This window comes from Neovison vison, chromosome 1 (assembly GCF_020171115.1).
Source record: "Neovison vison isolate M4711 chromosome 1, ASM_NN_V1, whole genome shotgun sequence".
Classification (NCBI taxonomy): domain Eukaryota; kingdom Metazoa; phylum Chordata; class Mammalia; order Carnivora; family Mustelidae; genus Neogale; species Neogale vison.
In genome coordinates, this window is record NC_058091.1 from 183,486,213 (window position 1) to 183,554,327 (window position 68,115).

General features: G+C 41.2%; 1 protein-coding gene across 1 annotated transcript; it reads left to right on the top strand.

Moving 5' to 3' along the window:
- Positions 1–27,374: 27,374 nt before the first annotated feature.
- On the top strand, positions 27,375–55,991 carry LOC122916901 (neuronal regeneration related protein). Its single transcript, XM_044264289.1, has 5 exons — positions 27,375–27,426; positions 27,830–27,871; positions 29,184–29,248; positions 49,928–50,005; positions 54,223–55,991. The coding sequence occupies exons 3-5, from the start codon at positions 29,246–29,248 to the stop codon at positions 54,346–54,348; spliced, it is 207 nt and encodes a 68-aa protein (XP_044120224.1). The 5' UTR covers positions 27,375–27,426; positions 27,830–27,871; positions 29,184–29,245; the 3' UTR covers positions 54,349–55,991.
- Positions 55,992–68,115: the final 12,124 nt, after the last annotated feature.

Here is a 68,115-nt window from a genome sequence, read left to right on the forward strand (position 1 = left end):
TCTTACTATTTTCCCCCAGCCCATTGGCTGGCTATATTCCTTAAGATAGCATTGAGAGCTATATGTTAAAGAAGGAAAACCCTCTTGTATGTTTGCATTTCTAGCTTATTTGTGGAGCAGAGCCCTCTCTTCTGTCATCTACCCCTCCCCCCACTGCATGTATATATCAATTGGATTTTATAGGAGAAATAAAAATAATACCTTATCCCAAATTTGTTTGCCATGCAGATTACTGAGATCACCACTACTTGTATAGGAAGATTTTATCATTACTAAACAGAAATAGAAGCCAACACATAGTTGATATGTCTGGTGTCCTGAGTTCATTTATTCAATCATTCAACAAACATTTATTGGTCATGCACAGGGTTCTACGTTTAAGAATATAAGGATGAATACATTTGAGTCTCCATCTAAACATGGATATTTAGGGGCACCTGGGTGGCTCAGAGGGTTAAGCCTCTGCCTTCGGCTCAGGTCATGATCTCAGTGCCCTGGGATCAAGCCCCCCATCGGGCTCTCTGCTCAGTGGGGAGCCTGCTTCCCCCTCTCTCTCTCGGCCTGCCTCTCTGCCTACTTGTGATCTCTCTCTCTGTCAAATAAATAAATAAGTCTTAAACATGGATATTTATACAAATGAAGTCACAAAATTTGGACAGTCCTCAAATGGTTGTATTCATAGAATAAAGGAGAAAAGCCATATATTAATTTAATAGAAGTTTGTATGCTTGACAAAATTCAATACCCAGTCAATATAAAAAATGTTCAGCAGACTAGGAATAGTAAGGAATTTCCTCAAATGAATGAACAACATCCCTGAAAAAAGCAAACAGATTACAGCTAATGTTATATTTGAATGTTGAAAGACTGATTGTTTCCCCCTTGAGATCAGAAACAATGCAAGGGTGCCCACTTTCATCATTTCTATGAAGTGTAATTCAGGATGTCTTATCCAATGAATTAAGGAAAGAAAAATACATAAAATGCATAAAAGACAGGAAGATTTAAAACTATCCTAATTTTTAGATACGATTGTTACAGAAAATACTAGGAAACCTGAAAACTGGCTAGAATTAGAACTAATTAATTCATCAAGATCCCAGGATACAAGGCTAATACATGAAAAATCAATTACATACAATCTGCCAACAATTAGAAAAACAAACTTTACAGCAGAAATGTATTTTAGAAATTGAACAAAAAAGTCTTATATTTAAGTACTGAAAACTAGAAAACATCACTGAGAAAAATTAAAGACGACCTAAATGTGTGGAAAAGTATACCATGTTCAAGTACTGGAAGATTCAGTTTGCAATTCTAACCAAATTGATCTATGGCTTTAATGTAGCCAACTCAAAATTCTAGCAGCTTAATTTTGTAGAAATAGACAAACTGATTCTAAAGTTCATATGAAAATGCAAAAGACAAGAATTACAAAAGGAATTTTTTAAAGATAGAGTTAGAAGACTTACCCTGCCAGATTTAAGGACTTGCTATAAAGCTGTAGTATTAAAGACATCTTTATATCAAAGTATTAACATAGAGATCAGAACAGACCTACATATATGTTGTCACTCATATTTGACAAAGAAACCAAGGCAATTTGATGGAGAAACAAATGTCCATTCAACAAACTGTGCTTGGTAACCTCCTATGGGGGAAGAAAATGAACATTGATCTTTACCTTATTCTATACACAAAAATTAAATCAAACTCTATTGTAGACCTAAATGTAAAACCTCAAACTATAAAACTTCTAGAAGAAAACATAGGAGAACATCTTTGTGAACTTGGAGTAGGTAAGGTTTCCTTAGATTGCATCCAAAAATTATAAACCATAAATAAAAATTGGACTTCACCAAAATAAAAACATTTTTCATCTTCATGAGCTGAAAAAGAAATACTGGGAGAAAATGTTTGCAACAGATACATTAGACAAGGGACTTGCTCTACACCTCTAAAGAATATTAACAACCTCAAAATAAGAAAACAAAGAACCTAGTAAGAAAATGGATCAACAGATTTGAACAGACACTTCACAAAAGAAGATATAGGAATAGCCAAGAAGATGCTGAACATTATTAGTCACCAGTGAAATGCAAATACAATGGGATACCACTACACATCCATTAGAATGGGTAAGATTTTTAAAAATCTGATAGTACCAAGTGTTGGCAAGGATGTGGAGCACCTGAAGCTTTCCAACACGCCATGGCAGTTTTTTAAAGAGTTAAACTTACATCTACCATATGATCCAGCACTTCTAATCCTTGGTATTTACCCAAGAAAAACAAAACCGATGTCCACACAAGGACTTGTATACAGGTATTCATAGCAGCTCTACTTGTAATTTCCCCAAACTGGAAGCAACCCTAGTGTCTATCAACAGGTAAATGAATGATCTAATTGTGTTTTCTCTACATAATGGCATATTCATCACTCGGTAATAAAAAGGAAGGAACTATTGATGTATCTAACAATGCGATTAGTCTCAAAATCATGCTGAGTTAAAGAAGGAGGCTGAAAAGAGCATGTACTCGAGGAATCCATTTAAATATAATTCTAAAAAGTGCCAAATAATCCATAGGGACAGAGAGGAGATCTGTGGCTGTCCATGGATAGGGACCGAAGGAGAGAAGTCTTAGAAAAGGTCACAAGTTAACTTGTAGGGATGATATAAATAATTGTTATCCAGATTCTGGTGATGATTTTGTGGGTATATGCATATGTCAAAGTTGATCGAATTGTACACTTTAAATATGTACACTTTAATGCACCTCAATTATCCCAAGGTGAGCTGAAAAAATTTTAAAAATGAAAAAGATTGGCTTGACAGTTTTCCACCTTATGCAATGTCATGCATTTCAAAATTGATTTGTTAAGCTTTGTGAAAAATCTGTTGGAATCTGTACACGCTGAGACATTTTTTTTTTTTCCAAAGACTACATTTATTTATTTGACAGAGAGGGATCACAAGTAGGCAGAGAGGCAGGCAGAGAGAGAGAGAAGATGAAGCAGGCTCCCTGCTGAGCAGAGAGCCCGATGCGGGACTTGATCCCTGGCCCCTGAGATCATGACCTGAGCCGAAGGCAGCGGCTTAACCCACTGAGCCACCCAGGCGCCCACGCTGAGACATCTTTTGAGCAAAATTGATTTCAACAGACATCTTAACTAATTCCTTTTTTGTGTTGTGTCTACATGGCTGGTAAAGTTAAAGTGAAAAATGACAAACTGATTTGCATATTTGAGCCAAACAATCTCCTATTGCATATTTTCCCCAACTTGAAGAATATCTGAAGTAACCTTGGGAAGTTTTTTTCTTTAACTCTTTAGGGAAATTGAAATTTCAAATCATGAAACAATAAAATAGAAATTTACACAGTACAACTGAGTTGCCTCCAGGAGTCAGCACACTTTTCTGTTCCATCTCTTAGAGGAACAATAAGGATGAAGATTTTAGTGCAGATATTATGACCAATTATGTAGTTAGTAAGTCTCTTGAAGTGTCACCTGTAGTTTGGGGGTTGTTTCCTACTGCTATTATAGAACAATGAGGCCTTCCTACTGCGAGTTCACCCAAAGCCTGAAAAGGGTCTCTATTTAAAAAATAGCATGTGGTTCTTTGTTTTCCTACACCCACTTAGTTGAATTTCCCAATTATTGTGTGTATTATGGAAAATTTCTGGGTTTTCTCTGCTTTACTCATCAAAATGTTATTTATAGAGTTAATTTAGAAATATCAGATGCCCAGAGAAGCTATTTTCAGCTCTATTTTACAGAACAGTCAGAAGTTTCATGTAGTTAAGTGTAAATGGAATTAACTACTCAAAATGTAAGAGTCTAATTTGAAACACAGATCCTCCAAGTTATGAATATGTTCCAAGGTTGGCACAACATATGATCACATCTCTAAGGATTGCCATTTATACTCCAACACATGTAGAGATGACTCAATGCCTTTTTAGGCTGGTAGCTAACAAATGGCTTTAGGTTAGGACATTTTGAATGAGTTCAATTTTATCATGAGCTTACTCATTGTACTGGTATTGGTACATTCAGTATACTACAGAACTTTCTGTCCTCTTCGTATGCAAACTAGAGGGACATGGCCATGGACTAGGAAGGCAGAATTTAGTGATACAGATTAGCATGTTAGAATAAATACTTGGAGCACTACAGTAATTTCAGCCACCATTTATTTAGCCATTACCTAGTGTTAGGTGGTATGCTAGGCATATTACCAATAACTAGCTAGTATTTATAAATGGCTTATTCTGGACCAGACACTATGCCAAACAGTTTGCAGGCATTTTCTCTATTAATCCTTACAATATAAACATGGATTAGCTGAATTTGCAGGTGAAGAAACTGAGAAAGAAAAAAAAAGTAATCTTCCAGTAACGTGGTTAGTAAATACTGGAAACTGCAGGGATTAATTCTTTAGTGTGTCAAGCCACTTGTTTTTTCCTTGACTATCTCTGGAGTGTGCTTTTTATTCCTGAAAGATGAAACTGCTCCCTTCCTGTCTTAGTATGTTCCAGCTGCTGTAACAGAATACCACGGGCATTTACACAACACGAACTTCTTTCAGAGTCCTGGGGGCTGGAAGTCTGAAATCAACATGCCAGCATGGTTGGGTGAAGGCTCTTTCGTGGCTCTCAAACTTCTTGGTGGAAAGGGCCATGCATCTCTCTGGAGCCTGTTGTGTGAGGTACCAACCCCACTCATGATGGTTCCACCCTCGTGACTTAAGCACCTCCCAAAGTCCCCACCTCCTCATACCATTACCCTTAGGGGTTAGGATTTCAATACACTAATTTCGTGGAGAGTCGGGTGTTCAGACCATCCCTTTTATGCCCTGATCACCTTTATCTTTAGACTACAGAATTCTTCCTCTTCCTCTCCCCCTCCTCCCCCTTCCCTTCTTCTTCTTCTTCCTCTCCCCCTCCTCCCCCTTCCCTTCTTCTTCTTCTTCTTCTCTTTCTCCTCCTCCTCCTCCTGCTTCTCCTTCTCCTCCTTCCCCTTTGTCATTGTCGTCGTCATCATCTTCTTCTTCTAAGATTTTATTTATTTAAGAGAGAGAGAGAACACACGTGCACACAGGCAGGAGTAGGGGGAGCTGGGGGGAGGGGCAGAGTGAGAGAAGCAGACTCCCTGCTGAACCTGTTGTGGGACTTGATCTCAGGACCCTAAGATCAGACTCTTAACCAACTGAGCCACCCAGGTGCCCCAGGCTACAAAACTCTTGACGCACAGAGACTAGTACTTGAGATCTAACAAGGGCCATGAAAACAGATATGATGCCATTCTTTAAGCTTTAAGTAGAATTAGTCCAAATTTCCTCACAAAGTTCTCAATTCTTTCTGGGGATTCTGCGAGTGAGGATCTATTACTTATCTAATATAGCGTAATAAATTTCCCTAAAACTTAGGGGCTTAAAATAATAACACGTATTTCTTATGGCTTCTTTGAGTCAGGATACAGCAGAGATGGCTGGCTTCTGCCACACAGTGTCTGGGCTTTAAGCTGGAAAACTTGAAGAATGAGAATGGGAATCACTGGAGGCTTGTTTGCCCATATTTTTAGGAGTTGAAGCTGAGGTGGTTGGTTAGAATATATACACATGGCCTTTCCATAGTTATATGCCTGGGCTTCCTCACATATGGAGGTGTGGTTCCAAGATCAGGCATCCCGAGGGAAAGCAAGAGCAGGTGGAAGCCACATTCTCATCTTGGACCCTAGCCTCCGAAGTCCTACAGCATGCCTTCCACTCTGTTTATTGGTTGAGGCACTTATGAGGCACCCTCAGGTTCAGGGAGAAGGATCATAGACTCTCTCCGTGATGGAGATGCATCAGTGTCACTTTGTTGAAAAACAAAAACAAAAACAACCCAAAAAAAAAAATCGCAAGGGTTGGGGAATATACTGGTGTGGCCTTCTTGGCAAAGGAAAGGTTCCTACAGGAAACGATAGTGAGGAAGTGAAAAGCTTTCCATCACTGATGCCCCTTAGCTCCTGCTTTTCCTGAGTGAGTTCCGTGAATGAACTGTCCGTTTTATGTGCTATCTCCCTATTCTCTACCACTTAGAAGACTCAAAGCCCGGCCTCCTTCCATGATTTACACATACAAAGGACCCTCCCTACCAAACAAACACTCACAAAGAAAAGCACTCATTAAAGTTTTTTCTGTGTAGCTGACTTGACTGAGGTTTGCAACAATGGATGGGATTTACACGGTGGCCAAAGAAATCACTTAAAAATAGAATATCGGAAACCCTTAATTTGAAAAGCTCTATGGACCCCTTCCTGTGTCCAGGGGCTTTCCTCTCTCCCTGTTGCCCTGTTTCCTTGTCTGCCTCTTCTCTCTCTCGGGAGTAAAAACTTTAAATACCTTCCATTTTTTTATAAAAAGTAATTCTTCTTGGCTGCACTGAATCTCCATACCCCACACTCAGCAGATGGCTTTCTTTGTCTGAGCAAAGCCCCAAGAATGTAACCTGCTAAACCACACAGGCCCCCTAAACTTCTGCCTCACCCCATCTCCCTCCTCCACCTCTTGCTGCAAAGGGAAGGAGCAGTGAAGAGAGTCAATCCTTTGGCGGGATGAATTACCCCCTCTTCCCACCCCTGTCTTCTCCATGGAAAAGGCAGAAGTTGCCACATTCGGTTGTGGTTTTAAATAACCTCCCCCCCCACCCCCAGCATTGCACTAGCATGCCTTGAACGGCAGCCAGCACTATCCACTGAAGTTTTCCATCTCTGATTTCCAAAACATTCAGGGAAAGCTTCAGCCTCAGATGTTATAAATATGCCTTAAGAACAGAGCTTCCGAGGCAAAAATCACCATTCAATGGAGAAAGCCTCCATTAAAATCTAAATCTAAATCTAAATCTAAATCCAGTAGGTAAACCCCACCGTTGTCTTCTCTCCTGTAGCCCGATTCCAAAGCCCATCCCTAAATCCTATGAATTTTCAGAACTAGATTGACTCTGGAGAAGCCTTTATGGAAACATGTAAATATGACGAGAGGCTGTCTGCCTAGTCCCTAAATAGGCAGAGTTGGGAAGAATATTGCTTCCCACATGGCAGCTATAATACAAATTGTAACTATTTTCGCCACAGTCATGTCTTCACTGCTCCCCCAGTCCTCTTCTCAGCAAGTGTGCCCCAGGCTCGCTCCTCTCCACTCCCATGGCCCCGCCGAGGGGAGGGCGCCCTGGGATCCCACACACCTGACCACAGCTGAATGGACTATGGTGCCCACTGGCTCGGAGTAATCCAGTCCCATGGTGGCACAGGACTGAAAGACGGGAGCTAGAAGAGCCTGAACAAAGCAGCGCACACCCGTCAGCTGAAACAGAAGCACAAAGTAGATGCTGAGAGATTTGACAAATATGCAATTGATTTGGCTTCCAGAATTGCAGAATGACATCTAGTTCGCCAAAGCCAACTAGTTCCTGCTTCCAGGTCCTTGAGATCGGGTTACTCCTCTTGCCCCCAGGGCTGGCGGAGAGATTCCCAACAATGAAACAACAAGCGGACTCCATTTCTTCAACTACTCCACAACCAAACAAACAGAGATGATTCTACACACCAAACGTGAGAAGGAAAATGGCAAGCTATTTCTATTTTCATTAATTTATCTACCTACTATTTTCTGGGCATCTATGCTGTAAGCAATGAAGAATTTTAAATCAAGGAGCTTCTCTACAGTGTAACTGATGTTCCTCCTTGATACTCTAGGACCATTAAAAGGATAAAACATACTTTAATACTGAATGAGATGTTGCCATCGTGAACTTACCTGAGATAATCGAAGAGCTGTCTCGAGAAATAATATGTCATTGAAGTATCTTTGCATTTTTTAACACTTGAATAGTGAACTTTGAGGGGGCTTCATCACAGGGCTTTGCAAAATGCCAACGAATATGCTACTTGTCAGGGTTGGGTTTTTTTTGTTTTGTTTTGTTTTGTTTTTTTCCTTCTCAAGAGATCTCTAACTGCTCCCTAGGACGAGTGTCACAGCAAAAGAAACAGGCAAACAAAAACAAACTCGTAAGGCATTTCTAAGCAATGTGTGCCCATTTCAAGAAATGGGGTCAAACGCATCAGCAAATTAAGATATGTAACGGATTGTGGAAAAAACCTAAATCACGATGAAAGAAGTAAGGAGTTGGACTCTGCATGCGTAATTCTTTACAGGAGGAGTTCATCGGAATTCTGACTGGTGGCAAGCCACGTACTGCACGAACAGGGTAGGGTTTGGAGGAAAGGAAGTGTGGGCCACACTCAACTATTGAGCAAGCTGCTTATACTCATTGAGCCTATTTCCTCATTTGTAGGAGGAGGATAACAGCATCATTGCTGCAGCAGGATGCTGTGAGGATTTAATGACAGAGTGTACCTGAAGCCCGTGCACGTGCACTGATGTGTTCATGAAGTCTCCTGCTTCTTGTTCCATAGTACTTACTGTTCTCTTCATTGTTACACATGTATCTGGAAATTCTGGTGCAATTTTCCTGGTATGTGAAGAGCCTGATATGCTGGTTGGAGGTTGGAACCCAACTTGATTCTCCTCACCAAGACCACTCTAATTTCTGGGCCCTGTGTGTGTGTGTGTGTGTGTGTGTCTGCGTGCACATGTGTGTGAAATTGGTCTGTACTAAATTCTGTGGTTTCCACCATCAGGCTTCAGTTTCTTTGGCTTTCTTTGGCTTTAGTTACCTTGATTCACCAGCAAAACAGAGAAGCTATTTTGATGTTTTGCTGTTTAACCTTTAAAGTTACCAGCCAGACAGATTCCCAGACCTCCCCTTCCTCCCCTCTTTATCGCAATCATCAGCTCCTTCACAAGACAACTGGGCTTAGATGGGAAAAAGTGACCCAACCCTCTGAAAGAATATTATCAGAACCTTGCCATACTGAAATCATGCTCTTGACAAATTCCGTTTTCTTCCTCCTCGCCTACAACTTCTGGAACTTGGACAGTCTTAAATCACATACTTTGCCATCAGAGTCTTTATTTTTTCTTTCTTAGAGAAACTCAAAGTAATATGAGTTTATTTATTTATTTGCCTGAGAGAGAGAGACAGAGCATAAGCAGGGGGAGTGGCAGGCAGAGGGAGAGGGAGAAGCAGGCTCTCCACGGAGCAGGGGGTCCCAGGACCCTGGGATCATGACCTGAGCTGAAGGCAGAGGCTTAATCAACTGAGCCACCCAGGTGCCTCATTTCTTAGTTAACATATAACCATACTGAAGCATCCCTGCATTTATTCCGAAGTGTCCCAGCTCTCTCATACTCTCGCTGCTCCGTCTAGAAATTCCCGTGTTCCCATACACATAGTATACAATTCAAGTTGTACAATTGGTCATACCGTTAGAAGTGAGCTACAAGATCCCTCTCCAATCACTATTTGTTTTTTGTGATAAATATATATTTCTAAAAAAACAACATGTAGCATACGTAAACATTCTCATCTAGGATTCCTTGAGAAAGTTAAGCTCTTGTACCTGAAGGTATCCATGCCATGTAATAAAGTAATATTTCTCCTAGGCCTCAGGGAGTGTTAGGTACTATACTTGGGAGAATTGAGGAAATAGTTATAAATAATCCTGTGTGTGCAGTGGTTCAGATGAGAAACTCAAGTTGGGATATGCCTTCACTTAATACTCTAGACTACAGGTTCTCTACAGGGGTACAAATAGATCCACTCTCCTCCTACTACTCATCCTCATCTTTTTCCTTATTCTTCCTCTTTACTTTTTTTTATCAAAGTTAAGTCAGAAAGTGTGTGGAGTGCATCAATCTTAAGTGTACAGGGGGAAAATTTTTATATATATATGTTCCTGTAACCACCATTCAGATCAATGTATAGAACATTCCATCACTTCAGAATGCTCCCCCATGCCATCAGAAACAAACCTCTAGTCTAACTTCTGTTATTGCACTTAGTTTTGCCTGTTTTGAAACTTCATATACATGAAACCATATCTCTATCTCCCTTCTTTCCTTCAACAAGTCAGAGAGATTTTCCGTGTTGTTGCATTTCCATTTATTTTTATTGCTGAGTATTATACTATTGTATGAGTAGATCACTGTTGACTCATTCTCCTGTTGATGGACATCTGGATTGTTTTTATTTAGGGGTTGTTTTGATTAAAGCTGCTATGGACAGACTTGGGCATATCTTTTAGTGGATATAGGTATTCATTTCTCTTGGGTCTCTATCTGTGTGCCAACTGGGTCATGAGGTCAGCTTTTGTTTTGCTTTGGGAAACACTGCCAAACAGTTTTCCCAAATGGTTATTCCAATTTTGCTCATTCTTTTTAACAGCTGCATAGTATTAAGTGGATTTTTCCATGATTTGTTTAACTAGCCCACTAATAATAGACATACATGTAAGTTGTTTCCAAACACTTGTTATCACAAAATATGTCCCACATAGTATCCTTTTACAGAGATCACTTTGTAGATATACAGGTTTATCTTTGGGAAAAAGTTTAAGAAGTAAAGGTGCTGGACCGAGAGATATGTGCATTTTTAACTTTAGTACATATGAATAAATGGTCTCCAAAACATTTCAACTAGCATGGGCCCCTCCTGGCAATATTTAACACTGTCTCACCTCATGTTCATGACCACAGTAAATCAGCACTTGTTTTGAACTTGTCTGTCCAATAGGCTTAAATCATGTTTCCTTGTAATTTTAATCTGAAAGTCTCTTACTACAAGTGAGTATCTTTCCAAAATTTAAAAGCATTCTTATTTCCTTTGCTGGGATTTCTCTTTTAATATTACCTAATCCATTATTCTTTTTTTTTTTTAAAGATTTTATTTATTTATTTGACAGAGAGAGAGAGAGATCACAAGTAGGCAGAGAGGCAGGCAGAGAGAGAGAGAGAAGCAGATGCCCTGCTGAGCAGAAAGCTCGATGCTGGGCTCGATCCCAGGACCCTGAAATCATGGCCTGAGCTGAAGGCAGAGGCTTAACCCACTGAGCCACCCAGACGCCCCTACCTAATCCATTATTCTATTGAGTTGTTGGTCCTTTATTGATTTAGGGGAGCTCTTTTGATAATAAAGAAGTTAGACCTTTGTGAGAATATTTTCCCTCAGACAGTTGCTTGTTTTCTCTCACTGTTAATAACTGACAGAATGATTTGGGATATTTCCTTTACATCAGGTTTCCAAAGCATATTTTACAAAGCTCTTGTCTTCTCTTTCTTCCACCACCCACAGGATGGGTCTTGATCATATTAATCAATAAAAATAATTTATGCCATAAATTCATTCTCTGGATTATTAAAAATAATCTTGCCCTAAGGCACGCTCCAGAGAATTAAAAGAAAGCCTCCATATAAAGAAAGTGATTGACAGACACACAGAACCTAAGTGTGGCTGCTATCTTAGTTTTTTCAAGAACACAAAAGGCAAATTGCACTCTTAGTAATGTTCTGTGTTAGAGTCATTTGTTTAGTTTTGAAAAGTTTTATGCGTGGTAACCAGAGGGCTCATGCTACCCTAGGGAGGCCAACAAGTCACAGAGGGATGGAAAGGTGCTTCACACTGCTCCCGACTTAGACTGCCACATAAAATGCCCCCCAAATGAGGACAGGTATAGAGAGGGACTTAAGGTGCAATCATTGAGATGCTTAAAGCTATTGGTCTTTATTGATCTCATTCTTCAGGAAGATTTCTCCTCACCCACTGACCCCTTATAAAAACCCTCTTAATGATAGAGAGCAAACTGAGGGTTGACGGAGGTAGGTGGGGGGGGATGGGCTAGATGGGTGATGGCCATTTCTTATGATGAGCTCTGGCTATTGTATGTAAACGATGAACCACTGGATTCTACTCCTGAAACCGATACTGCACAGTATGTTAACAAAGTAGAATTTTAAATAAAACTTTGGAGGAAAATAATTTTTAAAAATCATCATGTTATAGCCTGACACTTACTCATTTTCTCCTCTATCAGATTCTCTGCAGCCGGGGACCATTTATTGTTTGTATCTGTTTTCCACTGATGCCATAACAAATTATCATAAATGTAGCAGTTAAAACAACAACCTTTTTTTTTTTTAATCTCAAATTTCTGCAGGCTAGAAGTCCAGGTATCACCGCTCGGCTAAATCCTCTGCTTAGAGTCATGTACAACAGAAATCGGGGTGTGAGCAGTGTGGGATCCTTTCTAGAAGCTCTGGGGGTGAATCCATCTCCCAGCTGTTCTGGCGGTTGGCAGATTCGCTTCTTTGAGATCACAGAGCTGAGGCCCCCGTTTCCTTGCTGGCTGTTAGCCAGGTGCTCTCTCAGCTCCTTGAGACACCTGCACTCCTGTCTATTGACTCGTCACATTTTGAATCTTTCAGAGTGCCCCTTCTTTGGCCTCTCTTTTTGCTGCAGCTGGAAGAGGTTCTCTGCTTTTACGGACCCATGTGATTAGGTGGGCACAGCTGAAAAATCCAGGGTAATCTTCTTCTTTTAGGGTCTATAACTTTAATTCCATCTTCCAAGTCCCTTTTTTACCATGTAAGGTTATCTATTCAGAGGTGGTGGGGATAGGACAGAGACATCTTTGGGGAACCACTAATCTGTCTGTTGGTTTATTCTTTTCCTCCCCCCCCCTACCCCCGAGCCCCATCTCTCTCTTATCCAAAGCTCTAGCACAATGCTGGGCATGGAACATAAGGAGAACTAAAGGAATACTGGTGAGTTGAATGGTGTTTCCAGAGCTCTCCATCTTGAGGCTTCAGTCTAAATTCTGGGAATAGGTATTGAATCAAAATTTGTCAGGTGTTTATCAACTCCTGGAAGAACAGAATAGAAAAAACCACAAGGGGCTTTTCGTGACCTTTTCCCTACAACCGGGCTTGAAGGGCCTGCCTGGTGCAGGAGTGTGGTCCTGTGTCTTAGGGTCTAAGCTCACCTTCAGGATTGCCCTAAGTGCTTAGAGGTTGCTATGCCATTCAGGGCTCTGTGACCATTAAGAATATTAAGAATATTAAGGACTCTGTAGAAAGCATATTTTGAACAAAGAACTATCCCAAGGAAGAACTTTAGATCATTTAAACCCTTAGCTTTGGTTCTGGGTCCTCTTGGTAGAGAGAAAAGAGACATCTTGGCATGTCTCTTTTGTTGATCACCTTCTACCTGGTGAAGGTGTTGATCCCCTTCTACCCGGAGACAAATTCTTTTTTTTTTTTTTTTTTAAAGATTTTATTGATTTATTTTTCAGAGAGATAGAGAGAGTACAGGCAGGCAGAGTAGCAGGCAGAGGCAGAGGGAGAAGCAGACTCCCCGCAGAGCAAGGAGCCTGATATGGGACTCGATCCCAGAACGCTGGGATCATGACCTGAGCTGAAGGCAGTCGCTTAACTGACTGAGCCACCCAGGCATCCCCCGGAGGCAAATTCTTAATGATGTTGGGTGGATAATGGAAAAAGATGGGTTCTCACCCTTTCCCAATAAAGTTCACTGAAGACATTCTCACTGTTAAATATTCTCAGTGAAAGAACCAGTCATTTCCAAATTTCTTGAGCAAAGAACTTTTGACTAGTATTTCAGCTCCCACTTCTTGATTTCAATGGAATAAAAATAAGGCGTCATTCCTATTTTTTTGCATAAGTCAAGGACTAATGAACGACCTCTAAATACAATTTATTACATTTGTTTTAGAGAGTTACATAGTTATTAGAGTCTTTATGTATGTTTATAATTCTGTCTCCTCTACTAAGCTGCTCCTTCCTTGAGCAAAGATTTCGTGTTTAATCCAGGAGCATAGTACAGTGCTGAGCCTATGGTAGCTCTCTAAATTGTTTTTCAAACAAATAAAGGCTCAGAGAATTGAGGGAAAGTTATGTGCACTGTAACTTGCCTGTCTTACTGTCTGTTGTAACCTCAACTGAGGACATATAGATGATGTATGAACATAACAGTTAAAAGTGTGTTTATATATAGTAAAATTCTGGAATTATCAATACTATGTTGACTTTAGTTGAATACAGATGAACAGGGAACCTAAAATAGATTATCTGAATATCATCGTTCTGCTATTTAAGAAAAACCAAGCAGCAGTAACCATTAGTAACAAGGTAACATTACCTAAACTGCCATGCTCTGAAATGCAGCATCATTTATGTTAGGTCTCTTGATTAATAACATGTAATAAGGAAAATTCATGAAAAGGAACATTTCAGGAAAATGACATCTTTCAGAGGCTGAATCTAAGGCGATTCAGCCTTATGTTGTTCTCTAGGGGAAACATCCAGCTCCCCGGTCAAAGGCTGAGATTACAGTTCCCGTAAAGAACCAGAGATGCCTATGGTCTCGTGTTTGGTGAGAAGCTGGAAGAGATGACTTGATTGTGTAATACTGAGGCTTTTCACCTTTTCCTTGATGTGGGGCTGGACTAAGTAGGCTCACCTCCGTCCAGCACCTCTGATCGTTTATCAGGAGTGCAAAGAGAGAGACTGCAAAGAGAGAGACCCTTGACCAAATAGAGTGTGATTGAGATGATAATTTTCCAAGTCCTCACAGTTTGAGGGTAACTGAAGGAATGCATTTAAGTAGGAGACGCCGTTTGTCAATTTTCACACAAAAATTCCATTCCAAGCTTTCAAGTCATGGGAATTTTTACAACGTTAGAACCAGAAGGGATTTGGAGAACATTCTAGTCCAACCTCCTTGTCTCACAGATCTTGGAATACCTCATAATTCCATTTCCTCTGAAACTTTTCCTGATGGTGGCATTTTACAGTGGCATTCATAGCTAAGCTATTGTAACAGCAGATAGATATTTTTAAATCATTCTAAAATCATAGTTCTTTTGCTTCAATTATTTAGCCAAAACTGAAGTCATGCCGCAGGTTCTTAGGGACTTTGGTGTAATTTTTGGTTTATATTCGGAGGATAGGGAAATACTAAATTTTGATGGCACAATAAAACCCCGCCTCTAAATTTTCCATTGGCAGATAGAGATATACAAAGAACATAAATATTCAGTTGTGTGTGTGTGTAAAACATATATGTGTAAAAGAGTAAGAAGCTTCTGGTCAGTCAGTCCTGCTTTGAAATCCTGTCTCTGTCATTTACTAACTGTGTGTCAGTGTCGGTGGGCTCAGGCAAATTATTTACTCAGTAATCCCATATCTGTTAAACTGTATTAAAATCTGTTCAAATGAGTTAAAGAATGTTTAACTCGAAGAATTTGGTGAAGTTTAAGGGAGATTATGCAGGTGAATGTGCTTAACACGGCGCCCTTGAGAACACACAGCTTCTCCTCTTGGGACTTGGGTCTACTCCTCCTATACCTTTACCTACCACTTAAATGCAGTCCGCATCATTTCATTGTTTCTAAGTGAACTATCGGTGCTGTTCTCCTAACATCTGTAGGAAAAGAAAAAAAAAAGGATATTAACAAAGATGAGAGATAGAAGTTTGAGCACTTTTTCTTCTTCAGGTGAAACCCAAATCTTCTATGCTTAAAGTTCCTTTCCTAGGAGAAAAATGGTTTTGTGTGTGAGAGTTGGAGAATACTTTGAAAGAACTCATTCAAGTCAAGCTCTAGTGCTTGTTTCTCTTGCTTGCCCATCGGGGCATCGGGAATAACTCATTATCTCATTCATTCGTTATCTCATTCATAATTCATTATCTCATTCATTCATTATCTCAAATTCATTAACTCAAATCAAACTTGAGTTTTGGTGTGGTTAAGGATTCAAAAAAAAATCATTTTAATGCCTCAAATAAATTCTGAAGAGCTGTCTTTATAAACTGAAGAGAGAAACTACAGTTTGTTTAGATAACTCTCTGCAAATTCTGTACTTCTTGGAAATTAACTATTGATGATTTATTAAACACTTAGTAAAACTTCACTATCTTGAACTGACTAGCCACTTTAAACTCTATTTTAAAGGAAAACACGTATTCTTTCATATTTATACACTAAACAGATGTTCTACCCACTGTGTCAAACATCAGGGGTCTGAAAATCAAAAGTAATGGTCCCCAAAGTCTGGTGATACAATGAAAGGCTTAACATACAATGGGGCATGTGCCAAACCAGAATTCCTGCCTTTGTGATCTCATCTTCATTACTCTTTTCTGTTGTTCATGACTCTCCAGCCATATTATCTCAATCACACTCTTTCTATGCCTTTTTTTTTCTCTTTGTTCAAGTTTTTATTTAAATTCTAGTTAGTTAATATAGTGTGATATTGGTTTCAGGAGTAGAGTTGAGTGATTCATCAGTTCATATAACACCCACTGCTCCTCACAACAGTGCCTTCCTTAATGCCCATCACTCATTTAGCCCATCACCCCACCCTCCCCTCCAGCAGCCTTCAGTTTGTTCTCTAGAGTTAAGAGTCTCTTATGATTTGCCTCCCACTCCTTTTTTTTTTTTTACCCCTTCCTCCATGTTCATCTGTTTTGTTTCTTAATTTCTATCTATGCATGAAATCATATGGGATTTGTCTTTTTCTGACTTACTTCACTTAGCACAATACCCTCTATTTCCATCCACATTGTTGCAAATGGCAAGATTCCATTCTTTCTGATGGCTGAGTAATATTCCTGTGTCTGTATGTATGTATGTACACACCACATCTTCTTGACCCATTCATCAGTCAATAGACATTTGGGCTCTTTCCATAATTTGGCTATTGTAGAAAATGCTTCTATAAACATTGGTGTGAATGTGTCCCTTCAAATCAGTATTTTTGTATCCTAAAGATAAATACCCAAAAGTACAATTGCTGGGTCGTAGCATAGATCTATTTTTAACTTCTTGAGGAACCTCCACACTGTTTTCCAGAGTGGCTGCACCAGCTTGCATTCCCACCAACACTGTAAGAGGGTTCTCCTTTCTCCACATTCTCACTAACATCTGTCATTTCCTGTGTTGTTAATTTTAGCCATTCTGACAGCTGTGAGGTGATACCTTGTTGTAGTTTGATTTGCATTTCCCTGATGATAAGTGATGTGGAGCATCTTTTCATGTGTCTGTTAGCCATCTCTATGTCTTCTTTGGAAAAATGTCTATTCATGTCTTATGCCCATTTCTTAACTGGATTTTTTGTTTTTTGGATGCTGAGCTTGATAAGCTCTTTATAGATTTTGGATAGTAACCCTTTATCATATATGTCATTTGCAAATACCTTCTATTCCTTTGCTTTTCCTATGCCTTTTAATTTTGTTGATTGCTTCCTTCACTGTGAAGAAGCTTTTTATTTTGATAAAGTCCCAAAAGTTCATCTTTTGGGGGCAGCTGGGTGGGTCCGTGGGTTAAAGCCTCTGCCTTCAGCTCAGGTCATGATCTCAGGGTCCTGGGATCAAGCCCCGTATTGGGCTCTCTGCTCGGTGGGGAGCCTGCTTCCCCGTCTCTCTCTGCCTGCCTCTCTGCCTGTTTGTGATCTCTGTCTGTCAAATAAATATATAAAATCTTTAAAAAAAAAAAAAAAAGTTCATCTTCGCTTTAGTTTTCCTTGCCCCCAGAAATGTGTCTTCTTATGCCTTCAATACTCTATAGATTCATGTCACAGTACCTTTGCCCTTGCTTTCCTCCCCTCTGATAGAACACTTACCCCCATATCTTTCAGCTGCTGGCTCTGGCTCATTTTGCAGGTCTTATCTCAAGTATCAGCTCAAAAAGCCCACCCCCAATACCCTTTCTCCCACCTTACCCCCAAGCATTCTTTGCCACATCGTTTAAGACATTGTTTTTCTTTATCTTAAAATGCCTTGCTTGCTAACTTATTTGTATTATGAAGTGTGATTGTAGAATTAAATTCCATTAGGACAGTGCCAGTGTCTGTCTTGTTCACTGTTCTATTTCCAGTGCTAAGCTTTTTTCCTCTGTGCGTAATAAGCAGATGCTCAACGAAGACTTAATGAATCGAATGAATGGTGTCACTAGGCGTAATGGGTCATCAGGAAAGCTTCACAAAAGTGGTAATGTTTGACTTGAGGCTGAAGGATGCTGTTTAAAGTATAGGCTTAACACCAACCAGAGATGATCAGAAGAGTGAGTTGAGGAAGGTTTCCACCTGATGTGAGTGAGCACATGGAAGCGTGACCATTTGTAAAAACAGAGAACAGAAGATATTCCCAGACTTCCAAGAAAGTAACTTCAGTTTGGGGTAACATGAGTTTCTGATGCCTGCAGGACACGCAGATAGCAAAGTGCCAGGGACACTAAGTCAAGGGAGACTAACACGTCTGTGTTGAAGACAGAGATTTCTGCTACTTTTTACCTTGCAAAGCCACTAGCAGATTTGCCATTGAACTACTCCAAAGCATGGGTCTTTTATGATTACTTTAATAAGTAAGTTCTGTTTTGTTTTGTTTTAGGGTTTTTTTTTTTTTTTTTGGGTAATTTACAGCACATTTTGTGAAAATTACTGAAAAAGTGCTGAAGCTCGACTCTAAAACATAAAGCTAGACTTTTAAAAGCTTGAACCATGTTTATCTCATTAATTTGTCCTGTAAAATCTTCCTTTTCATATATGTTGCAGAAATACAGTTCTGTCTCCTCTCAGGTCAGCCTAACTTGAGTTGAAGCATCAAAATTCTTGACTGTTTGGATTTCCAAGGATGTATTTATATATCGCCAGTGGAGGCTTTGTTCATGTGTATCCTTAAATCCCTAGGGTAGGAGAGATGCTGAAGTAAATTGCAATTTATGAAAAGTGGACAAAACGAGTTCAGGACACGTAAGACTGTAAAACTGTACATTTGTTGGCAGAAGGAATAAAAAGTTTTCTGAGCTTAGCAACCAGTGAAGAGTTACCACCCAGAGGATTTATGTCAGAAAGAATTGTTCTCCCCTTGTCATACTGTTCCAGGAACAAGCACTTTCCCACTGCTTTCCTGGGCCTTTGGCCCCTGTCTCCCACCTGAGCTGAAAGGGCACCTAATTCCATGGGAGAGAAATCAAGGGACTAGTCATTTGAACTTGAGTTTGTGAGGAGGAACCAACAGAACTCCAGGGGGATGAAAGGAGGAAGAGAGGGAGAGACAGAGGGAGAAGGCCTAGTAGATGATGGTGGAGAAGACCCAAGAGGAGAGGTTTCCAGGCATCTCCTGGGCGGAGTCAGTATGTGGGAGGATAACACGGCACCGCCTTACACGGCCCCCTCCACACCTGTGGTCTTGATTATCTGCCTGAAGAGTTCTCTCTCTAGTGAGGAGCTGATGTGTTTTACCCTGTCAGCTCATCAGAGCACAGCTGAGGGATTACAACTGGATGCTTTAAGTCACGGACCTTTTGGCACAAAACGAAGGCAAGTCCATGAAGATGAAAACCTGGCCATTTTTCTTGGAACTGTCCTGATTTCAGCTTCTTAAAGTACACATTCTCAGAATTCTCAGGGAGGTCTCGTGGGCCTTCCTAATCACGGAGTCAAACTCTCACTACTTTATCATGATGCCTTTGAGGATCAACAAAAATAAAACTCGACACTATTTTGAAGAAACAATTAGGACACACTTTCTCAACTCCAGCAAGGTGTTTAATTTAGAATGAAAGGGTTACATACAAGGCCAAAGCCGAGGTAAACCTGAAGTTATGAAATCTGTGTGCTTTCAAAAGGAACTGTAAGCACAGTTGCGTGTGTAAGTGAGTACGTGTGGAGCGGGTGAAGAGAATCTGGGTTTTCCGGTGTTTTCGGACAGTATATCATTACCAGTATTTGGCGGTGTAACTGGTATATAGTGTCACTTAAAACCACTTATAAAAGAAATTGATCACCTCAGAGGATCACAAGCTGTTTTAGGGATAGTTTGGGTGATTTTTTTTTTTTTAATAAACTCTTCTGCCTGAAGGACCATCTCATTTCTGTAAACTGTCAGAATGCATGGTGTAGAAGCAAGATGCGTCTGTGAGAAAGTCAGAGAAGCCAGAGAATATAGCCAAGAATTAGGGGAAGTCAGAGAGGGACAGGCTAACCAGTGGCCACCGGATCTGGATATATTTTGTAGACTTCAGTGCCCAGCAGGGGGGCTGAGAACATGGTGGAGAAGAGAATGGGTTTTGGAGTCAAACTTCTGGTTCAAGTCCCAGCTCTACTTACTGACATGATGCTGAGCGCTTGGAGGGTGTAACCTTCCTCTGCCTCAGTTATTCATCTGTGAGGTGAGGATGTCACAGAATCGGTACAAGGAGTCCATGAGGTAACTGCCCGCACATGGCCAGTGCTTGTTGCAAATGCTAGTCTTGGGGCAATGGGGGCCCTTTGGCAAAAAGTAATGCAGTGCAGTCATGACTTAGACAGTCTAATCCGTGTTCACTAACTCAGCTGTGATCCTAAAGGGCTCCCTTTGTTTTTCTCCCTTTTCCCCCATCATAAATATATGTCTGTGTGTGTGCGTGTGTAAAAAGTACAATAAACATGTGTGATATTATTAGTTAAACCCCAATACTTCTGTTATTCTTTACATCTGTATTTCTATGAATTCCAGGGAAATCTGATATCTGAAGCTTCTGGCTAGGTCTTCTTGTGTATCTCCACAAGGAGAAGAGGTAAATTACCCCAACTTCTGTGTCAGCCCCTCCTTCCCTCTCCACTGAGTGGTCAGGTGGGGAAGGTGCCCCAAATGAGATCCCTGGGCATCTCGGGCTCTCTGGAATCCTAGGAGTCTGAGGATGGCAGTAATGGGGACAGAACTTCGCTCAGCTCTCAAACTGCTCAAGTTAGTTTCAGAATTAGAGTTAGTATGTATGCAACACTATAAACACAGCACAGTATCGGGGATGTTTAAATCTAAGGACATTTTTTTCTTACTCCACCTCTTGAATGATAAGACAAGCACTACCTTCACATCATGTAATGATATATACTTTGTGAGTCTTTTAGGGTATTAATTCCGCATTTCTCTAGCATTATGGAGAATAAACATTGATACGTTAATCACTTTTCAAATTCAGAATTTCCCATAGTAAAAAAAACATTCTTTGTTAGGGGTAATTAACTAACACACACATACACACATACAGGGGCACACCCACTGGAATTTTAAAATAATTTCCTTTTACTTATTTTGGAACAGCATTAACCACCAGTATTATTTTTAAAGTTTTGCACGACCATTCAGATAACTTTTAAGACAGGCAGAAGGCTTGTCTTAAATGTGTTTCATATGGTCTGTTTTGTAGAGTAGGATAATCTGGATAAATTTTCCTCTGAGACATTCCTTCCATTTATCTCTTTGTTTCTGCAATAGCTAGCTTGTTCTTCACCTCTAGAAAGGTTAACTTGATTTTTCCAGGGATTTCCAATTATTTCCAGATGTTGGACAAAATATAGGCCTGTGGGTACCATGATTTTCAAAAGTTCCTCACCTCTTACATTTGTCCTTCATCTTTTAAATGCTATGCTCATCACTATGTTTTCTAGAGTGGCATGGGTTATGAGTCATCCTGAATTTGCTTCCACATTCATATTTCATATTTTGCTCAGTTTACACCTATTTTTCCTCCTTTCGTTGCCGGTGTCCTCAGTGTCAGTGACTTGGTTTTTGATGTTTTGTGTTCCTTCCTGAGGCTTACTGAATTTTCAAATACGGAGGCATTTTCTGAACTTATTCTCAGTGTGGGTTTCTAAGTGGTGAAGGGAGAATCCTCATCTGTGCTGTCTTCACCAGCTGTGTAAATACAGCTGGAAACTTCCAAGTAGACAGGGGCGAGATCATAAATAGGTTTCCTTATGCGTTTCGGAATGCTGTTCTGAGAACCACGGACCCTGAATTTCAGATGAGCCTCCACAACTCCAACTTTCATATACATATTTAATGGGACTTTCTAGATTGGGACAAAGCCTTGTCCTTGGAGAACACATTACCTCTTTAGCTTCCAGATCTTTCTTGGACCTTCCATTTTTATAGTATCCCCAAACTCGTAACAAACAGAAATATTACAGATCTTCTACCCTTCCAGATGTTTGGTGCAAGGAAGGTGCATAAATTTGCTAAGGCTGCCATAGTAAAGTATTACAGACTTGGTGGCTTAAACAAGGGTATTTATTTTATCACAGCTCTAGAGACTGAGAGAGAAAGAAACTGGCAGATGGCTATCTTCTCCCTATGTCTTCCCATGGGCTTTCCTGTGTGTGACTGTGCCCAAATCTCCTCTTCTTACAGAGACACAAGTCGCAATGGATTAGGACCCACCCTCAAGACCTCATTTACCTTAATTATCTATTTAAAGACCCTATCTCCAAATACAGTCACATTCTGAGGTACTGGGGGTTATCACTTCAACATACAAATTTTGGAGGGGACACCAGTCAATCCATCTTAGGAAGGAGGCATGAGGAAGAGGGAGATGGTGAGAAGGCACTTATTCATGGCTTGTTGTTGGAACATAGACTATGCGGGTTCTACTCTCAGTAGATATAAAACTGAACTCATTGTCACTCCTCCCTCCCAAATCCATTCTTCTTCCCATGTTTTCCATTTTAGGAAGGAACATGAGCAGTCACAAAGCCAGTAATCTGGGTTCATCCTAGACTCTTTTCTCCAGCTAATCTCTAGTACTCTATCAAGCCCCCAAGGAACCCTGCAATTCTGCCTCCTTCCCTCTTCTCCTTTCCCATGGGTCATTCAGGATTACTCACCTGGATTACTAGAAATAGTCTCCTAATTGATCTCACTTCCTCAATGCTTCCCCTTCTCTCTACTCAAATGCATCCTCTGACTTGTGCAAAGAATAATCTCTCTAGTGGGAAAAAAAATCTGTTCATGTCACTTTCAGATTAAATATCATCGATCGTTGTATATTGCTTTAAGCATAGAATTTAAATTTCTTAGCTCAAGCATGCAATAAAATTCTTTCCTTTCAGTTTGACTGGTTGAATTTAGGTCACATGCTTATCTATAGCCCATTATCAGCTCCAAACAATTTAATACACTGATGGGCTAAAACCACCAGGGTGTGTTCTTCAGAATCACGTTCCCTGGAACTTAGGGACTATATGGCAGGGGGGGGGGGGGGGGGGTTGGGAAGGAGAAAGACTAGGACAAATCAGGGTTTCATTAAGAAAGAGGAGGAGGAAAGAAACAATGGGTGTTAGGCAAGTTACCAGAAATGTCTACTATAGTCTGTTCCTTCATGGAATTTACAGTCTGGTGGTAAAGACAGAAAAATAAAGCCAAGGTTACAGCAGTGTGATAAGGACAGTGGCAACGCCTGAGCACAAAGACTCCTTTCTAAATCGGGCCAGAGGTTCAAAGCACATTTCCTAAAAGAAGTGATATAGAACCTAAATTTATGAAGCAAGAAACACACTGGGGAAAGGGAAAGGGCCATTCTGGCAGCAGGTACAGCAAGTGAAAAGGTCCAAGGGTCATGCCACAGAGTCACTCACTCGGAAACTGTGCAGCATTGAGACTAAGCAGAGAGGATAGGAGATGAGGCTCAGAGAAGATACATTGTATAAGTTTGGTTGTATAAAGTTACTTATAATACCTATTGTTTGAGCCTCTGTAACTTCAACTAAAGGCCAAACATAGTCTGTAGTTTCACCATAACACAGCACTCTGGTCCTCTGGTGTAAACCCCAGTCGAACAGTAAAGAAAGTTAAATCAGTTCTCAGGGGTCACAGAGCACTGACTCTGACCACTTTACATCCAGCCTTTTGCCCAGAGCCCAAACTCATGGAACTTGTTACCCGAAACGATGAATGACACAGAAGATAAACACAATTGCAAGACTATATATTTGAGATGCATTTGAGTATATGAAGATACATTTGAGAATGAAATATGTAAGGGAGGTTGAAGGAAAAGTCTGCATCTAAAGCCTATTCTCTTTTTTTTTTAAAGATGAATTTTTTTTTTAAAGATTTTATTTATTTATTTATTTATTTGACAAGCAGAGATCACAAGTAGGTAGAGAGGCAGGCAGAGAGAGAGGGGAAGCAGGCTCCTCGCTGAGCAGAGAGCCCGATGTGGGGCTCCATCCCAGGACTCTGGGATCATGAGCTGAGCCGAAGGCAGAGGCTTAACCCACTAAGCCACCTAGGTGCCCCAAGCCTATCCTCTTTTTGACCAAACCGTGGATGGAATGTTCTTTGGCAACCATGCAAAGGACAGAACATAAGGGTCAGCTTCTGACCTAGGATTCTTGCGTTCTGGAATCACCTGGCTATCCCTAGTCACCAAGCAAATTCCTTAGCTCATGATTTACCCCTGCTTCTACCCCAAATGTCACTTTCCTCCTTCTTCAGTTTGCTGGCTTTTCTTCACTCTTTACAAATTCAGCTTAAGCATCGCCTCGTTTAGAAAACTGTCTTTGAGCCCCCCAGTCTGATTGAGAAAGGAGCCTCTGACCTCACAGGGCACCCTGTGCTGAGCTCTGTCTACAGTTGTCCTTATCACTCTGTGCTGCAGCTTTGGCTTAGGTTGCTTCTCCACCTTCTCGCCCCAGACTGCAGATTCCATGAAGATAAGAATATTGCCCACTTCTTTGCCATCTTTCCTAAGAACACTTTGCTTTTGTTCAGGTCTCTGTCCCTCCTGCACACAGTCCACATGACTCAGGCAAGGCCCCCTCTCCTACCTCAACAAATGGATCTGATTGTTTAAGACAATGGTTCTCAACCAAGGGCAACTTTGCCCCTTCAAGGAACACGTGACAATCTCTGGACACACATTTGGTTGTCACCACCAGGGTTTGCTACTGGCATCCAGTTGGTAGATGCCAGAGATGCCGCTAAACATTCTACAGGAAATAGGACCTCTCCCTTCCTCCACCCCACACCTTGGCCCCATCAAAAAATCATTCAGGGGTGCCTGGGTGGCTCAGTAGGTTAAAGCCTCTGCCTTTGGCTTGGGTCATGATCCCAGGGTCCCCGGATCGAGCCCCACATCAGGCTCTCTGCTCAGAGGGGAGCTTGCTTCCTCCTCACTCCCTCTCTCTCTGCCTGCCTCTCTGCCTACTTGTGATCTCTATTTGCCAAATAAATAAATTATAAATAAATAAATAAATAAATAAATAATCATTGAGCCCCAGAAGTCAACAGCATTGACGTTGAGGCATCCTGTTGGAAGTCAGTGTTGGCGTGACTTTGCTTCCCCAGTGGTCTAGGGATAAATGTATGCCCTAAGCAATCAAGGAGACTGAATTGGAGGGCTGCTATTCTACGAATGGGAAAGAACTGGATGATGAAGCTAGAAAGTTGGATTGAGGTCACACTGTGGTGAGATCTGAGTGGAAGGCTAAAGTGGGGTTTTTAACCTGTAATGAGGCAGGGGGTGCTGTGATTAGAAAGGTATTTCAGGAGAGTGGGTGTGCCGGACAACCTGCAGGACAGATGGGAGGGGCTGGAGTGTGCTAGCCAGGATTGCAGGAGCCGGCTATCCTCACATCTCCTGAGGTGGCGTGGTGCAAGTTCCTTCATGTCCATAGTGTTTAGTACAGTCTCCTTTACCCAGAAGGGCTCAAGAATGTTTCTTCGATAGTCAGATTGTAACCATTTTCTGGAACACAGTAAATAGACTATGATTCTGACCCAGTGTTCTTGTTTCTAAAAAAATAAAATAAAGAAAAACAATGTCACCCATAGGTTTGTGGCTATAGCAAAGGAAAAATAACTTATAATAGATCCCAAATTTCTCTGTGTTTTTAAAGGGCATCTTAGTAAGTTTTGCATAAATACTAAAGTCCGTGTGTTGTGTGTATGTTTTCTTGTAGAAGTAATTTTTTAATGTATCTTCCTGGGATAGATTTTTGATTGATGTGGAAGTACAGTGCCTTCTTGGATTATTTTTGAGGCCAAAGATTTCAATGTTGAGGTGCCTTTGAACCAGACTTCTGGGGATTTAGACCTACCGAAGCAGCCTGAGTTTCTTCCTGTCCCACCTTCTGACTCACTCTCCAGACCATCTACCTGGGAGGTGAACATTGGCTCTGAAGGCATTTAGGAGGTTTGATGAGTTTTGTGTCTTCGATTTGTTCCTAGTAATGGCTCCAAGGTAAGTTTTTTGCAGGAAAAATGTGATGTTTTAGATTAATTCAGGTAAACTCCTAGCTGGTCCCTTATGTGTCACATTCACGGGCAGCTTAATAAGGATTTGCCTCAGCAGTGGCTTTTGTAGTGTGAAAGATCTATGGGCCTGGCAACAACTTTATAATTTATTCTTCAGAATTAAGAGTGTAAAATATTGCGATTTAAGGTGTGCTCTATCTATACCCCTAAAAACCTTAAATCTAAAAAATAAGACCATCCATAAACATGTTTTTGTAAATTCTCCCTCCCCAGCACCCTCTTGTCTGTCTTCTCTGTTGTGGTGGGAAAACACTGCTTTCAGTGATTAGAACTAAAATGTGAATGTAAATTTAGAAGAGGTTATGATCTTTTATATCTTTTTTCTTGGCAAAGCATTATAATTAGGAAATAATCTTCTCCTCTGACATCTGACATTTACCATAAAATGATAATTCTGTTTTGTTGGCAACAAAACCAAGTTGTAGCAAAATTTTGAGCTGTTACACTACTATGAAGATAGTCAGATTTTAAATAAGAACAATTTAAAAAAAAAAAATCCGAAATGTAAAGCACTTTTTAAAAATGCAATCTGCGAATTAAAAAAGTATGATTTTAGTACGGCAAAGAGCAGGGGTAACAGGCGAAATCCTTCAAGGAAAAAGAAGCAAGAGGGGAGTGTGTCTCGGGCTGATCACACCAGGTCGCCGCTCTTGCCTGTTCGGGCGCGTGCAGCAGTGTGCACGCGTGCGTGCTGCCTGTGCACAATTGTGTGCCCAAGTGTGCGCGCGCAGCCACGGGGCCTCGGGGCCGGGCCTTCGGGGTGCTCCCCAGCCCGGGCTTCCTGCGGACAGGGGCGGGCGCGTGGAGCCGGCGGGGCTGCGGGCCGGCCGGGCCGTGCGCAAACGCGTGCCTCGCGGCTCTTTGTGTGTCGGTTGCGGCTCCGCGCCGCCGGCGGGCACCATTTTCTGCTTCGCTCGGGACAGGCACATAAAAGGGAAGGCGGCTGCCGCCCGTCGCCGTCCTCTTTCCCTCAGATGCCCTCTGCTGCAGGTTTATTATTACAGTACGGGCCGCGCCGCCTCTCCCCGCGGCCTGGCGGCCTGCCGGGCTGTGCAGCGCTCTGGCCGCCTTCACGCCTGGCGCGCCCCCAAACCGCCTCCTCCGCCTCCTTATTTGTCTGAAAAGCAACCGCACGTCGAGGCGTAGAAGCCCGCCCGGGGCGGGAGAGACCCGGCCGGGGTGTGCGCGCGCCGCGCTCTGGGGCGGGGCCGGGGCGGCGCGCGGGTCTGCAGGGGCCCCTTTGTCCCCCGGCCCCCCACCCCCACCCGGCGGGCGCAGTGGGGGCGGCGCGGCGCGCGGGGCGCCCGGGGTGCGGGGTGCCTGGGCGCGCGCGCGCGCTGGCCGCTCGCCGATGGGGCCCCGAGTCGCCGATTCCTGCCGAGTAAGCAGTCTGGCTCCGCCGCGGCCGCACAGTGGCAGCAAGGCTGGGGCGCTGGCGCTGCGCCAGCCCCATCAGAATTAGCTCATTGTTCACTAGCACACTGGCAGCAGAGAGAGGGAGAGAGAGAGGAGAGGGAGAGAGAGAGACTGAGACTCTTAGAGAAAGAGACACACACACTCTTGGAGAGAGCGGGAGGCAGGGAGACCTTCCCCTCCTCCTTTTTCCACGGCTGCACTTCTTGGAAGTGAAGCCGGTTTGGGTTTTGTTTCCCTTCCCCCTCCTCTCTCCTCTTCCTCCACCCCTTTCCCCTCCCCCTCCACTCCCCCTCCCCTTCTCTCCCCCCCTCCACCCCCCAGCTGTCTTTCTAGCATGATGCCCTTTTTCATCCACATTTGTGTTTCAGGTGTAGAGAGGAGAGAGTGAACAGGGAGCGGGGCTTTTGTCTGTAAGTATATGCTATTCCCATCCCCGGCCGGGAGCGCTGCTTTCTCTTTTGTGTCGATTTCTTGCCATTGCTCTTAGCTGGACCCTTCAGCCCTGCAGAGTTCATGCTTCTTCCCTCTCAATTTTAAAGAGCCGAAGCGTGTACCTTGAAGAAATACTGGTATTTTGGTCCTGCTGCATTAAGGCTGGAATTTAACTTGGGCTTTTTTTTTTTTTTTTTAAATGCACAAGTTAAGAGGGAGAATTCTTTTGGGAAGGGGTGGGGTTTTTTGCTTGATGGTGTGGTTAATTTTTGTTCTTCTTGCTCATAAAGCATTGTTAGGAACTGTTTTTGTTTCTTTGCATTAGGTGCACTTTGGTGCATGACCCCCCCCCACCCCCTTGATTAAATGAATTCGTGTCCCTCCATCCGTACACTTTATTACTTTCTCCGCGCTGCTGCCGCCGCCAAGGGTCTTCTCAGACATTCGATCTTGCAACACTTTTTCTGCATTTTCTTGTAAAGCACTTGAACTTTGGGGGAGGGAAGGCTTAAAAAGAAATGACTGCTTTCTGCTTGATGATGATAATAATCTGACTTGCATTTATGTGTATCTATGATAACATTATAGGAAAACTCTAAGAGCTTATGATACCCTCTTGGAGAACTTTTAGTTTCTCCATTCATCTTAATTTTTGTCATAACTTATGTTAACAAAAGAACCGTGTTCTGCTGACATGAAGGCTGAGAGGAAAATCACTGCAGCATATACATTAGTGTTTGTTTGGTATAGAGAGAAGGGCATAATGGTGTATATTCCTGACTTTTTCCCCCTCAGTGTAGTGTTGTGTTTTTTTTTTTTTTTTTTTTTAACACGGAAGGTTATGTAATGCAGTGCCATTTCCAAAAATATCCACTCTGAGGCATTACACTACACGGTGGAAGGCTGATTCCTATTCTGCTGTCTTGATTGCAAATATACTGCCAGTAGTATGTCTGGGAACAAAGAGCAGCCAGAAAACAATCTATCTTTATCACTTGGTTCTACTTTTAAGTTGCTAAACCTTTTGAACTCCTTCAATTTAAAGATGAACCAAACACTAAGAATAGCCCAGGACTCTGCAAAGCGGGTACCAGGGATTCCTTTGTCCCCTATTTAAGCCTATAGACCCTTGGAAAGCTCTCTCCAAAGCCCCAGTGGTTACAATAATTTGCATGTAACTTATCTTAACCATGGAAAATGACTATTTGTCCGTAACCTTTCAACAGACATTTTTCATTTGCTGACCTGCGGAGAAGCGATTTGTCTATTGTGTTTAAACATATTTTGCAGGTTGGTCTCCCTGGACTGAAGAGAGGGAGGGTGCGAGGCCAAGACTGTTAGCGATTCTCAAAATGGTAAGAATGGGTCGTCAGAGGGGATTCTCAGGAGATTCTTGTCAGACTTTATTTCATGTAAATATCAACCACCCGCCTTCATCCTGCCTCAACCCCTTATTGTTCCTACCCCCATTTGACCTTTAAAAGGGTCTCTCTCTCTGGCATGTGGGAGCTTTGCAGTATAGCAATTTGTATGAGCTGGATGTGGTGAATTAGATCTTTTGATTTGCAATCATTTTGAATAGAAGACTGAAATTCCTCTTTCAGAAGCGAAGATTTATTTAACTTGAACAACGGAAACTGTTCTGTTCTTTAAGAAGAGTGATGTGTTGTGACACGCAGAGAAGAGGGGGCAACAGTAGATCTCAGACAAAGCAGTAGGTCCTAGTTTAGAGATAGCTAGAACTTACCCGCAGAGTAGGAGTCTGTGTCCTGCTAACCAAACAGCCAGAGTATCTGGTCGCCTTAAGAGCAGTGTAGATGAAGAGCATGGACTTTGATATTACTACACTCTGTCTCTTGTATCTCAAATGGTATTGATACTTTTTATGGACTTGTAACTTCACTTGAGAGGGGCATTACTCAGTTTCAAAAGTCAAGCATGCTACCTCTAAAGGAAAGTGTGACTATTTCAGACAAGTATTATGATCCTCAGAGAGGGCAGTTTCATGTTTGGTGACTGATTAAAGAGCAAAAGAGATGAAATACATATCAGAAGCTATTGAGTAAGTACATTGGCCTCGTATGAAAAAATGTCCTCCTTGGAAATAAGGTTGGACTGCAAAAACATAACAGAAATGTCCAACTTTTCAGTTAAGTACAACATGTCCCACTGCAGATGTTTATACTCTCTAAAACACCTCTTTGCCACTTAGAATGTGTGATTTCCAAATTTAGTTTTAGGGTTTTGTTTTGTTTTTTTAAACAAGGGTGGAATTTGATGAATCAAAATCGAATCTGATATACTGAATGTTTTCTTTGAGAACAACCCAAGTATAAGCTTCCAAGGAGAATGAATCAGAGCAATTAAATGAGTTCAGTTTGAATCCTATTAGCAAGTAAGCTCTTTATTTTTTGTGTATGCCTCACCGTCAGTTCAACAGGTGGGTGTCAAAGCCTCCAGTAAAATAGCTCTTGCTCCGACTCAGAGCATAGAGGCCAAATTAAGGAACGTGAGATGGAAGGGCAAAAGGGATGAGCAGAAAATTAAACTGGTCAGGGGGGTTTGCATGAACATTCCTAACTTCATATTAAACTCCTAATCAGTCATTGTCTCGGAGTGCTAGGATGGTAATAAAATGCACTGCCGCAAAGTATTTTTCTTTTTCTTTTTACTGAGACTGGCCCCATCCGTTTGTCTGGTAGCTCTGTATCTAGAATCTTACCCCTTGTGTCTCTGTAGTTAGACCATGAAGTTCATGTATGTTGTAATCTGTCCAGTGACCAGTTTGGTTAGACATAAATCTGACCGCTTTCCTTGTCAGAACTAGCCCTATAGGTCACGCTCTGGGAGTAAATATCATGTTTCTGCGTTAGTGAGTGCAGTGAGCTTCGTGAAAGGCCAGCGTGTGTGCCAAAGCCGAGAATGAAAGTTGGAACGATTTGAATGCACAAGAGTAAATCTGAATTATTATTGCATGTTGTTAATTTCTTACAGTTGTCCTTTATGTATGGTGGCAGGATGAGAAATCACAGTTTGTTGCTCTTGGAAGGATTTTTACTCATGGAAAAATTCTCACAACTTTTTGGTGATCCTTTCATCAAGATGTCAGTCCCTTTTGGCACAAGCCCATTGCCTGAAATGAAACCACCGACAGTTATTGTCTGTGGGTGATTCCAAGTAACTTTCTAGCAATTCGCTTATTCCGGGAGGTCTGAGCTCTTAGAAGGCTTTGCATATGTTAATGTTTAAAAAAAGTTTCTGTTTTATTCTTTAAAAAAAACGTTATTAGTGGCATCTCCTTTTCTCCTTTTTGGCAAAATGAAGTTATTTTCCTTCCTCTATTAAAACTGGAATTACTTTGCTGATCTCTGTGACTGGCTTACTTAGTGGAAAGATGTAGCCTGCGTACAATGGAAACCTTGGCTGGGGAGGCAGTAGCTCTAACACCTGGCCGCCTCTGGAAAATGGACGAACATGCCTTTTCTGTTAAATGTGTATTTCCATTTACATAATTTGAAACACTAAAGAGGATCTAATTTCAGTGTACTTAGCTGGTTTAGTTAAGAGCTTATGCCAAATACAAATTTATAATCAGCTCATTCCAGGGTAAAAAATTACTGGTAGACCTCAGAGTTTTAAACAGAGAGATTCAGTATCTAGACATTTTGTAAACCCTAAAATGATGATGTTCCACAGCAATAATTTGAAGAAACTCAAGAATCCTAGAGTGCCTTTATTAAACAAACAAACAAACAAACAAACAATTTGTTAATTCTCCCAGGCACTAATCACATTGTATTCTGTGTAGGGGATTCTCTGAGCACAATTGTGGGTGGGGAGTGGGGGGGGCACATCATGTATATAGATAAAATGTATTGTGTTGTACAACTCAGTACTGTTAAAAGGTGTAATTTTGAGTATAGTTTGCTGTGTCTTAGTTGACCAGAGTGTTAGTTCAGTAACCCATTCCCAAACTTTTTAGGTTATCTAGTAAACGTGCATTTTTCCAGTTGCCCTTTTTAATTTTTATTTATTTTTTGCAATTAACAAGATATTGTGAGTCTGCAGAGAGCATCCATATTTCTCTAATGTATATTTGGCTTTTTGTTAAATTTGAATTCCTGAGATATATTTTATATAGGCCTTGGTATTTAAGTGTTTTATTTTCAAGGTACTTGCTTCAGGTACATCAATGGTAAGAAAATACTAAAGAATGAGCAGATGATCTTATTGGATAGTTTGAAAAAAATGAATTATTTAATCCAGTGTCCAGGTTAAGTCCTGATTTTGAACAGGACCACCTTCTGTGCAGTAAGCTTGCCCTTGCTTACGCGTGTGCACGGATTCACAGTGACCTACACGTGGACTCAGGATGTTTTAATGGAGATCTAGGAATTGGAACAATTTAAGTTCTCTCTAAGGCTGATGCTGAGCTTTTCAAAAAGATGAGTTGACTCTATTGTACTGTTCATAGAGCTCTGCTTTTTGTACAGTCTGTGAAGTGGCATTCATGGGTTTACAAGGAGACTCTTTCAATAATCTCTTCATTAACATAAGGTTTTCTTGTTTAAAGAGAAAGACAAAGATTGAGGAGGGATGAGGTCCTATTGGTAGCTGTGCCCTTGGGCTTTGGAATGTAAATTTACAGGTTGCTCAGTTGATTGTGGAGATGCTGGAGAGTACCTAGGAGGGTAATTTTATATGGTGCTATCTTACACAAGGCCTTCCAGCACACTGTGAGGGGGAGATTGGGGATTGTTTGGGGAATTAGGACAGTAGGGATTTTCTATCCAGCTTTAACAAACCCAGTCTAGCTTCCTTTGGAGTTATATAGATAATTCAGGCAGGAGAAGACATTTGAGCAGAAATCTTAGAAGCTACTCAGAGTGTCACTCTATTTTAACCTGATAGAATTCTTAAAAATTGGTATGTAAAGCAGATCATCATAAGTACATTAAAGGAATTCACTTTATTTTAAATCTTAAAATTAATACTTCTAAAGTAGAAAAACACACTTCTGAAATGTGACTACTTCAGAACAATGCAATAAAATACGAATACTTCACTAAATTAGATGAGGGACCTCTAAATGATGAGTGTTATACATGAAGCATTCATCCACCTTGGACTGAGTGGGGAGCCTTGGGGTGAACTACTGGCTTCCTTGGTCTGGCATATTTTTTTTCTTAGTGGTATTTTTGGCTAAAAAGTCTTTAAAGGTCTTATCCACACAGCCAAAGTGAAATGGAGCACTGATCACTTATTGGAATAATTGTGCCTAAAACAAAACAAAAAAACTCGATTTCCTGATTCGTCTTGGTTATTCAAAATGCTGCTAGAGTGATAGAGGAGTGGGAAGGACTTGCCTAAATGATCTGGTAATTTCTTTGTGATACAGGAAAAGACTAGGGATAAGGAAATCTTATCAGCAAATCCAGTTTGAATACATCAGAGGAAAATGTATTGAATGTACTTGGGCTAGGTCATCTTGGTTGATCAAGATCTATTAAAAGATTCCAATTTTAAACTGCTCTTTTGCTTTGAACTGGAAAACAGATTAACCATAAATATTAGCCCACATCTGTAGAAATTATGGTTGCTAAAAATACCATTTATTGGGTCTAAATTTATCTGAAATAGATATTTATAGACATATTTTGCAGGTAGGGACAGCTTCCAAGGATTTCTGTCTCAGTGGTTTAAAAAAAATAGCAGTGACCCTGAAATTGATCTGCTAGTGCATGACAAGTATTAGCAGCTCTAATGGCTTGGGATTTAAGCATTAACATGGCTCTCAACTAAATTCTAAATATCAATTCAGTTATTAGTAGCAATGACTTGGTTTTAACCTGGGTGTAACGCTAGATTATACTGTCCTGCGTTATTTGTTGGTTGAGTCATATTCATTTCTTCTGTTGACCAAATAGCTTATAGGATCCCAGAGGGTTCATAAACTTCATACGGAGTGCTTAATAAAGTTTTAAATACATGTTAGAAGCTCAATAAATATTGGGTTGGACTTGTAAAAGTTCATCCTAAATGACGAATCATGTTTAGTTTTAGTGATCTGGAAGTAATTTGTATCCTTACCTTTTTCTACGAGCTAGGAAGTTGAAGTGAATGTAATTTTAGTTTTCACAGTAAATTATTTTCCATGATTCATTAATAAGAGACAAAATTTGTGGTTAGGCCATAAAGCCACTTGCCAAAAGAGAGTGGCTTGCAATTGTTCCCACTGACCAGCTGTTAGAGCCACACTCTGATCAACCTGGTGATATGCTGGACTCAATCCAGCTGTGGTGCTCAAAGCTTACAGCAACTTTTCCCATAGCCCTAAGAACCCCCTCCGAGATCCGGAGGGAGCTCTGACCCCCTAGTACTGGAACGTGAAAGCCCTTACTTATTTCTAGTATAATCTGATTCTGTGATATTATGAAAATGACCCTGAGAACACAAAGGTGCCATGACTGAAAGTATTGAAGAGAATGAGAAGAGTTAGTTGTAGGATTGTGTGTCTGTTCCCATGCCAACTGTACAAGTACTTTCTGCATTTTATCGGCGCTTCGTTTTCCTGCATTACTGAAGATGCACACTTTGGCCCCTGCCTTCAGTCGACTTGTATTTTAGTTGTGGAAGGAAGACTAACGTGTGCAACGAATTTAATGTCAGGTGGTATAATCTGGTTCTAAGTTGTAAGAAGCAGAAGAATGATGTTATTGAACGCTGGGGAATGGGGATGCTAGAGGAAGCATTTTTTTAAGGAGGTAGAAATTAAGCTAGACCCAGAGACAGCAAATATGCACACCTCCACTAACTCCTACTAACCTGGTGGCAGATAGGCTAATCAAGCCTCATTCTCATTCTCATTATTCAGCCTGAGTAGAGAGCTCAGTAATAAGTGATGGGAGTTGGCATTAAATTTGAAACCTAGAAGTGGACTCTTTGCTCCTTGAGAGTAGGTACCATGCCTTCTTGAGCTTTTTACCCCTAGGGCTTAACACTAGTCCTTAATAATTATTAAGTGAATGAAGAATTAGAAATATTTGGATAGATTTAGATGAGAGAGAAGTGAATTCCAGATGAAGGGATTGCGTTAGAAAGATACACTTACTTGCAAGAGTAAGCATGGTGCATTTTTATACAGTGGGGACTGTCCTCCTTCCTGTTTAGGGCCTCTGTGCTGTCAAGGACAGACCTCACAAACTAGACCTAGAAGTCAGGTCTAGGTCTAGGTCTAGGTTGATGTGCTAAGTCAGAGGGAGCCACCAGCAAGCCGGCATCTTAAAGGTGGCCTAGGGCTGTCACTCAGGTTCCAGCCTGTCAGGTTCTTTGCCTTTGGACTGTGCCCAACAGAAAAGATCGCAGACTTACACATACTTCTGGTTAGATGTCAGCTTATTGTCTTGGTGCCCCTCACTGTCCTTGGCTAGGCTGGAGTGATGGAGAGAAGGAAGACCCCCTCGCTACAAGGAATTGCAAAGGAAGAAGAGAGCACAGTTAACCTTTCTCTCGAGAAGGTGGCAGCACTTCTGCTGGCCACGCCCAGCTGCTCCGTCAGTGCGCATGTGGCCAGAGGGGGTGTTGCTGCTGTGCCAGCACCGCACTTCCCTTCTGTGAGGCTAACTGGGTGTAGCCATGTGCTAATCAGTTGCAACCACATGGACCCAGTTGGTTCTCTCTCTCCACTTCTTCCTGATTGGCCAGACATACTTACTCAAAATTCAAGCCAACACTGACATCATCATCAGAAAATTGTTTATAGTTTGAGGTCCTGCAGGCTGTTACTAAGTTAGTCAATAGTCTAGTGAGAAGGGAATCTCATCACAGGATAAACAGTAGTTGGGGAAAGCCAAGACTGAGAAGGACTTTTCTGGAATTTCTTCTCGATACAGCCCAGACTCCTAGCTTAGAATACATCAGCCTCGAGATTTTCAATGTGAAGTGATTCCACTAGCTCTTTTAGTCCTTTCAGATGTGGCTGGACTTACCCAATTCTCTTGATAAAAGTAACGTAGGTAAGCATGGTTCATTGAATTCTTTATGCCTACTCTCACCTCATACTTCCAAATAATTTATTTTTAATTTCAGTGTTTAGACCTTCAGAAGTTTAATTTCTGTGACTGGGCAGCCATGCCAAGAATTATATAAACTTATCTTCTATTTCTAACCACAGTGGAATGTATTTTCCTAGAGGGACCAGCCACTTGTTACTCTAAACATACCCCATGGGTCCTTCCTGTGTCTTTGCTTGCTCAGTCCTGGGAAAGAAGGCTCCTTCTGACAAAATAAATGTATTCTTCAAGACTGAGTGTCAATGACAGCTCCTTTGTGGAACTCAGCCCCGCACGTCCAGCAGGAATGAGCTCATGCTCCTCTGTACAGGCGTCACCCTTACAACATTCTACTCGTTGGCTGGCTTATTTCTGCCAATCTGTTCTTCTACCCTCCAAGACTGGAAACTCAAAACAAGAACACTGACCCCTGGTAAATGAGCATCAACCTTCTTTTTGGTAGCAGCTGAGGCTGTAATGCCTTGGTTTGGTTTGGTTTGGTTTTTTCTTTTCCTCTACGGTTAGGATGGTGAATTCAGATGTGGGAAGGTTCTATCACTGAGAGGGAACTCTCGAACAGCTAGTGAAGTTGATTAGCATTCTCTTTCCACGAAGTGGAAGGAAGCCCTAACCTTCATTGACATGTTCTAATGGGACCTTGGAACAGACCCCTTGATGTCTCTGAATCAGTCTGATCGCTGCTTCAGTACCTATCCAGGAATTGGTGTATCCTTAGTGATCAATAAATGTCTGTGGAATAAATGAATGAGTCAGTAGTCATGGATACATGGAGATCTGTTATTTCTGGGCAGAACCAGTAGACTCACCTTGAGATTTGTAGCTAGTAACCGCCCAGTGCTTTGTAGAATTGTGACAGCTCAGGTTATAAAACGTATGGCCCAGGAAATGAGATGATCATGGACGGATTCTGAATTGACTACTTTCAAGCCCCCTTCCCCGATCATTAAAGGAGGCTAGGGGTATAGTGGTATGAAAGGAGGTAGGGGTATAGTGATATGACATGTAAATACACTACAGAAACAGCTCCTTTCTTGTACACGTCCTTCAACAGAGGAGGTCCTAAGAGAGTCCAAAAAGTTCACTTGGAATGGTGTGCTCAAAGAGAAATCTCATTCTGGGGTAGAGTCACATGTTTCCTCCAAAACATGGACCGTGTGGCGCTGCTCTGTGCAGGAGTAACTCTGTGTCCCTAGAGGGGACATGGTGTGTTAGCAGCCTGACTGAGGCTGTTGTGACAGCAGAGTGTCACCAACTCTGGTGACCAAGGGGACCATATCTTCATTAAAAAAAAAAAAAAAAAAAATCACTGCCTGTTACTACCTGAAAGTGCTTTCCATTCTAAGCATTGTGTGTTAAAAAGTGTTAGGATTATCCAGCTGGAGATGTTCTTAAACCCCCAATTTGAGACCATGCTTGTTCAACATCCATCCTTACTTTTGTAGACTAAAATACAAATGTGAACAAATGTGACTCATGTCTGAAAAGGAGAAAGAGAAGATACATGAGAGAACGTGGCCAATGAAAGGAAGGTCTGTTTGCCCCGTTGAAGCCAAAATTGGGAAACAGAGCCCCTGATTGGAAAGAAAGGGAGAACAGCTGAGTAGTCATTGCCAGTCATAATACAAGCCAAAGCCTCGTAGCAATAAGTGATTAAAACAAGAGGGAGATTCATAATGTGCACAGACGTTTGGTGGGTTCGTCCAGTTCTAGCGCCTTTCCCTTCTCCACTTCAACTGGTACTCAGATCACCATCACACACCACTGTCCTTTGATTACTGGGGCAGGTAACAGCCTTCCTGTCTGAACTGTGTTTGATACACTTCCAGCAGGGAAAAGTCCTGCAGTCCAGTGGCTGAACAGAGAAAAATCTACAGAAGTCGCTGTGTTTAAAGTGGGTCCAGGCATTTTGAGGACGCTTTTGTTGGACAAGGTCCGTGTCGGATATAGAGCCCGTCCTTGGACAGGAAGGAGGGGAAATTAGGAGAAGATACTGCATCTTTGGCAGCCAACATTCAGAACTGTCAAGGAAAAGCTAGAGTCAGTAGTTAGCTGGATAAAACTTAGGAAGATATTAATAAACATGACCCAAGTAAGGGATTGTTATTAAGTGCTTTTCCAAGAAGTACTGTTTCATGCCCTTCATCAAGTGATCGTAGTGAAAGTTTCTCAGAAGGCTTATTGGGACCACGATGTGGAAGTATGTTCTTGTTTGGCCAGGCAGTTGCTGAATCTTAGTGTTTCAGTGTGCTGTGTGGGTTTGGCGGCAGCACATGGTTGAATACTTAGCCTAGTGCCTCCTGCGTTATGGGGACTCTCTGAATACAGGCAGAAAGGATGAGGAGTGTGCAGGGAATGGAGCCACTCTTTGAAACATGCACGATCAGGGACTTCCAGTTGTTGTATGTTTCAGAGAATTCAGATTTTAAAAGATGACTTAATTATGAGCCCACTCCTTTCCCAGATAGACATCCCAGGATTTGGTGGCTTTGTTCTAAAAAAAAAAAAAAAAAAAATGTTTTTGGAAAAAATGTGTTTGCTACCCTGGCACTTGCAGCCTGAATTGATGGGATGTACTCTTGATAAGATGTTCATTCTATAGGATTGAAAGCTACCTACCACATATTCAAGACCTCATGGAAAGTAGGTAGGTAGTACATATTTTCTGATTAATTGGCTGGATAATTGAGATTATATACTCAACCCAATTCAGTTACTCCAGCATCAGAAATTCTGTCCACATCATCTCTGAGTCCTTCTCTTGTACATAATTGTGATCCTTAATTACCTGGATTTGACTGTTTCTGAAGCCTAGATGCTGTGGACCATAACTTGAGTCTCCATTTCATGCTGCCCTGTGGAGACTTGGGTCTAATTATACATCAGGAAATGCCCCCGGCCCTTGGATATTTTGCTCACTTCTTGATAATAGAATCTTAAATTGTTCTGATCTTGTTATCAGGGTCTGGAAGCCAAGTCTGTACCTCTTTTCATCTTTATTAAGCATATTCTTTTTCCTTTTTTTTTAAAATGTTTTTTAAACGTTAATTTTATTATATGAAGCTTAACTGTCTACACTGTCACAATCAATTCAATCAGAAATTCAATTAAACTTGTTCTTTGGCCTTATAGAAACAATTCATCTGATTATTAATGTGAATTTTTCCTCAACTGATCAGCTGCCCTTACATCCCTCCGAGAAAGCCAGAGGGGCGCCCTATCTTTCAGTGTGATTGAATACAGTACTCCACACATACTCGGAGGATAATTATTATTTCGTACCTCCATGATGGTAATAACTAGTGATTGGCTTGTTACCCCATCTCTAATTTTTTCATTTTTTGTCTTAGAACTATTTGCATTTTTACATTAATTAGAAGTTTCCCAATGGAATGAGGTTAAATTTGTTTTTCTTTCTGAATTACTATTCTTGGTAGTTGATACATTGTCTCTCTGGGCTCACATGTGTTTATTTTCTTCCTCAGTTGGGACCCCTTTATATTTTTATGTGGTAGAACTGACTCTTGAGCAGCACAGGTTTGAATTGCTCTGGTCCCCTTATATGCAGATTTTTTTTTATAAATACAATACTGTACTGTCAGTGTATTTTTGTTTTGTGATTTTTTAGTAACATTAACTTTTCTCTGGCTGACATTATTGTGAGAATACAGTACATAATATATATGATGTATGAAAGACGTGTTACTTGACTCTCTTACTGGTAAGGCTTCCGGTCAACACTACATTATTAATAGTTAAGTTTGGGGGGAGTCAGAAGTCATACACAGATCTTCAACTGTGCAGGGCCTCGGGACCTCTAACCCCACGTTAAAGGGTCAACTATATATGGTTTCTATATTTGAAGATCATTGATAAAGATAAAATTTTAATTCTCCTTTAAGCAGTTTGTTTTTAAATGGAAATGTTGAAAAGCAAACTTCTAGTGGACACGGGTCCAAATACATTTGATGAGGGAAAGCTATTCTGAATTCGACTGTGCATTGCTAGGCCATCTGAGAAGTTGTCTGAGAGTTCATTTGGGGGTCATATTAAAACAATTTGGTTTCTCAGCAAATGCCCTTTGTAATTAGCTGCAGTGATGGCTAGATACTAGTTTTGTTCTAAATATTTCCTTCCAGGGAAAACTGAAAAAAGACAAAACCGTGATGAGCAGTGTAGCTTGGGTTTAACCAGATCCAGAGTCTTAACATGGCCCAGCCAGAGCCGCTGCTCTGACAGTCCTTCGAGGACTCTAGTGACACATGGTTACTGAGAGCAAACCCTGTCTGCCCTCAAACTGTGCGAACTGGTTTGTAGGGAAGTTATTTTTGAAGGGCAGCCAGTTATCAGAAACGCAGGCAGCAGAGCCGCAAAGATATTTGAGAAAACTCCTCTTGATCATAGGTGTCAGAAATTCATCACTGGGGCAGAAGGCAGAGATGCTCAACACGCCTGGTTCTTGGGGGATGGAAAACAGGCCCTGGCTCTCGGGGGAGTTCATGGCAGTGCTCCAGGTGGCTCTGGGGAAGTGGGGAGAAGGGCCACATTGACAGATAGTATTCCATGAGAGGAGAGGCAGGGTTATGTGACCGTGGGCAGCCTCCTCGACTGCTCTCCCTCAGTATTCTCATCTGTAAAATGGGGAGGATGATGGTAAGGACACCCGGCCCAGATCCCCTTATGTGCCTGATGCTGTTGCCAGCACTAGATTGATGCATTTCATCTTTGGGGCCACACTATGAGTCTTCAGTAAGTTCACGTGGGAAACATGCCTAAAAACATTATAAAGAACCCGTGTGTGCATTTCCACCAAAAACCGCAGGTCTCCAAATTTACATGCTCTGCATGTGCGGGTTCCAACAACTCCCGTGTACTGCTTATAGTCCTCTTCCTTTAGAGAAGTAGCGTTTTGACGACTGGTTTACAATAGAAGAAAGACTGGGGAAGAAAAACAAGAACATGAGGTCTAAGTATTCTGTTGTTGGAGAATGCTGCCGGCACTTGGAAGGAAGGCCTGAGTTTCCGGTACTACGCTTTTCGTGTCAATGAGAATGTAAGTGAGGGAACACAGCCCAGCGTCCTCTAACTTGGCCTTCCTTCTGCATTTATCTTCACACTCTGTAGATTCTTGATTCTTTGGTGACTCCCAGCCCTGGGCTGGTGGCTGCCCCTTTGGGTCTTATTTACTTCCCACAGTACTGCCTGACTGAGCCCTCATCAGAGAGAAGCCTCCTGAATCAGACCATGTCCACTCCCCCTCCTACTACCACCCCTCCAAAGACCCTCCAGTGGGGTCGAAAATCCAGATGGTGCAAAGGGGGCACATCCATCCCAATCTTACTCTCTTCCTTTTAGGTTTTTGCCTGTTTTCATAGGGAATCCCCTCATAGCCTCTATGTGACCTGAGCACTTAACAGCATGCGGATCCAGATCTGGCTTGATTTTTCCTTTTTATTAAAGCCAAACTTTTAATGAGGTAATCAGCATCTGATTTAAACCAATTTTAATTACATCCTCTTGCAATAGAAATGACTTTCCCTCCGAATTTGGTGATGTATTATGAAGCTGTTTGTTGTTGAAGAGATAGCCATGTTTAAATGACCAAGACCCGCATGGAGCCGTAAATGACTAATGCTCAGTGCTGGGTGGGGGCGGTGGGAGCGGTCTGCAGGAGCCAGTAGGAGAGGGCACGCTGATGGAGAGAGTGGACAGTTCCTTTGGGAATGTGTGCTTTGGGACAAAATGCACTTTTTGGAAAGTTCAGTCTTGAACATGCCAGCCACAGGAATGCTTTGAGATGTCCACAAACTCCTCAAAAGCAACTGGCTATCTCATCCTCCACCCAGACCAAGAAAAATACCAAATCTTTATGTCTAGATAAAACAAAAAACCCTTACTACCTTTTGATTGACGACTTTAACAAAATAAACTGAAATTTGAGGACTTTTTCTTCTATGTTGGTGAAAATTTTCCTAAGATTTTAATGAGTAGCACATACTTTAGGACAAGAAGAAGGATAAAATGGCATTCTTAGTAGAAATCAGACTTCTATCTTAGTTATTTGAAGGTAAAACCTAGCATACCTAAAATTATTTAAACCAGCTAATAAAAGCAAGTCTAGATGTTTCCTATTAACCTTGGAATGTGCTCGGAAGAAGTCCTGCTAACTCTGATGTCTGGTACTGGAAAGCATGTCGGCAGCATAACCCTCATTTGTGGCAGAGACTCTTTGGAAATTCACGAGCACAGTTTGTTGTACAGGGCACAATATAGTTTTCTTCTTTCTCTAGCTCTCCCCTCCCCGCCCCCCCACAACTCCCCTTCTCTCCTTTCACCTTAAAAGTAGGAGAAACATTGCAAAATGTAGTGTTTGTAATTTCTTAATTACAAGTGAAAATCAAGTTCTATTAGGGAATAAGGTGGTCCAGACTTAGAAACTCAATGTGTTAAGTAAATATTTACTCTGGTTCCACTCCAGGGAGGTAAAAGATTTTATTAACATATTTGTTGAGGTCATAGGGCCAAGGAAAAGCTTATGCAATGCTTAAATGCCTGAGGGGCTTTTTTTTTTTTTTCTGCTGCTGCTAGTTAACAAAAGCCGGTTTTTTGGGTTTTTTTGTTTTTTGTTTTTTTTTTCCTGCTGAAAAGAGCAAATATCTTTTGCGGCCTTTACTTTCTTATTGTTCATTCACAAACTGCTTTATCTCAAACCAGAGCTTTAAAAAGCTGCTTTGTTTTTTCCCTTTGTCTGGAAAATCTCTTCTTAGATATCTCTTATGAATTTTGTTTCCAAGCTTTGTTCTTTTACTTTTTCTTCTGGTTTACTTTGAGCTGTTATCAGCTGTTTGTACTTTGTTTTGTCTTCATCACCGAAAAGGAAAATTGTCCACTAAAAGTCCAGATTTGAAGTGTTCAACTTCATTCCTAGAGTCCGGTCCGCAGTTTGGCTCTGATTATTGTACCAGGCTGACCTCCAGCCCAGGGGAGGGTGCCTTGGCAGAAATCTGAGAATTCCTCGATCAGTAACTCCCTTTTTTGGATTTATGGAGTCTTTAGGTGGATTGTTTTGTGCTGAGCAGGTTCCTTTTGGAAAGGAATGAGGCTGGGGTGGGAGGAGGAATTTGTACCATGCACGTGTCTGCAACCGACCATGTCCGCCAGCTGCCACTGCACCCTGCCTTGAACCAGGCACTGCCAAAGCCCTTACAGGTCACCCAACAGTCTCAGAGTGGCGAAAACGCAAGGCTGGATAATGATGTTAACCTCCTGTGGCTTGCTCCTGACTTGATTTGTTGTTCCTCCTGAAAGTCTTTGCTATTATTCTTAGAAATCAAATTTTTAAAGACTCAGCAGCCCAACCAGCAGCATATTATACTGTGGAGCAGAGTGACTGGGAAAGCTCTTTGTGCTGACGATTAATTTCACATGTAAACACTTTCATTTTGTTGCCAGCGAGATTTCCTTTTCCTTTCTCTGCCTCCTTGAAATCTAGAAATAAAATTCCACAGCTGTCAGGTTCCCACATATTCATCAGCGGCCTCTCAAGATGGCTTCACCGCAAGCAGAGAGAATTTAAAGGATTCTACTATTAAAGTCGACACAGTTTGTTTCAGACACCCCAACTCACAAGACAAAGAATTACCAATCTTTGGCCTGCATGACAGGTAATGTTGGCAGGAACACGTTATGCTGTGTGTCTATAAAAGGTGGACATTTTCTGTGCCCATAGTGGACCCGTGCACCCGAAGCAAAGCAAATGCCAGTGGGCTTAAGCAGTTGGTGAGATACCATCATCTTCCTCCTTGAACCACTATTGTCTCCCCTTCCCCCATTCCTTTGGGTTAAGAACTTGTCAGGCCTTGGAAAAGCTCAGTGTGTCAGCAGGTGTTGTAATTGAGCACCCTAAAAGGCCACGGTCTCCTTTCCAGCGGGAGGGCAGGTGTGATGGTCAGGTGCGTAAGGGCAGGGTCTGTAAGCGTCCAGCTCGTGCACGCGTGCGTGTGTGAGGGTGGATGTATTTAGGTGGCTGCTTGTTTCCTTTAGTTCCCAAACCAGAATGTTTGCCAATTCAGGCACCAAGTGACACTCTGCTTTCCCGAATGGGCAGAGGGTTACATACATTATCTGAATGGCCTGGGGTTCTGTACTGTTATCTTTTTTGTCTTCTAGGGGCAGTGCATTTCCTCAGCGGTGTGCTCCAGCTCCAGAGAGCACTTGCAGGGTTAGGCAGATTGCTAAGACTAGGTCTCTAGAGAGAGAGCTCAGTGCATCATCTTTTGGCACCATCTAATCTTTGATGTAATGCTGTTCAGAGAAAATGATTCTTGTAACTCATTTATGGTTTCAGTTTACATTCTGCTCTCTCACATGGCCAGCAACACCTGGGAGCAGAGTTGTTTTAGACGGAGATTCTTAATAGCACCACTTCAAAGGGTATTTGCAGAAACGAAGTACAGGTATATGCATATAAATTCTCCTTGTAATACAGTACCAGCTTTCATGACCTCCCAGCCAATTAGGTGGAATAGAACATGTACACATGCACACACACACACACACTGTTTAATTGGCAGAGAGATTATGAAATATGCTCCTTTGCTGTTAGAAGAATTAATTATGCAGGTTGGACACCTGCTGCCCTGCTCTGTTTTCCTAATTGCAGGGGGCGGACACCTGTCCTTGTTAAGTCATAAAAGGGCCATGTGTGTGCATTCCTCAAGCACACAGAACTCCACCAAGGATAGAAAATAATATTATAATTATGGTCACTAACAACCAAGCCATGTAGCATCTTCATGGCAGGTTTCTAAGAAGGTATGTTACCCAGTTAAGTAAGCAGCATATACATATGTTTGGACTCTGAAGAAAGCCACGGCCTTGATTTGGGGATTGTTCTCCTTTAACAAAGAAGATCAACAAAGATGATTGAGAAAGACAGTAAGTGAACAAAGAAAAAATACAAATTCATTTATTTCCCAAACCAGAGTGTTTGCCAACTGGGGCATCAACTGACAATTACTCTGCTTTCCAGAGAAAAATACAGGTAGAAACAGGTTATAAACAGCTACAATTAGAATTTTACATGCTGCATCAAAGTGACAGAAGACATGTCAGTTTGTTAGGTTCGGTGTGTGGACCATACTAGGAAACATTAGTCAAGTTTTTAAATGAAAAGCTTAGGAGAGGTTTCAAAAAGAAGTTAAGTGATAACCCAGTTTGCATGGTTTTAGGACTTTGCAGGAGTGGCCTCTGAGTTCCCCATTTTATTTTTCTAATTTGGCTATCAAGTAGTAATTACTGGCAAGCTTATTACCTTATGGACTTAAAAAAATGAAATTATTTTTCATAATGCATTATCCAGAGAGTAAAGCCAAGAAAGAAAGAAATATTTACAAAGGTGAAACCATGAGCATTTCATTACTCAACTTATAAGATAGACCATTGAAACTTAAATACCCAAACATCACATCCATGGAAAAGAATCCGTAAGAAAGAGCACATTTTCACCATAAAACTGTATTGAAATATATAGTAGGTTTAAATATATTTAATAAAAGCAGGAAATTGGTTTTACCTAAGAGTTGCTCATGGATATCTGTATACATATCTATCATTATTAGTGTGCTTAAGCCAGTGTGGTTCATTTTGTCATTTCTGTTGTTTTTAAATTTAGCTGTCAGCGAGATAATACAGCACTGTAATAAAAGATGCATTAACTAATATATTCAGTGACAAGCATAAACCCTTAGCCTTTCCCAGGATTCAAGCAAAACCTTTGCATGTTCTTCAATTTAAAATAGTTCCCTTCCCAGTGTATTTTCTCAAACACTCTTGTGTTCATTGTTGAGGATGTACCTTGTTTCTGTGATTCCTAACTTCAGGAAGAACAGTATTCCAGGGGGTTCTGAGGATTTTACCTGAGCAAGAGCAAACAATTATTGTCTATATGGAAGACAGTTTTAACAGAATATGTATCTTGTTAACAGGACACAATCTTCTGTTGTGAGGATTAAGCCGTACTTTGGTTTGCTTGTGTAACAGAGCAGTAGTTTTGAGGTAGCGCCATTCATATGATCTGGAATGCTTGCATAGCTGAGATGAACGTCATCAAACCAATAGAGAACTCAGTACGTTTAAAAAAGAAATAGTTAATTAAGTTGGTTTTCATGGGGAACACAGTCTTGAATCCAGAAGATGGAATGAACTGGAGTAAGTTTAAGCCACGTGTCATCACGTAGCCATCCGATGACTAGTACCAATATGAATGGACAAGTTTAGGGTCCAAGCAAGAACAGGTGGACTTCAGGAAGACAGATCGACTTCTCCGTTTTCTGACCCATGTTTGATCAGTACTCAAAAACCCTAATCCTAGGGCCACTGGTAGCTCCTGATATTCTGAACGGAGCCAAAAGATGGGGTAGAACAGCTCTGGGGCTGCATTTGTGCTGCTGCATGGATGGCCACCGAGAGCTGCTGCGGGACCTCCTGGCCATAGGGTGTTTTCACACATAGCGCTCATGACTCTGACCCTCAACCCACTGTCTTCCTTGGCTTACATCTGCTGGCCATCACATGCCCTCCCAGATCGGCTCACTGCCTCCCCCATTTCTTCTCTTGACAGCACTGCTGGATGGCTTGCTGAATTTTTTTTTTTTTCTTTTTTTAGTCTGTTGATACATTTTCCAACAGCTACTCTATTTGACATAACCTATACATTCCTTTTTTTTTTTTTAAATTTCATTTAAAGCACATAATTAATTTGCCAGGGCTGTCACAACAAAGTACCACTGATTAGGTGGCTTTTAAACAACAGAAATTTGTTTTCCCACAATTCTGGAGTCTGGTACTCTGAAGTCAAGGTGTCAGCAGGGTTGGTTTCCTCTGAGGCTCTTTTCCTGGCTTGTAGATGATCGTCTTCTCCCTGTGTCCTCATGTGGCCTTTCCTCTATGTGTGTCCTTTCCTCCTTATAAAGACACCAGTCGTACTGGATTAGGGTCTCCACTCATGACCTCATTTTAACTTAATAACCTCTTTAAAGACCCTATCTCCAAATATATGCACAATCTAACTGGGGATTAAGATTCTGACATATGAATTTTGTATGTGGGGAATGTACAATTTAGCCCACAGAACACACTTTTATAAAATGATCGTTTGTGCTCCGAGAAGGCAGGGACTGTATTTCTCGTAATACCTAGAACCTAGCAGTGTAGAGCACACTGCAGTTGCCCCGAAAACTTGTGGCAAATGCATGCTTAGACAAGGGTATTCTGAGGTATCTGAGAGCAAGGGTAATGTTTGTCATAGATTTTTTTCTCTTAAGTCCTTCACTTTAGAGTCTCAAAACACCACAGGTAAAAGAACGAACAAAGCTGTAATGGAGGAAGTATATATTTCCAATAATCAACCAACTTTTTCCAAATCCAAAAAAAAAGTTTAAACATCCCCTTCAGAGGCTATATCCAGGGATATGCTGAGTTCTTAGAGACCAACCAAGCAAGATTTAAGGATGTAACAGATGCCTCTATCCCTGCCATTTTTTGGCTTCAAATTCTGATCTTGAAGGAGACTGGAAGAATTTACCACATGGCTAAAGGGACATTTATTTTTCCTAAAGTATACCATGACTACTTGATGATTCAAACACTAAAAAGTACCTAATTAGAAGTGCCCTTGGTCAATCTGTGGCTAAATTATTATGTTTCAAAAGAACAAATTGGGATAGGGTAAGAAGTTTCTTTAGTTGTGGGTTTTGCTATCAGATACCCATGTTCCTGAGTTCTTTGGCAATAAATAAATAAATAAATAGATAAATCACTGTTTTTCTTAAGGAAAAAAAAAAGGAAAAGAAAAAAAGTTAATTTTTGGGAAAACAAATTGTAACAATAATAAGTATAATGATTTCTGAGGCTATTTTTCCCTGCAGATTGGACTTGGGTGGCTTTTGTAGTGATGCTTTGAACCTGGAAGTTAAATGCTAAAGCAGTGACATTTTGTTAAAATAGACTATCACAGAAAAGCTCAAGAACAAAGATAAAACATTTACTTGATGTTTCTTTTCACTGTGTCCATGCACCTAAGTTTTTACATGTATTTTTATCATTTATTTACAATAGAGCTTTATTTCTTGCTAATATGTATAACATTTAAAATTTGCACTTTTAAAAGTAGTAATGTAGAAATTTATTTATATTAAGTGAATTTTATATCTATTTATATTAAGTGAAACTATAGTTGATCCCAGTTGGGATCAAGCACAAAGTGGAATTCAGTATGCTTTAGCTTTGTTTTAAGCCTTAAAAAAAGCTGTATATTTCAGATGGCAATTTCTTTTTCTTCACCCATTCCCAGTTCAAAGGTACGTTAGGGGTGACTTGTTTGTCCCAAACAAGGCAGATGGTGGAATTCGGAGGGGAAAGCTGAAGGAGGTTCAGGTTGGGGAAACCACATGGCCCAGAAAGCAGACCCAGTCTGAAGTCAGACTTCCATTCTTACAGAATGAGCTCTCAAATATGTAAGATAGAAATGTGTGTGGTGTCTGTGGACTGGTGTAATTTTGAGAGAGGTGGTAGGCAATTTGCATTCTGGGGTGATTTGAGGGCATCAGGATAGTGGGAAGTTGAGACTTTGGAAATCTGGTTTCCGTTCAAGTCCTATCCTGTTCTCACTGTGTGGCTTTGGACAAGTTGGTGTCCTTTCTGAGTTTCTGTTTTCTTCTCTCTGAAATGGTAAGACTTAAGTTTATTATCAGGATGTAATTAGTGTATGCAGAGCTGCTTGCTAACCTGGGATGTGCTGTAACGTTACTGTTCGACTATCCTGAAGAATCCACACAACCATCCACATTTCCTAGTTCAGGTCTCCTGACCAGGACAGTGAAGACATTGCAGTTGCCGCATGACTAGGCTCCCACTTCTCTGGCTTCCAAAAACAAAAACGTTGTCCAAGCCTGTTTGTTAACCTATTAATGAGATGTGATTCTTCATATTATTTGTTGAATGTGAGACTTATTTAGAGCATTTAGTGAATCAGATCTGGAGGGAATCTTATCTAATTTCCTCCCCTCCCTTCAAGCAGGGCTGTATCAAATGTGAATTAACTCTGGCAGATGGTTGTTAGATTCTGTTTCTAAATTTCTTAAAGGAGATTTCACAGTTTTCCTCTCTAAATTCTTTCAGCAATTTAGCAATTCTTATGCCAAGTCCTTCCTTATAGCTGACCTAAATCCATGTTGTAATTTAATTCCTAACCCTCTACTCTTGTCTTTCCTGGAGATGGAGAACAGCTGGTCTGCAACTTTCTTATGCTAATAACCCTTTGTATACACTTAAGGAAGAATTACTCAGTTCCACTCTGGGCTCTCCCCCTTGTCCTGCATGGCCCCACCCCTAGATTCATCAGCTGGTATTCTCTGATAGTTCATGGCAATGCCGCCCATCTCCCTGCTTCTCTCTGACACTTGGCTACATTCAGGCATGGGGCAGAGCGTCGCCAGTGGCCACGTGGACCTGGGGAGAATGCAGGCTGCTTGTTCCTGTCCTCCTTACGCTTTGCGCATAATGTTGGGCCTTTTAATTGATTATTGGGATAACCCCTCACAGAGTGATATGGGTGTGTGGCACGTTTATCTTATAAACATGGAGGTTTGTAGGTATACTTACCATAGGTTGCTATTGAAGTTAGGCCTCCCCAGTGCCTTAGTTTGCTCAGCCAGTCACTTCAGGAGGCTGCCACTTAGAGTGCTGAAGGGAACACTGATTGACATCTTTGCTCTGATGGACTTAGTCTTAGAAGACCCTGAGCCAGAAGTCCCCTGAGTGCTATAGTGAAGGGCTTTCCCACTGCTCTAAGTTGTAATCAGGAAAGAAGTGACACTGAGGATTAAGCTCATGAAGTTGATCCCATGTGGTTTCCTAGTGGATGTTGTTTTTAATCTGAATATGTGTGCTTTTATGTCTCTGTAGGTTTATTACCCAGAGCTCTCTGTCTGGGTCAGTCAAGAACCATTTCCAAATAAGGAAATGGAGGGAAGGCTTCCTAAGGTAAGATCTCTAGCTACCATTTTGTTAAAAATGTTTTTTCAGTTTAAAGCCAACTAAAAAAGTCAGTTATTTCTTTTTTATTTTAATATCCATTTAGTCTACAATAAGAATCTAATAACATGATACTGTAATGATCTTACAAATAATATATAGTACATATGTACTACAGATACATATATATCCGAAAGTCCTATGATTCTTAAGGTTCACATTATCTTTCTTTTTGACAAGTTCAAAGCAGATTTTCATTTAAGAATCACGGAATCAATTTATCAAATGCACATTTTACAGGTTTCTACTTTGTTCCATTCAAGTATGATTAAACTAAAAGATATCTTAAAAGTACAAAATGATGACACTTTTGTCTGGTAATAGTGCCTAAATGTCTGATGAAATCACCCAAGAAACAAAACAGAACATGAACTATTATTTTTCTTTCTTCTAATTTTCAAGCTTAAAAGTATTTTCTACAAACATCTTTTCTTCGTTCTGACATCTTAGGTGTGATAATTCTCTGCATTAAGAAAATTTGTCAGATTTACATTTTGGATTTTAGCACCATTTCTAACAACAGCAACACTTAGCAGTTTTTAGGATAGATTCCTTTGGACTTGCTTGTTAAGGTAAATATCAATTTGACCTTAAGGAAGAGGACTGTACTTTTTACCACTGACCTGTTGATTTTGCAATTCAGAAAGAAAATGTGCACTGAAAATAAAATTTCCATTCAGAAGTTTCATAAGTGCAACTGACACATGGTGACAATTTCCCAGCTCTTATTGACATTTTAATGTTTGAGAAACTCTTACTTACACTGAATGGCTTCAGCAGTGCCCTATCTTTTACTGACAGGCAGCATTTGGAGAGATTGTGTCAACTGGTAGTTAGCACTAAGAGAAAACAATTCTAAATCACTTTAAATCTTCCAGAGAATTTCTGAAGGTCCAGGTTGAAACCAGCGTTAGGAAAAGTAGGTGAACAAAAGGATTCTGGACCTGCCTGAGCTACATTTGTGCCATCTTGTAGAGCTGGGGTGGAAGTGAGCTGGTGTCCTGGAGCTTTCCTTAAAACACACGCACACCCCCATCACCCCAACACCACCTCACAACACCACTGCCCACCACACCCCCCCACCTCACCTCACCACCCCTTCACCACCACACGCTCCTACACCTCCACGCCAGCACTCCAGAAGCTCCCCCCCCCCAGCAGCAGCAGTCGTATAACTCTAGGCATTCTTTCCTGGGAAGCTCAGGGCATCATTCGTCCGAGCAGCTGAGGGCAAGACATGATAATGGAGGGGAAAGGAAGAGTATAGTGTTTTCATTATTTCTGCCCCATTCAGCCATCCAGAAGCCCTTGCTTTGATACTGGTGACATCAACCAGAGTGGCAAGACTAGGCAAGTTCTTCAGTGAGGTCAACAGCCCCTCCCTTTTTCTTAGAAGGCCAACCCAGGACCTAGACTGTGCCTCCACTGAGTCACGCTTCACACGATTGGCACAACAGACCCTGAGATTCAGGTCTTCTGTTAATTTCTTTTCTCTCTCCATATGTGAATAATCCTTTAAGCATAATATATTTGTCCTTCCCAGAAGTTTTCTTGTGGAAAAGCACATCTTTGTATAATCAACAAAAATAATCTTATGTTGTCCGAGGTACATTATTGAGAAACTGGGGGATTCAGACTCGAACAGTTCTCAGCAGAGAGGGCCGGCCAACCTGAGGTAGCTTAGTTATAGAAGCATCCGGGAGAACCAGTCTGGGGAACCACCGGACACATCTGTTGCTGCTGCTCCAGCCTTCTAGATTGACCTTCAGTTGTCTGGGAGCCATGAGGAGCTGGATGATGGAGGAAGATAGGATTATTTTTGCCTGAATTCTTATAAGGCATCTTACTTCTGAAGAAGTAAGACTACATTGTATCTCCTCTTCAAAAACCTTCTCCCCTTGTTATAGAAGCCTATAGTTCTTTCAGTGAGGGAGCAGACTTTATTCTTTTCAAAAAATGAGGGACAGGAAGGAGGGACTGAAATCTAGTAAATTCCAGCCACCAAAGGGAAGATGTGCAAAGCTCTTTCTGGCTGGTCAGGTTTGACCTCTCAGGGCACTTCAGCAGCATGCCCGTCCGCATGGCTTACCACTGTTGCCTTGCCATTGTCCAGTTAACTTGGGCATCTCCCATACAGAAAATAAAGGGCAGGATGGACAGGGACTATTTTTGTCTCTGTTTTAATCGCTGTAGCTTTAAAATCTGAGTCTTCAAGCCACAGTAGGTATTCGGAACATGAATAATAAATGAAGACATGAACTTTTGGGGGGGGTGGTCTCAAAACAGAAAAAGTAGTAAAAATGGTAAATTCACATCTGAAATAATATCCTTCACATTTTTTTTTCCCCCTAGAAATATCTCTTTCCAAATTACCGAGAATCCCACCCAATCTTCATTTGGTTTTGTTTTGTATTTTCCATGAAGGTAATGGGGTTACTAAGATGGAGACTTTAGAGACTGGCTAGTTAGTCATGCAGGAACTGAAGTAAGCCGCTTTAAGGGCAGCCGTGGACAGAGTGAAATCACACTTACGAAGTTTTGATTTTCCTTCCTGGCCTGTGATGATTAGCAGCTTCTGAATTCTTTATTCGTCCAAAACCCAAGTTTGTCACATCTTGAACTAGGCTAACTGGTTGAGGGAGAGGAGAAAAACAGTTTAAAACCACCAGGATCAGAGTGGATTTTTTTTTCTATATCTTGGGATTATATGTCAAAATTTCAAGATTAAAATTTTTTGCACAACTGAAAAAGACTGCCCAGTATAATGATTCTAAAGGTTTACCTAGGTCCTTAAGTGTGTGAGTAATGAATTACATTTTAATTCAATTTTCTGATTTAGTCCTATTGCTATTTAGTGATACCAAAACAACTTAAAAATCACAATCTTAGAACATGGAAGTACACACTGAGTGGATTTTCTATATATCCTGAAAATGTATGTTCCCAAAGTCTGAGATTTTTAAACTCAAAATTTAGGCATACCAGGTGTTTAACATTTAAAAAATATATTTATAGGAAATAAGACTTACTAAAGCTGAATTATCTGTTACATTTAGTTCATCCTGTGGCTGCTGAAAACATTTACTCAGTTTTAAGTTGTTTGAAAGTTCCTGACTTCTGAATTCTTAAAAAGAGATTCAGATGTGATAATTTACAGATCTCAAAGCAAGATTATTATTTTAATTCAAGTATTCAAACCCAGCCAAAATAGATTAATAAATGTCTAATTGGAACATATGATCTGAGCAAAAAGGAAAAAAAAAATCTTTTAAAACCATATTGGATAATGTGTCTGAGAAAACTCCAGCAATTAATGATATGGCTAAAAGATAAGACTATTGTCAAATCACTATTTTCCTATCTGATTGGGATATGCAGGGTATTTGTGGTAAAGTTAAAAGTTAAGACCTATCATCCCTTGAGCAAATGGGCTTCCTGTCCTCTTGCTCTCTGGTTATGATGAAGAGCTGCTCCCCTTGGATGCCTGGTGGAGCATCAGTCACAGTGTGGTTGGATTATTCTAGACAGAAACAGAGACACCTTATTCACATTTGTGAGGACAGACTTAGAATAGCCCCAGGCCAAACAAGGTAGATCTCACTAAATTCTGTCCTGGGTGTCACACTGTCCTCTTTCCTGCAAACACTCCCACCTTTGGTACCTGCTTGTGGTTCTGATTATCTGGCCCACATGGACTGGGCCAGTTGTCCAGAGAATAAACCATACATAAGTTACCTTTGTATAGGCTGTCATCTCCTTTTAAATATTTTTATTATATATTGGAAAACAGGCAATTACCCATCTCCTTCACAGTCACTGAATGCTTTGAAGAGAAATGAGCACCTCTTACCCAGACTCCTGTTGGGCCCTGTCTCACACTAGAAACTGTCATCAGAAACCTGACTCTGGGGAATGCTGCCTCCCACATGGCTGGGCACAGCCATTAGGAGAAGCACTTGATTCTCCTGAAGCCAAGGCAGCGAGTGTTTAATTACTTCATGCCCCCACAGACCTAATATTTACATTCAGGTGAACTGTGTTTAATATGTAAACTCTGTTTGCAAAACATCTGGCGTTCAGGGGAAAATTTCAGATGGTTTCAGAAACATGACTACGTGTCTTTGTGTGTGTGTGTTTGTGTGTGTGTGTCCCCACCTGGTTTTCAGGGAAGACTTCCTGTCCCAAAGGAAGTGAACCGCAAGAAGGATGAGCAGATTGAGGCCGCCTCCCTGACTCCACCTGGCAGCAGTGAACTCCACTCCCCAGGCATCGGTTACCTCCACTCTTTTTAATTGTCACACCTCCGTTTGTATTACATATGGTGTATGGGTATTGATGAGGTCATGGTATCATATATGGGATTTTTTTCTGTGTAAATCATCAAGTATAAGAAGAAACTATGGGACTCTGAGCCTTGCTTTAGAGAATTTACAGTGGACAAATAGGTATCATCAAACCAGTTTTTAATCATTCTGACTCAAGTGAAACCGCTCAGAATTTCACACTGTGAATCCACGTTTACAACCCTTACAGGTGGGCCTTCAGGCCTGGTTCTCAACAACGGTGTCTTCCACAACTCAAACTCCCTCTGCTCTCACACAACCGGTCCACTCCTGCCTTTTCACTCACATAGCTCCCGACGGCTTCTCGCAGAGGCTGAGAGTCCCCATTTTTTTTTTTCCATTTAGATGTAATAAGCCTAGTAGTTTATGTTCATCGATTGTCTGTATATCTATATTTTATCCATGTACTCTTTTGATGTATAGAAGTAGTTTGAAACTCATTGTTTCCTTGTGGTAAGTGACCGAGATGCTGCCACAGGACCTGAGACACTGATGAATGGTGCTATTTTGGACTTTCAACATGCTCCTTGGCGAGGTAGCTCTGATGGAGTTATATTTTATTTCCATGTTCTAAGAAGGTGTTGGTACTCTGTTTCCCTGAATGTTGTTCTCTAGACTGGATTGACTTGTTTTCCTCGTGTCTTCAGTGTGGCTTTCTTCTTCAGCGTTGTAGGTTGAGTGAACGCTACCAGAGAGAGTGAGAGACTCACGTCTCGCAGGATGGCACTCACGGACAAGCAGTCCCAGTAGCGGGAGCAATCACAAAACTGTAATTTACTTACCAAATCTCTTCTTTCCGGTAGCCTCGCCTGCCTAGCTTAGAGAAAGAAAAGCAATAATTTGACAGGCGTTTTTAGATGTCTCTTTTGGTTCTTTTTGTTTGAAAGGATATTTGGGGGGAAGAAAGGGCAAACGTTTTCAAACAAATGCCCTCTGAAAAATAATCCAAAACAAAACAAAACAAAAAAACCCTGCCATCTGAGTCAGAATCTGAAAATTACACCTTTCCCCAAAATTAAGTTGGGAAAAAGGTCTTTATAAAATTTTTAAAAACCTGAAAAAAGGCAGAGCACTTTTCTTCAGCGATTTTGATAAGCAAGGTATAGATTTTACATTTTTGTCCTTGCTCCCAATGAAATGGATAAACAAAAATAAAACCAGACAATACCATCTACTCACGGATTGTTGTTGTGTTAGCCAGTCTGAAAGCCCACCTTAATTTTTATATAACTGTCTTTCAGCTCTTCCTCGGACAGGGCAGGCTGTGTTCCGCCCTGTTCCACGTCTGACTGTTACCGCCCATGCTGCATGCAGCGCACTTCTTCGTTCTCTTCTTGCTCCCCCATTGGCCTGAGTTTCTTGTGCATCTTCCTGCCCCCTCCTTTGTTAGAATAGGTATATCAGCCGTGTAAATAGAGCAAGAAAACAGTATTCTGCATCTGTGGCATTTATGTAGAGTTGCAGTTGTGCACTGCTGGAAATGCAGGCTTTTGTAACAATGTGATCTTTACTGATGCACTCACAACAGGTACCCAGTGTATTTTAGCTATTTTAGTAGTATTTGTTCAATAAATATGCAAGCTGTAAGGTAACTGGCTTGGCTCATCATTGGAGAGGCCTACTTCTGAATGCTTTCACTGGTTTGTGCTAGTTTGTGTGTTCTCAGAGCCCCCAGGGAGACCGAAGGGCAAAGGTCAAAAGGGAGAGAATCAGCTCTGCCTTTCACGTGTGTTCCCTTCCGAAGGTTCTATGCGATTAGGGGCGAGGCTGTGGCACTTTATCCAAAAGATACAAGACCTCCCTTCCTTAGGGAATATTTGCACTTATACATAGACAAAAGGCTTCTGCTTGGAGGAAGATGAGAATTTGAGGCGGGATTTTAAGTCATTAGTTCATATGTACCCAGCTACCTGGGATCTAGCACGTGATGAGATGGCGTCACCAGAGGTCTCCTGTGACCCCCACAACCAGAAATTCAGGCGGTTCATCCTCTCCCTGCGCATGAGAAATGCAGCGGCTCCCTCCTCCATGAGGACGTAACTTCACCCGGTTTACCACAAGTTGCTGAAGTGGCTGGTTGTGTCCAGATACTTCAGTTTCACCTGAACAGAGGCTAAGGCCCAGGCCTCTGAGATAAAGGCCAGAGAGGAGGGAGAGGAACCAAAGGGGGCACGGCTCCAAACTGGGTGCTCAGCTTCTGGAAACTGGGTATCAGATGGCCGCTTGACACCCGTGTGTCAGGAGGGACATTTATGCTGGGGACTTATTTTTGAAATTCACATGCATTGCAGATTTTGGTTAATTTTCCTATTTACCTTCAACTTTTATTAAGAGAAGGGAACGTTAGAGCAGAACTAAATCCCAACTGCCTACCACATGCTCAGAATTTGTTCAATCCAAAAGAAAATTCTTTAAATGGAGCTACCGCTACCTTTTTTGGTAATCTCATCCAGAGGTTAACATTTCCGAATATAAGATATGTCGTCCTTAAACTAAATTGCCTTTCACCTTACAAACAACTGCCATATTCCTCACGCAGCCGCTTCCCATCCCCTGTATGTTTTCACAGCTTGGAAGGGATGCATCTTGTCTTCCTGCCATTGCTAAATGGGAAACTCAAGAAGCAATGAGGCCATGCCACAGAGGCGGTATGGCCTAGGTGGCTTTACACCCATCTGTGTCAGTAATCTGTTGCCACAAAACACATTACCACCACACCATGCACCCTAAAACAACACTTTTCTTAGCTCACAGATTCTGTTCTCTTCAGGAGCAGGTTAACTGGTGCTTCTGGCTCAGGATCTCATTAGCTTGCTGTCAAGTCAGCAAGCTGCGGTCTTCTGAAGGCTTGACCAGGGCTAGAGAATCTGCTATTGGCCGGAGAACTCCGTTCCTCCACTCATGGGCCTCTCTACAAGGCTACTTAAGTGTCCTCATGACCTCTGGCTTCCCTCAGAGCAAGTAATTCGAGAGCTGGGAGCGAGCCATAATGCCTGTGACCTATTCTCAGAAGTCACTATCATCCGTCATATTCTATTCATTAGAATCAAGTCACTAAATATAGCCCACACTCACGGGGAGGGAATTAAGCTCTACCTCCTAAAGGGAAGAATACTGAAGAATTTATGGCCACATTTTAAAACCAGCACACCATCTGAAGTTAAAGCACTGAGGGTAATCCTAAGCCAAGGGCTGAAAGTGAGAAGGGCTGAAATAGAATCATAGCTACTTCTTTCCCTGAAGAGGTTTTCACAGTCTTTATAGCTCCAGAGTGAAGGTCCAGCTTTCCAGATTGAAGGTGTGTAAGGGAAAGCATCCAGGAACCGCAATATTGGGGATGAACACCCTCCATTTATTAAGACAAGTGCTGCCAGCTCCGAAAGGAAAACTTAGAGAATATATCAGGAACTGTAAAAACAGGAAAGCTAGAATAAATACTGTCTAAAGTTCTCTTCAGTGCAGTGGAGTCGGGTTTGCCGATGACAATTCCCTCAGCCTCCGTGAAGCCTGAAATATTGGCTGCATTTTAAACTTGTGGGAGCCAGCTCTGACTTGCTGAGCTGTGCACTTCGGGGGTTACTAACTGCTGAGGCAGAGGTAAGAACTTGGGGTGCTAGCTGGAGTCCGTGTGGGAGACACAAACTCTGATTAGGAGCTGCTTTGTTCTCTCAGGAGGCAAAAATGACACCCTGTGGCCTTTGGGCAGAGACCGCTAACCAACAACCACGGATTAGATAGGATGTGTAGACTTGTTTTGCCTGCTAAGTGTTTTATAAAAAAATCTCAATGTGATTGCCGGCGTTTACAAATGGGAAGATTTCATGTGAAAATGCAAGTTTTTGTCTTCTCTGGAAAACTGAAAAATCTGGCAATAGAGGGGTTAGAGCCACGTAGGGCCTCCCCCTTTGGTGAGGCATGAACCCCCTCCCCAACAATCCAGAGTTCATAACCTCTTATTTTCTTGTACCCTGCCTGCCACCATTGGCTTGTGGGTCGCAACACCCATGGCCGGTTTCAGACAACAGTGACCAGCTTATTCACCCACAAAGGACCAGGAGACCGTCTCAGATCTTTTTGTTTGGCAACTGGAGTGCATGTGGGTCTTCTGTGAACACCAGACAGGGAATAGGCTTCTCATACCGCTCCCCAAATAGGGGCTTCTGCTGTTCCATCTGCATCCCCAGGGTCTCTTTTAAACTCTTCGGGACTGAGATCCCTATGGTTAAAAAAAATCTTACACTGGGTCAGGTTAGGCTAGATAGGGGTCTGATAAACTCCTGATTTTTAAACTAGAGTGTGTGCCTCAGGGCATGTGAAGTCTTTCCAAGGAGTACACGCTCCTGGGTAGTTTTAAGGGAACTAATTTCCAGATCCCCTACACATATCCTACTCTTTCCCAAAATGGATCTACTGGAGAACAAATCTGTATTCATAGTAGTCCCTGCCCCACATTATAAAAACAAAGGTGTTAGTCTCACCTATCCCAAATCTTAATATGACACAAGGCCCTTAATATGAACCCAAACTCCCAGATGTGGCAAACAAAGGGAAAATTCCCTTTAATGGAACCTTTATGGTCCTTTGAAGGTTCCTTTAATCAGAAATCCATACAACTCTGGGCTCTCCTTTCTTAAACACATGTTAAAACTGCTATGTTAGAAAACACAGAAATAAGGTGTTTGGACTCATATATGGTTTTTCAGAATTCAGATATATATGGTAAAGTGGAATGATAGACAATTTTTATTTAATACCTTTTCCTCTTCCATCTCTTCACTCTTTTCAAAGAACGCCTTGCTCTTGAGGGGGAGAGACCTGAGAGAATGAAGCACAGAGAAAATCAGAGAAACTGAATACCAAAAATGGCCTCTTTGCGTACTTGTACACAATTATTTTCCACAATTCTCCATACTCATCCCTAGGATATATCTGAACTGGGAAGAAATGCAACTTAGAGCAGCTACAGCAATATATAGGTTTGCAATGGTGACTACTATCAATGTAATTAGAATGCCTTCAGGCAACACTAACATTTACAAGATAAGATGGATAAAACCCAAGGATAAACTTTCCTGTGCATTTTCATAGTCAATGCACATTAGTTAATACAGTTGTCAAAACCTGTTGTATCAAACCAGAGACTGAAATAATTATTTCAGTTATAGTCATATAGTTTTCTTCATATTCTCTTGTTTTAATATCTTTTTCATAATAATAAAAAATTATGTGCTGCCAGACTGATTAGCAGCATAGGACCTTTCCATATTATTAGTAGTATTTCTACTGCTATTTTTACACTAGTTTTTTGTTTTTGTTTTTTTTTTTAATTTGTGACTCAAAAGCCAAGAAGATATTGGGTTTTTTTTCCAATTTATTTATTTTCAGAAAAAACATTATTCATTATTTTTTCACCACACCCAGTGCTCCATGCAAGCCGTGCCCTCTATAATACCCACTTTTTTTAGATTTTTAATTTATTTGACAGAGAGATCACAAGCAGGCAGAGAGGCAGGCAGAGAGAGAGGAGGAAGCAGACTCCCTGCTGAGCAGAGAGCCCGACGCAGGCCTCATCCCAGGAACCTGAGATCATGACCTGAGCCAAAGGCAGAGGCTTAACCCACTGAGCCACCCAGGTGCCCTTTTTACACTAGTTCTTATTCTCCAAAGCCAGTCAGCCATATATACCATTTTTACCAGAGACATACTACCTTTTATCATTATTTTTTATTAATTTCTTTTCAGTGTTCCAGAATTCACTGTTTATGCACCACACCCAGTGCTCCGTGCAATACATGCCCTCCATAATACCCACCACTACTCCCCTCCCCTCCAAAACCCTCAGATTGTTTCCATTCTTATTTTATATGAAAAGGAGTCTATTGATTATCTTGTTTTTATAACTTAAACATGGAATTAACTATATCATTTTAATTTTTATTGTGTTAGTGATCAGCTTCACAAAATATGTTTTTAATCTTCATTGATTATTATAGTCTTCAAAACAGCTAAGGGAACTGAAAAATGAAGTCAGAGTTTTTTTCTGACAGAAAGGCTACCTGATTTGGCTGCTTGGTTTGGCAGTGAACCCTGGCTCTGCTAATGTGGTTTGTGACAGACATTTTCTATAAATGAGTTGAATCTGCAACTCCAAAGTAATAGTAACACATTTAAAGCAAAAACAAGGTCAAAGTATTTTATCAAAAGGCATTGTTTTAGCAAAACTGTAATGAAATTAAAAGAATACATTTCTGAAGACACAGAATTTTAAAAGGTGAGTCTATGTGAAAGTGTTATGGCATAAAAACAATGAGGAATCTTAGCAGAGCTCTTTTGGTATACTTCCCATAAAACGAGAAAGTGAATTATGCTAATGACAAGAACAAAAGCTCTTTGCAAGTCACGTGTTTTCCAATTCACTGATTATAAGAAAAATGAAGAAGAACCTAATCAAGTTTTCAGGTGACAGAGGATTAAAAGTATTTTTTGATAATAGCTCATTATATGAATTTTGGCATATAACATAGAAGAAGTTCAAATAATTGAATTATATTGCTATAATAAAACACTTTCAATTCCTGCAGCTTACATCAATAAAAAACAAAAAACAGAAATAGAATTGAAGCCAACCCATCTCATTCTAGCAAAAAGTAATATTCCTCTACAGAAACATGAACTGACAAAAGTCCTTCATCTCATTAAGAGATGCACTTACAATATAATTTCACTTTTTGTATTTAATAATTAGTATAATGTATTTGTTATTTTAATCAATACATTGCTAATAATGACAATTCAATCACACTTTTTTAATGCTTAGAGCTTTATGGTCACAGAAAATAAAAGTTAAAATTTTTAATCTGAATACATTTTAGTAAAGTAAATGTAACAGGGTAATTAATAGTCTTTTTAAACAAAAATTATATTAAGGTAAAATTTGGGGGCAATGGAAAGAAAATTTGGGTTGATGGAGAAAAAAAAATCAAATTTCTCCAAGTTAAATAAGTGGTTTTTAAAAATAGAATGATAGGGCATCTGGGTGGCTCAGTCAATTAAGCATCTGACTTTGGCTCAGGTCATGATCTCAGGGTCCTGGGATCAAGCCCTGTGTTGGGCTCCCTGCTCACTAGGGAGTTTGCTTGTCCCCTTTTCTCTGCCCCTGCCTCCATTCTCTCCCTCTTAAACAAATAAAGTCTTTTTATTTTTTTTAAGTGGAATGATGTATTATCAATTGCCATAGTGTTTAGATTTGATTGTATACATTTACAAAAGAAATTCAACTTTCATTTTAAAATGTTAACATTTATAATATGCTCCAAATTATATCCTTTCAAAGTATTCAAACTTATAGTGGAAAACTTCATTAACTTAAAAATTGCGTGATAATTCATATTCTATTAAGATTCTTTCGGAGAGTGTAAGAACCAAAAAGTCTGGAAACCTCTGAGCTAGACAAACATCTATGCACCTGTGTTTTGAGGAACTCACTCTTGGGCAGAAATACTTCCCAACCAGCCACAATTCCTAAGTTTCCCCATTTTTCTGATGGAAGCCTTCAAAGTTGCTGACCATGAACTTATGGCACTGCAAGGTATAAGACCTTGAGGAAACAAAGCACCAATACATTTTGATGGACAAGTAAAAGAAAGATTCAGAATGCCTGTCAGTGGATGGTCTACTAAGGCACCAACTTAATCACATGGGGGTGAGGGGGAAGATCCTAGACATCAACCCTCCTGAGCTGCATATTTGATGAGTCTGTAGAAGACTGGCAATTTTTTTTAGAGCCTTTACTTCATTCCCTTACAAAGTCAAATCTCTTTAGTGCTAAAATCCCTCTTCTCCAGATTGTTTCAAGCATGGCATTATACCCCTGCCCAGCATATCCAAAAGGGGGGTTAATGGTCACAAGAGAAAGGGGCTGGGCGGTGAGAGAAGAGAGATTGCACATCAGGCGCTCAACTCCATAGTCCTTGAGACCCCAGCACATCTGGGGAAAAGCCTGTAGAGCAGCAGGCAGCTCGGGAATGAGGACGGAAAAGAGGGATCACCTTTTCTTTCATTGCATGTGTCTATTAGTCTTACTCCCAAGCATAACTACTGAAAGCAACACGAAATTAATCTCTTCCTTCACACAATACACAGTACCATTAATGCACGACTTGGCTATTTCACCGAGACCCATGTGGCTAAATGAAAGCCTCACAGAATTGAGAATTTTAAGAATGCATTCATTTGCTGATTCTTTCAAGTTGGGCAGCTTTAATTATTAGCTGAAACTTTTCTGAGCCCAATGCCTTCTATTACTTTCCACCCAGCCCTTGGTCCTAGCTGCATTCTGAGCTGCACAGATTAGGCTGGCTCCTTCTTCCACACAGCAGCCTTCTGCATCCTGCTCCCCTTGCCTTTATCTCCTCTAGACCAAACTGCCTCAGTTCCTTTAACCAGTGTCCCTGTGACCCATTTTCTGGAACTCTCACCACCCCTATTGCCCTCTTGCAAGAACCTTTGTTCGCAGCTGACCCAGCTTCTTTTTAGAAATGATAGGATTGATGGCAGAACCTTCCACAAAAAACACACAGTAAATGAGGCCTCGGCCATCAGGGTGCCTGGTGATATAGCTAACTTGTGAAAGGGGCGCCTGGGTGGCTCAGTGTTCAGCCTTTGCCTTCGGCTCTGGTCATGATCTCAGGGTCCTGGGATCTAGCCCTGCATCGGGCTCTCTGTTCAGCAGGGAGCCTGCTCTTCCCCCTTTCTCACTTTCCCTGCCTCTCTGCCTGTTTGTGATTTCTGTCTGTTAAATAAATAAATAAAATCTTTAAAAAAAAAAAAGAAAAAAGAAAGTGGGAGTCCTGGTTACTGCATAATGGCTGCCCTCAGGCTACTTGTGCTCTGCTCCCCCAACACGAGGGGCAACCCCAGTACTGAGCCAAGCGCCCAGTATGCGCTTCCCTGCACTGCTGCCCTCATGGCCCCTGAGAAGAGGACCCACAGTCCCTTCTTTTTCAGAAGCCCTAGAACACCCCCTGTTCCTTCCTTGAGCTGTATGTGCCAAAGGGGCCAGCTGGATGGGAGAGGGGAGCAAGCAGCAGGGCCTCCCCAGGCTTCCACAGGGGTGACTGCCCTGCTGGCTCATGCCTTCAAATCTCAAAACTAGTTTCTGAGAAGCAGATGTTCCCTGCAGAGCTGAGGGACACTGCTTTCTAGGAGAGAGGGGTAACTCTCTAATTTGTCATTAACAGCTAGGATTTCCTTTGTCAAATGTGATAATGAAGGAGTATTTGATGTGAGTTCTTGTGGAGGAGGATTAGCTCACAGGGGCATTGAAAAACTGTGGTAGCAGCCCCTGGGAAGGGTGTGATAGGAGAGCCCTTGCTCACTGCCACTGTGCGGGATACTTGAGGGGCTGTTAGATCTCTTCACATATGGACCCAACTGTGAGGGCAGAATCAGCAGCTCAGCTGAAGGGTAATTCACTGCCTGGAATGAATGACCTTGTCTAAGTCCACAGAGCCTTTTCCTTAAATCTTTACATGTCCTACACACGCATAACATTGCTGGTGGGAATGTAAAGTGGGGCAGCAGCTTTGGCAAACAGTTTGTCAGTTTCTTTAAAAATTAAACATAGATTTAGCATTGACTCAGCAATTCCACTCCTAGGTATAGAACAAAAGAATTGAAAATAGGGGTACATAAAGACTTGTCTATGAACATAAGTAGCGGCATTATTCAGATCAGCTAAAAAGTGAGAACAACTGAAATATTTGTCAGCTGATAAAGAACTAAGCAAAATGTGGTTTATCCACACAAAGCCATATTATGCAGCTATAGAAAGGAATGAAGCATTGATATGGGCTATTTAGGTTGAACCTTGAAAACATTATGTGAGTTAAGAGAAGCCAGTCACGAAAGGCCACATATTGTAGGATTTCCTTTGTATTTAATGTCCAGAATAGGCAAGTCTTTTATAGAAATAGAAAGTAGATTAGAAGCGGTCAGGGGCTGAGGAAGGAGAGAATGGGGGCTGATTCCTAACAGATAATGGTCTTTCTTTTTGGGATGATTAACATGTTCTGGAATTGTAAGAACTGTGAGGGTTACACAGTCTTCTGAACACACTGTAAACTGCTGGATTTTATACCTTAAAAGGATGAGCGTCATATGTTAATTGTATCTGTTTTTAAAAATTCAACAATAAACCATTGGAAAATGGCACAAGGCATGAAGAGATGTTTCAGTGCAGAAAATATACAGGTGGCAGCTGAGCACACAGATGTGCAACATCATTAGCCACCAGGGAATTGTACGTGACAACCACAATGCAGCACCACTAGACGACGATCAGAGATAGTTGAGACAACTGCTTATGAAGATGAGGAAAAGCTGGGTCACTCATACTTCACTGGTGGGAATGTGAAAAGGTATGTATAGCCCCTCCAGAAAGCAATTTGGCAGTTTCTTAAAAAACTAAACATACTACTGACATATGATCCAACAATTACATTCCTGGGTATTTCTCCCAGAGAAATACAAAATTATGTTCTTTAGAAGCCTATGTGTGAATGTTTATAGCAGCCTGATTCATGACAGCCCCAAACAACCCAGATGTCTTTCAATGGGTTGTTTAAATAGGCTGTGTGCACCATATCATGGAATACCACTCAGCAATAAAAAGACAAGCATCACTTATGTATGCAACAACCTGGAGGAATTTCCAGAGAGTTACGCTCAGTGAAAACATGCTAATCCCAAAATCTTACATGTAATTTCATTTATATATTTTCTGAGGTGACAAACGTATACAAAAAGCAGATTAGTGGTTGCTGGGGGCTAAAGAGGGGGTGTGGTGGGCAGGAGGGAAAGTATAAAAGTTCGACATGAGGGGTGCCCGGGTAGCTTCGGCTCAGGTCATGATCTCAGGGTCCTGGGATCAAGCCCTGCATCAGGCTCTCTGCTCGCAGGGAGCCTGCTTCCTCCCCCTCTCTGCCTACTTGTGATCTCAGTCAAATAAACAAATTTAAAAAAGAAAAAGTTCAACATGAAGGATCCGTGTAGTGACGGACATGTTCTGCATCTTGATGATATCAGTGCCAATATCCTATGACATTGTGCTACAGCTTTACAAGATATCATTGGAAAAACTGGGGAAAGCATAAATGGGATCCCTCTGTATTATTTCCGATGATGGCATGTGAATCTACAATTATCTCAAATTAGGAAGTTTAATTTAAAAAAGAGGAAGAGAAAAACATTGAATATCTGCAAGATATTCCATTATAGCAAAACTTAGCTATTACCTACACTGGACATTTATGTTGTTTCTTATCTTTCACGTTCTAAATAATGCCGTGATGAACCTTTATGCTCCAAAACCTCTTCAGGTATCTGTTGTGTTTCCTTTTATATTTTGCCAAAGTGCTTTTGCAAAAGTTTGTACCAAGTTACAGGTTTATCAATACGGTAGTATATCTGCCCTAGAAACCCCATCAGCCTTGCAGTGCATACCTGGATGCCAACCTCTGCTAATTTCACAGGTGAAAAATAGTACCCCATTGCATCTATTTTCTCTTTCGTATTAGTGAGGGTGAACATTTTTAATGTTTTAAACCATTTATATCGTTTTATGATTAGTCTATTCATCAAGACCAAGGGATTCCTCTGACCCTTCATGCATGAAGCAATGGGCACAGGAAACATTATGAGCTGGTTAAAAACCGACTGTAACCTTTTAAAGGTTATAGCAAAAGCGACCAACAGGTGTTGGGGAATCCTGAGCTGAAATACAACCAAGAAGTGAGGAGGAGGAGCAGACATAGCCAGAGCAAGGTCAGAAGTAGGGCCCAGATGAGATATGATTCAAGTCTGGTTGAAGTCAGCAACAGTATGAGGCAGGGGGTGGGGGTCAAGAGTAAAGAGTAAAGAGCTGTGTAGAGCCTTTCCTTGGGGGGGGGGAAGCAGGGAGGTTGGTAAATACACAAAAATTATGTAAGAATCAAATGGCATAGAAGTACAAATGACAGAAAGCTAGAGAGCAAGCCCAGGGCACAGATTTAATCCCAGAAACAAGGTCCTATTGTTTCAGTAGAGACCGATCTTTTAAAACAAATGTGGGGCTAGGGTTATTTGAAGATTTGCACGACTATAGGTGTAAATAAAGGAATGGGAAATGTCGGGCTGGTGAATGTGTATGTACCTGAACAAATGTAGAAGCCGAAGATTATTTATACTGCTTATAATGGGACTAGAGATGCAGTGGAAGGACTCCTGACTGGTTCCCAGGAAAAGGGCACACACCAACTAACTTCTCAATCTGTAAAACTACAAAACAAAAGACCCTCCTGTGTCTACACATGGATAATCACATCTAAATCATACCTACAAGGAAAGAAAATGAGCCAACATTACAAAATCTGTGTTGCAGAGAAGAGAAGAGAACTTTCTATATCCGATCTTCTACCTTTAGCAAGAATTTCTCCTGAAGCCTTGGATAAACCTCTGATAAGAACTTAAACAGTTCAGGATACCTGGGTGGTTTAGTTGGTTAAGTGCCTTCAGCTCAGATCAGGATCCCAGGGTCCTGGGACTGAGTCCCACATCAGGCTCCCTGCTCAGTGGGGAGCTCGCTTCTCCCCCGGTCAGCTGCTCCCCCTACTTGTGCTCAAAAAGAACTTAGTTTCTTCTTGGATACTGCCCTTGATAGGAATTTATTTCAGTAAAAAATAGTTTAATCTATTTTTATGACACTAAAATTATCAGAAGATTCTTTGAATTAACCTCACTATTTTCCTATTTTTGATTCTCATCCATAAATTCTAGTTCTCCCCCCTGGAGCCACACAAAACAGTGACAACAACAGTTAATTAATTTATTAAGATTTTGTTTATTTATTTGACAGGGAAAGAAACAGCAAAAGAGGGAACACAAGCAGGGGGATGGGAGAGAGAGAATCAGGCTTCCTGCTGAGCAGGGAGCCAGATGTGGGGCTCAATCCCAGGACCCTGAGATCATTACCAAAGCTGAAGGCAGACACGTTAAGAATTGAGCTACCCAGGCACCCCAATAGTTTTTTTTTTTTTTATTATGCTCAGTTAGCCAACATTAAGTACATCATTAGTTTCTGATGTAGTGTTCTGCATAGAACACACAGTGCTCATCACCACAGGTGCCTTCCTCAATGCCCATCACCCAGCTACACCATCCCCCACCTGCCTCCCTTCTATAACCTCAGTCTGGTTCCTGGAGTCCAGAGCCTCTCATGGTTTCTCTTCCTCCCTGATTTCTTCACATTCAGTTTTCCCTCCCCTCCGCTGTATTCCTCCATGCTCTTCCTCATGTTCCGCATATGAGTGAAACTGTATGATAATTGTCTTTGTGCTAAGTGAAATAACACAACAATAGTGGATATTTAATACATGCTGACTACTGGATTCTGTGTACAGCATGTGCATCATTTTCTTTAGTTCTGACAACACCTTTTTATCACCCTTACCTTACAGATAAAGAAATGGAAACAAACGTGATTATGTAACATCCCCAAGTTAGTGTATGGCGACAGCCAATGTCTGAATTCAGGTTTGTCTGTGTCTGGCTTTTCTCTCTTAAGTATTGTGTTAGGTTCTGCTAAGCTGTCCCTAAAGTCTGCACCTTTGGGAGAGTCTGTAAGTCTAGAAAGCCAGCTCTTCCTTCAGAGTTACACATTTCTGCCACCAACATATTGTC

What these genes read in the sequence shown, in the direction of transcription:
- LOC122916901 (XM_044264289.1), top strand. An exon ending in TGGAGGGAAGGCTTCCTAAG is followed by an intron (nt 50,006 to 54,222) that starts GTAAGATCTCTA and finishes CCTGGTTTTCAG; the next exon opens with GGAAGACTTCCTGTCCCAAA.